This window comes from Leptodactylus fuscus, chromosome 7, assembly GCF_031893055.1.
Source record: "Leptodactylus fuscus isolate aLepFus1 chromosome 7, aLepFus1.hap2, whole genome shotgun sequence".
NCBI classification, from domain to species: domain Eukaryota; kingdom Metazoa; phylum Chordata; class Amphibia; order Anura; family Leptodactylidae; genus Leptodactylus; species Leptodactylus fuscus.
The window spans coordinates 24,864,444-24,936,532 of record NC_134271.1 but is presented as its reverse complement, the minus strand read 5'-3'; the positions used below and the strand labels follow the sequence as shown (position 1 = coordinate 24,936,532).

Below are 72,089 nucleotides of genomic sequence, written 5' to 3'. Positions count from 1 at the left end.
AAGACACAAGGCTCCAACCATAGCTACACAGAGCTCAGAATTATGCCCCCTTGTCTATTCCTGCCTGACACGACCCACTTGACATCAGAGTGTATTTAGCAAATCGAGCACCAAAACTAACTGCACTAACTGTCCAGGAATGGTGGGGGCTAGAGAAAAAATTCCAACTGCCCGGAACCAATTGAGCAGCACCTATTAAAGGATGGAATCAGCTAGAATTGGTGGAGGTGAAGATAGGTCCTCTTTAAAGAGAATCTGTAAGGTCAGTTTGGGACACTAAACCACAGGTTCTTTCCTGTTTCAAAGCTATCTGTGCCCAAAAACCTTTATATTTACCTAGAGATGAGTTCGTTGAATCTCATTGGACTCTTCTCTGGTGCTTCAAGTGTCTGCGCAGTTCTTAAGTAAATCTCAGGCTCTATATCCCACCTTCACTGCGCTTGTACCAGATGTATGGCACATGCGCATCAAAGCCTACGTGTCCTCCTCTGGCCTCAGTGAAGAACGGCTAGGAGCTTTTTTATTTTTATTGTGGGCACATATGGCTTTACAACAGGGAGATTTGGGACACTAAACCCCCATCCATAAGGACTTGTGGGTGGTTTAGTATCCCATATTGCCCTAACAGGTTCCCTTTAGGTCTCTATGGGTGCCCTATTCTCCATATTCCACTTGCTGTGGTGCAATAAGGACAAATTGTCAAGGAGTTTACACCAAGTATCTAACCTGACTGGACGTGTTCCTTCATGTGATCATCATGCGCCACGTCAATTTCTGAAATCTCTTCTCCCTCATAAATTATGTTTGTGAATCAGGTGTGAGCGACATGTAGCGCCTCATTTACAAGCAACAAAAAAATCGTCCCTATCCAGGTGGTTTTCAAAAGAAAGAGGAAATATCCTTTTCTATGGCCTATACTTCTACAACCGTCTTGAGCACGCTAACCTACTTATACTTATGTGTTTTTCTTGGTGGAATTCTTCCCACTCTTTCCACCTACCTGTCTTTAAACATCATTATCAGGAATATTCCCACAACTCTTGCCTGACTGTAGGAACATTGTAGGCAAATTCAGGATGTGTAATTCTGTACTAGAAGACCTAACCTCACTGTAGACCGATGTAAGGCCTTTTAACAGCAAAATTTAGTCTAAGGGCCCCTTCACACGGCGTAAGCGCTCGGCTCATTTCGAGCCGTACACACGAGCGCTTCTAAACACTTCCCATTCACTTCAATGGGAGCGTGCGTAAAGCCGGCTTTACGAGCGCTCCCATTGAAGTGAATGGGAAGTGTTTAGAAGCACTCGCGTGTATGGCTCGGAATGAGCCAAGCGCTTACGCTGTGTGAAGGGGCCCTAAGAACCTATTCCGGTGTGGTTCACCTACCCTTTTGGCGGTGGTAACTTTGCCAATGTTGCTGTGTTCTTTCCTTTCAGGTATCGAGATTTCACCCACCATATGCTGTGGCATATAATGTCTGGAGTACGTGGATTAGTTTTTATTCCCAAAAAACTAGTAGTTACATCACATATAGCAGGCATATCGTCCCACATCACCTATGGCATGGTAGTCTTCTCCATGACACTTCAGTCAACCTAGTATCATCGGTCTGTAGCCTATTTGGCACATTACTATGACATTACTATCACAGGCTTAGCATGTCATACGGTAGCAGTTATACAATATAATATTAAGGATCTATTCGCACAACTGATCGGTGTCCATGACCGGTGAAAAAATAAGACAGAACTATTGGCATGTAGGCCATAAGGAAAATTTATCTTTGTACCGTGTTAGCCTGATGAAGGAACCTAGCAGCAATACCGAAAGCTCGCAATATGTCAGCATTTTTTGTTAGCCATTAAGAAAGGTATCAACTACTGAGAACTCTGAATCTTTACATTTCATGTAGGTCATAGCAAACATAATATTCTCATATCAACAGTGACAAGGTTGTATCTCTACTGCAACAGGCTCAAAAGTCGCCCATGATGACATCAAAAGATATGAGTATAGGCTCAGTTCAAAATTGGTGTTCATATGAAGTAAGTTCCTATTCCTAGGGAGATATCAGACCCACTTTCAACCGTTTTACCCACATGCTCATTGGGTTCCATTGATAATATAGGTTTACTAACTGTTGAATGTAACATAAATCCCTGCTATGATCTGTTTGTTTGTGGTCGGAGGTAGATCATTCACCAAAAGGAACAAGTAATATTCACATTCTGCATTGGAGACTCTTCCGACAATTCTGTCAGCGAATACTCTATTACGCGACTCTATTCTTTCCATCCAATACAAGAAACCACAATGGATCCCCAAGTGAGCCCAATGTGAGCAGCAAAACCGGATCATGGAGAAATGGGAGAACGTGGCCTGGTCAGATGAATCGCTGCTTCGTAAATTATCCAGCAATGGTTTGAAGAACATAACAAAGAGTTCAAGGTGTTCAACTTGACTTCCAAAGATCTCAATCAGATCAAACATTTAAGGTATGTGGTAAGAAAACAAGTCCAATCCATAGAAGACCTGCATCGCAACGTACAGGGTACCTGAGTTTTCATGAAAGGTTGAAATATGTGCAGGGTTTGCTAGACAATCAGTTCTCTGGCTATATAAACCTTCATACATGATGCCCTATCATTTGTTTCTGCCACTAATAGACTCCTTATGTCTGAAGAATAATTTACATTTCTCAGGCTGTGGGTGTGTACAGTACAGAACAGTCTGCCCCCTTCCCTATCCATTACTACTACTACTAGTTTATTAACCTATAATTCTGCCAGGAATAACTGTAAAATAGCAAACAGCTGAAAAAAGACCTAGAAAACATAATATAGAAGAAGCAGGGACGCAGGACTGCAAATACAGGGCATGATACCTCTAAAAAGTCCTCAACACAGAAAAAGAGATATCTGATCACAATAAGGAAAGCTGTTAACTGTCTGTATGTAGCATCCCATCAGTAATAACACAACCAGCTATAAAAGTATATATTAGTACATATTAAACTCTCCTGTAGAGGCTGAATAATCCTATCAATGCCTGCAGCGCGCAGGTAGACAAAGCTGTATACCCTCGCCCTCCACTCATGGAAATTATTGTCTATGGGATCCATGGGTTTACAGAGATAACCGCTTTTTATGTGGATTGGGTTTCCGTTTTTAGGGTCCCCGAGTGGACTTGAAAAACGGAAACCCGAACACAGGTGTGAACCTAACGTCAGTAGTCTGAGTTTTAATGGTGGAGCAGCCTAACAGAAATCACATTGTCCACTTCACCTGTATTTGTTTGCACTTAAAATTTCAGATTTGAGCACATCATGTACAAGTTTTTGGGCTACAAAGGGTCTTCTACCATGTGTCGTATAACCAGGTGTATATTGTTCCGGTCATATATTTGGACGTGCTTGATCACTTGTTCACTTTGATGGTTTATGACTTTTTATAAAATCCCACTTCAGAGCACCACAACTCCTCTGAACTCCTCTGCGCATCTTTATTGTTTGACGCTGTTTTACGGGACCGGTTATGTAATGTTTAGCTATATGTTGTAAATTCTTTTCATTTTAATGAGCATGTGTTGTCTCTATACATGTATATATGGCGGCCACCGTCAGCTATACACCATCGTGAACTGTTTTATTGTTCTTTACAGTTGACAATCACTAAGAACACCCATTACCATCTAAAGAATAAAAACCACAAAAACAGTCCAGTAAATTCTATAATCCATGACCTAGGTAATAGTAATGAATCCGCAGGATGAGTAGACATTGCATTATTCTATATAGTCTTGTGACTGTATCTTATGAAGTTTGCATGACAACACCGAGTTCCATTATAGGGGACGCCTCGTCACAAAAACCCCTATCAAATGACGCCATAGAAGGGCCACAGCAGGCTCTACCTGCTCAGGAGGCTGAGGGCCTTCGGAGTCCAGGGGCCACTTCTTAGGGCCTTTTTCAACTCTGTGGTTGCTTCAGCCATCTTTTTTGGTGTGGCCTGCTGGGGAAGCAGTATATCAACCAGGGACAGAAATAGACTTGACAGGCTGATCAGAAGGGCCAGCTCGGTCCTGGGGAGCCCCTGGACCCAGTACAGGTGGTGGGTGACAGAAGGATACTGTCTGTGGTGACCTCCATGCTGGAGAACAAATCCCACCCCATGTATGAGACCTTGATGGGACTTGGCAGCACTGTAAGTGACCGCCTGCTTCACCCCAAGTGTGAGAAGGAGCTATCGCAGGTCCTTCCTTCCAACCATGATCAGGCTGTATAATCTACATCAGACCAAGCGAAGATCACTCCGCACAGAAAACTAATGATTATGATTATGACGTCTTCCTTCTTTCTTCCTCTGTTCCTTAGCTGCTATGGACTACTAGTATATCTTCTCTTCTCAGCGTATGTGTGTCTACATCTGTAATATATTACTGTGTATTATCCTGTATCTGTATTACTATGCTGCTGTAACATGCTGAAATTTCCCCACTGTGGGACTATTAAAGGATTATCTTATCTTATCTTTTGTGGTCATGGTGACAACAGTTTACCGAAAACTGGATTCTTTGTAACCTGGGACTGTCAAACACTCTTTTATCTAATGACTAGGCATTAATCTCTAGGGAGCTTCCCTCCAAAAGTAGATTACAGTATATCCTCAAGTATAAGCCGACCCGAATATAAGCCGAGGCCCCTCATTTTACCACAAAAAAACTGGGAAAACTTATTGACTCGAGTATAAGCCGAGGGGGGGGGGAATGCAGCAGCTACTGGAAAATTTGGAAAATTTCAAAAATTAAAATGGTCGGAGTTTTTGGGTGCAGTAGATGCTGGGGAAGGGGAGGAGGTGTTTTGGTTGTCTGTCTGCCCCTTCCCTGAGCTTGAGGACTGTTTTTTCTTCCCCCACTTGGAATTCAGTCTGGCTGAATATAGGGTATCTGCAGTGCTCCTATTAACCCCTTCCCGGAACAGGAGCACTGCAGATCCCCTATATTCAGTAGACAGGGCACTGTCAGACACAGGGATACCTAATGTGTTTGTGTTTCACAGTAATTTTCCACTTTTGTATGTATTCTAGGGAAAGGAGGGATTTACAACTTTTATCTTTTTTTTTTTTTTTTTGCTGACTCGAGTATAAGCTGAGGGGGGCTTTTTCAGCTCAAAAACTGGGCTGAAAAATTCGGTTTATACTCGAGTATATACGGTACTAAGTAGATACTAATAGTTTTCACATCCTCTTTAGGTGTATTTTACATAGACTATATCTTCCACTATTATTACACCTTTCCAGTGAATGGTCTATTATTTACCAGATTGTTATTTGACAGGCGGAAGAGTCAACATAGAAACGGATACTGCACTATTTGCTCTTCTAGGACACCTCTGCCTCATTTCTGTATGAACATTATGAGCTAATCCGGCAGATTGTAAACAAGGCGCTGAGTCCGGGGACAAACACATGACTAAATATGACTCTAATATGTCAGCAGGACTACAAACAGATGACCTTATTTCTTCTACCACACTAAACACGTCATAGACACACATGACACAGCAAACGACGCATTTAAAGGGATAGTAATGACATATTGTTTGGTTAGACTCTTGGTGCCCCTGACAATCTGCTTAGAAGTGGAGTGGACTTGTGCAAAAATTTTGTAAGTTTTTAAAAAGTTGTAAATAATACAACCTCTTCATAAATCCCTTTAATATTTAACATAGGGCCCTACATTAAGCCTCTTGTACACGACCGTATGTATGGTCAGTGCGCTATCCAGATTTTTCCCAGATAGCACACCGTCCCATTCATTTCTATGGGCCCGTACACATGACCATGACTTACTATCAGAGTCTGGGATGCAAAATATGGAACAGCCCTTATTACTGTCCGTCCTTACTGCCCTCCTTCCACAGCTACTATTCTTTGAATTAAAGGGGCCACGGAAGCACGGGTGGTGCACAGGCAGCACAAAGGTGACATCTGTGTATCGGCGGCGCACCATCCATTTACAGCCTCCACTCCTGTTCACAGCCTGTGTTTGGTATTGCAGCTTGTAGATAAGATATGGTTTAGATCTGTTGTTCACACTGAGATGATTCCCTGACTTAATAGTGGTCAAGACATTCTGATGCTAGGTTCACATAGTATGTCTAGAGAACTCTCCTATAGTCCTCAGATTATTGTGTCCATGTAGATGCTGTAAAGTGTATCCTAAATGCTGTAAACAGCAGTCCCCAATAAACATAGATAAAACTTAAGAAAATCTAAAAGAAAGTCAGAATGTCCCGGGCAGTGAAATCCACAGAATATGTGCAGCACAAGAGAAGTCTTGCAAATCTTGTACTAAGGGGATGATGAGTGCAGGATATGGTCATTGCAACTACATAAAGCATTCTTTTCTTTTTTTTAGATTTAGGTTCTTTCAAGACTTTGGTCAAATTCCCTGTCTTAAGTATATTAATAGCTTGATTGAAGAATGGGATGAGTCTTGGAAAGGAGTAGAAGATGTGATAAGAGATGAGAACAGACACGGGTCATTAGGAAAACAAACAATGGCGGGTTAACAGAGATAAAAGGGAAAAACTAAATGGACATAGGATGTGTAAGATGGTGGAGACAGGCTGAACAAAAACCAGAAGGGTAACCACTAAGCCGGCCATAGACACAAGATCTAAACCAGCCATTACATCAGTCATCTACTGATAGCAATGCAGATACTTAAAGCCATTCACTAACAGATAAAAATGGATGACTAAGAAATAAAAAAAACTGCACTTGTGTGAATGGTACCCAATCAGTTGCCATCAAAAATATTACCCAGCTTTCTCATAGTCCTGTAAACCAAGTCTCAATAGAGGCACTAGGACCTGATCAATGAATATTATTAGTGTACATAGAGACCTGTTCCCAAAGGACAGCTAAGCATCCTGCTTCTATAGTACATGGATACGACTACTAAGGTGCTCTATGTTCAGTATTGTGAGCATGTGTATACAGGTTTATTGCAAGTCCCCAAATCTTGTACAGTGACTGTATATTGGTGAATGCACAACAAAATGGCGGTGACTCTAGGAAAGCCCTGTGTAACATAAGTGCTTGTTGGCTCATCTTTATGTCCAGGCATATACATAATCCCATCAGGTGTTGAAAGGTGAATCCATACACAGTGCTGTTGAGTTGCTGTGTAATGCACAGTACATTTTGGGCCCAGGACCAAGTACTTAGTATAGGACCCTTGTGTGATACTCACTTGGTGTTGGACAGTTCCCTCTACAGCCCAGCATACACTTGCATCCCTTCATGACCATGTTGGGCAGGAGAATATGGGCTATAGCAATGGCCAATGTTCAGGCAAGATGAGCCCTGACTGATATACCCATTATATACACATTATATACCCATTGATCAGGGCTCTAATGCATCAGCCATTGCAACGTGTATGGAGTGAGGAACAATCACTACCAGTAGCATATTATAATATGGATTTTTAAGGTTACTGTCCAGGCACATGGCCACCCAAATCTCTCACCAACTTGTGAAGTGGCCTTTGGTGACAGTAACATTTTATATGTACCTCTAAATACATGCACGGCTGCAACTAGTCCTCCTATAAGCTAGGGGGCAGCATCAAGTGTGGGCAGTGCGTAACTACTCCCAGCGTAGCGATCCCTCGATTCAGCAGCATCCTGGGTGTGTGATGTATAAACCCGACCTGGCAATTTACTGAGAATTTGCACTCTTATGAATATTCATTCATAATAAACCTCTGAAAATTTTAACCTGGTGGGTCCACAAGGTTCACACAGCTCCAGGTCCATGGTAATTTTATTCTGCCCTTGATAGTTATCATTTTATGTTGATCGAGCTGCTCAATTTGGGCTTTCATTAAAAACAGCGCCACAACGGCCCTTTGGTTTCCTATTTCAGAGACTCGCTCCGTTCCAGCGCCTTCTTTCCTACTCCCCATGCTCGCCCCCCCCCTTTCCCCCCTCTTTCTTTTGTTTTTTGTCTTCTTCTTTTTGTGTATTGTGTTAAAATTTGTTTGAAAAATTTCAATAAACTTTAATGATAAAAAAAAAACCAAAAAAAAAACAGCGCCACTCCTGTTCACAGGCTGTGTTTGGTATTGCAGCTTGGGCCTATAAGTGTAGATAAGATATGGTTTAGATGTGCTGTTCACACTGCACTGAGATGATTCCCTGACCTGATAGTGGTCAAGGCACTCTGATGCTAGGTTCACACTAGGGTTCAGCTTTCTGTTGTTTGGGGACCCGAAAGACAAAGAGGCAGTGCGCTAAAATAGCAAAAGTTGCCTGCTCACACTCGGACCCTATAGACTATAATGGAGACTAAAGGGGACTATAATGGAGACTTTCGGAAACCTGCGGATCCTATAGACTATAATGGGGTCCACCGGGTGTCCTCCAGAACCTAGCCTGAGTCTTCTGCTGTGAAGATACAGCTCCCATTTCCTTGCCACAAATACAGATCTAATATGGACATAAATATGGATTGTAATCTGTAAAAGCCTGCGTACTTAGATCTCCGGGATGCTGCTGAATCGAGGGATCGCTACGCTGGGAGTAGTCACGCACTGCACACACTATGATGCTGCCCCCTAGCTTATAGGAAGACTAGTTGCATCTGTGCATGTATTTAGAGGTATATATAAAATTCTAGATGAGGATAGAATAGGATATGGTTGTGCATTGTGTGAAAAAAACTGCTGTGTGAATTTCAGCCTAACATTAGCGCCATATTCATAACCTTCCAAATTAGCAATGCGGCCGTGACATCTGCTGGTGTGAATGAGGCTTGTAAATGAAAATTAGGATTAAAGTCATGATAGATAGATAGATAGATAGATAGATAGGAGATAGATAGATAGATAGATAGATAGATAGATAGATAGATAGATAATAGATAGATAGATAGATAGATAGATAGATAGATAGATAGATAGATAGATAGGGCACTGTACACACTAGCTATTGTCTGGATTTATATACTAACATAGGATAGAAGATAGTTTCTGCATTATTTCACGCAGCCAGTGCACGCTGCGTTTTATTGCTTTGATGATTCTAGTTTGCAGGACCTCTACCCTTACCCCCCTCCCAATGTCCCCTTACCCTCCTCCACTCTCATCCATCCTCTTCACAGTAATTGTTGTCCCCCCTCACAAATGCCAAGGCACTCGCTCACAGCTTCCCGGATTGGTCACAAACTTCTTTTTAAATCCTGGGTGTCCTTGGTAACCACATGCCCCCTTGTATCCAGAGATGCCCACCCACCGCAGCAAGTAAGTGGGACGCAGTGCAGGATTACGCCCACAAATCACAACTTTCCTTTGCACATGCAGAAGGTCCTGAGCTGCTGCCATCTGACAAGGTGAGGAGGAATGGTCTGGTTGTAGAAGTTAGGACAGGGGTCGGTCGCCTGACATCAGCTCTTAAAATGTTTCCTAGCAATTGTCAATGATTGGATTATTTTGTACGTTACGGTAATTTATGGGATTAAGCATCAGTGGGTTTTCTTATCAGATTCTCTGGGTGGAAAAGTTATAGTTTACTACAGTACCAGCAAAGTTACTTCAGCGCGGAGTTAAAATCCTACCATATTAACTTACACTGCGAACCGTTGCCATATATTTTACCCATTTGCAATATATAGGTTATTATGTTCTTTATCCAGGTCATAAATTTTTATCGTAGTCAGCAATGAAATCCGCATCTCTTTGCAGGTTTTGGTGCAGAATATAGTTGCAGATTACAGTACACTTGTTGTATTGCAATGAGTGACATCTACGGTTCATATTGGACGAGTTTCGGTACCTGATAGGGCGATATAAAATGAATGAATGATTTATGAGGAATATGTCGGGTCTGTCCCGTTCACATTCACACAATGTTGTATGAAGGTGCAGAACGGTGGTTTGGAACGAGAAAGAGCCCTGTGATAAATGTGCGCCACAATATCATCCCTCTATACCAGACTGGCGTGGAGGGATTGATAAATTGATAGGACTTTTTCCTCTGCCAGGTTCAGTTTTAAGAGGACAAACCCAGAGGGGGTGCAGAGGGTGCAGTCGCACCGGGGCCCAGGAGCCTTAGGCTGAATTCAGCGCACTGTCGGCTTTCCCGGGTAAAGCGCTATCGGTCCTGGTACTGTAGCTCTTTACAGTCAGTCAGGTACGTCCTTCTCCACAGCAACACCTATCGCACTGTACTGTAGAGCGGGGAGGAACGCCCCCTCCCTCTGCTCACAGTGCTCGTCCATAGACGAGTATTATCAGGAGAGGGAGGGGGCATTCCTCCCCGCTCACACTGTACAGCGCGATAGGCGCTGCTGTGAAGAAGGACGTACCTGACTGACTGTCAGGAACGCCCTTCTGACTGTAAAGAGCTATGGTAGCGGGACCGCTAGCTCTTCACCCAGGGCACGGATCGGGAAAGCCGACAGTGCGCTGAATTCAGCACACTGTCGGCTTTCCAGCAGTATATAGAACTGCCTGTGCCCAAATCGGTGAAATGTCCTCTTTAATGGACCTATCCATTAAAAGCAGCTGCAAGGGGGGAGAGCCCCCAACCCCAAGCTGTGAGTTGCCAGTATAAGATCAGTATCTATAAGACATAGCGGCTTATCAAGTAAATATGCTCTTGTACGGGCTGTTAGTGTCATACTGAACATACTGTTCGGTACATCCAGGGCTACACCCATTTTTGCCTGTAGGCACTACCCAGTACAGCCCTTTAACAAAAAGATTGACAGGTTTCGATGTATGTGGGTTAGCTATGCCACTAACCATCCCAATGACAGCTAATAAGGTGTTAATAAGATTTTAATAGTGGTAGGCTCCCTTTAGGCTAAGGCACAATGTTGCGGAAATGGTGATTTTTTTGTTGCAAATTTTGCTGTGTTTTTGGAGCCAAAAAAAAAATGTTTCGGAAACGTGGGGTCTTAGGATAACGGGACTGGAATTGATGTGAAAAATAGTTGCAGAATATGTTGCGACGCAGATATGTGGTCTAGGCTTATTATCTCCCAAACAATGGGAAGAAGACCTACGAGGAGCCGATCCCAGTATTTTGCTTGGTGGCTGCCAACCTGCCCTAAGGGTGCATTCAGACTACGTAACGCCGGGCGTGTATGAGAGCCGTACACGCCGGCATTACGGCAGACTGCCGAACACTTTCCATTCACTTCAATGGGAGCGCTCGTAAACGCCGCTGTTACGAGCGCTCCCATTGAAGTGAATGGGAAGTGTTCGGCAGTCTGCTGTAACGCCGGCGTGTACGGCTCTCATACACGCCCGGCGTTACGTAGTGTGCATGCACCCTAAGTGTTGCGGTGCATCTTGAGACGTATGGCGTATGACCCATGAATGGATTTCTACAATAAGAGCGATGACACAAGACCACCCCCTATATTTCTGATTTCAGAGTCTTTGTTGCAGAGGTTGTCTAATGATCAGGTATAATAATAACCTTCCTGTACAGACTGTACAGTTACCGCGCCGAGGACTGGTTAGACCTGCCCTGAGAGCTTTTGTGCTTTCTCTTCCAGATCAGAAACATTTCTGTTTGTATGGCAGAGGTCATTATTTTCTATATAATATGGTCCCTGTAAGTTCCAGCCTGGCCACAAGTTGGGACCAAAAGGTCATGTGATTTGACCCTTAGGGTAAGGCCACACACAGTGAAACCTCTGCTGTATGTCTGCTGGGGAATTCAGTAGTGCGTTCCCGCAATTCACTTTGCAGGGACTGTAAAATGCTTCCTGAAACAGTGTCACTCTGGTCCACATGTTGTGTGTGGTACTGCAGATCAGTCCCATTCACATTCAAGGTGCAATACCAGACACAACCTATAGACAGGTGTGGAGCTGTTTCACAAACAAAACAGCCATATACTTTTATAATCCTAGACAATCCCTTTATATAGTGCAGGGAATGCACTGGTAAGCTATATTATTCGCCGGATAACCCCTTTAACCTCACCTTTTTTCATTACAAGCATCGTGACATATGGCGATGAATCAAAGAGCATAGATAGGATTAAGGAATGATCTTTAATATAGCAAAAACATAGTTCTGTCCACAAATAACCAGTGCAGGTATATAACAGATGACCGCCGTGTGTGCTATTGTGGGAGGATCCATGGTGCTGTGCGTCTATTAGTCATTGTTACCGCTCTGACCTTCGCAGTGTGTAGTGGAATGTGCTGTTTGTTTTTATACAAATTCTTAAAGGTGAAGGAAAAAGTGTCAGATAGTGTGTGTGTGTGTGTACGTTATATATATATATATATATATATATATATATATATATATATATATACACATAGTATACATACAATAAACAAACGTGTCTGTGTGTTGTATATATACTGTGTGTATAGATATATTATAAATACAATTAAGAGAGAAAAAAATGTGTGTGTGTGTACTGTGTATACAGTATATATCTATATGGGACAGTGATTGACAATGTCTGTAAAGTGCTGCAGAATATGATGGAGTTATATAAGTAAGCATAAATAAATACACACATATTGATTTGATTTGATATATATACATATATATATATACATAGTTATATCTGAAGAAGAAGCCAGGAGCTTTGAAACGTTATAATCTATCATCATTATGAGTTAGCCATTACAAAAGGTATCAAATACTGAAGAATTTCAAGTTGTCGGTTTTTTTTGTGTGTTTTTTTATATATTTCCTACCCACTGGCTGACACGGTACAAAAACATATATATATATATATATATATATATATATATATATATATATATATATGTATATATATATATATATATATATATATATGTATTACATTACTATATACGAAGTATGTGTGTAACTATATATATATATATATATATATATATATATATATATATATATAATTAGGAACATATATTGTATACATATATACAATATATGTATATATGTATATACATATGTATACAGTAAATGAGTTTAACTATATATACATACACACACGACCTGTGTATATATATATATATATTATGAATACACTTAGGAATATACATGTGTGTTGTATAAATGCTGTATATACATACAATATTTGTAGGTATATATATACTATATATATATTACATTATTAATATATTTCAGAACATACATGACATATGATTCCCCTTTGCACCATTACTTGGTTACTAAGTAAATCTTAAGACGGGTCACTACTTTAGGGTTTATACTCCTAGATCCAGATATTATTAGTTTTTACCTGGGCATGAAGGAGTTAAGCACACCTTCGCTCTTTGCATGATGACATCACCTTCCAGATGACACCTGGCCACGCCCACACCTGCACACACAGGCGATGAGTGGCAGCCTTGAGCAGTTGGATAGGTTTATTCACCTGTGGGCGTGGTCAGGGGCTGGGGCTGGCCAATCAGACGCCTGTGATGGGCTGCAGGTTGTTTCCTGGCTCTCATTCCAGGATAGTGCAGGGTGGGGGAAGGATCAGCTGATCAGATCTGCTGCTGCTGAGGTGTATACAGGAGTGACAGCAGGACTGGATGTGATCTGCTGCTGCCTCTGCTGCTACTGCTGGGATCTTCTTAGGATCTGGAGACAAAGCTGGGATCAGGTGAGTGCACTCACTAGGTGACACTTCCTTCTAGTCTGGACTCACTTGGGAAGTGTGTGTGTAACTTTTATTCCAGCCTATCCTGGTTGTAGTGCTGTGGTCTAGGAGTCTTTGCACCAGGATAGTCTGCTCTATCTACCCTTATGGGGTACTCACTCATGTAAGGACGCTGTACACACTGACCTTTTGTGGCATGTGCCCAGTTTGTATCCAAGGTGGTGCCAGTATTTATTCCTTTTTGGTATTACACTGGGGTGGGGTTTAATAGAAAACATAAGGAATTTCTTAAAGGTATACACCGTTAATTTTTGCTAATAAATTGCACGGATAAACTACAATCCAGACCCACGTGACACTGTGGCGTGGAATATTGCGCACATTCTATGTGACAATATAGGCACGGGTACCCCAATGTATTATGGGGAACATAAGACCTATAGATGTCTTATATCACTCTGTGAATCCGTAATACTGTATACTCTCCATGGCAGCCTGGTAATAGAGGAGGACTGCTGCGGGGAATTCATATTCCCCATAGATGTTGTCCTGGTGCCTGGGATATAAAGCATCAGAGCGGTAGTAATCTGCTTATAGGCTCCCATTCACAAAATACAGGTACGGTTCGGTGCAAAATCCACATCATGTCATTCCCATGTTCCCATATCCGGAAGGTTACAAGGACAGCAGCTGCGGGGAACTTAAAACCTTTCCAGCTGTCATTTTCTGTTCCCAGAATGGCCCCACGTTTCGTGTAATCTTGGAGTCGGTCGTAGTGCGTTTGCGACGTTGGGTGCCAGGGTTATGTTTACACCAATAGTAAATCTCCACCTACATGCCTATGTTTGCTCAGATACTCAATGTTGATTGTAAGTCGGATCTTTTTTTGCATAACCAACTCCGAAGACGTGTGCCGCACCAGCTGTTGCAAAACTCCCATGTCCTAGCACGCCGGGCAGAGGTTGCCTGAGCCAGCATTATATAAGTAGTATTTAAGTGCATTGTATGACCGTAATGTTGTGAAACTGATGTGTTACAGGAAAGATGCAAAAATAACTGCAGTTGGACCTTCCTCAATATATTGTATGATTGTGGCCATAGTGACAGTAATTCGGACTAGTCGCAACCTCTTGGGACTTCCTTCTACTCCTAATGTTTCAGAGGTTGCCTAGAAGTGTCTACACCTGTGATCATATGGGGTGACGTAGGGCTGTGTAACTCAGATCTGCCTGGATTTGGGATAGGCACAGCTTTAGACTAGGTTCTTCTGGACTACCACCTGCTTAGATCAGCTTATGACTAGACGGAACAGAGGAACGTCTGGTGTGTGTCTGATACCTGCTTCGACCGGGTAGTCTTACTAGGAAACGTGGTCACATCTGTGCTGTTACTTCTGGTTTTCTGCATCATTCTAGGAAAATTGGGCAAATGACAATGTCATATGATGGACACCAACAGCGCCTGATGGAGGTCATTGACTATAATGGGGTCTGTCGGGTTTCCGTCATGGTGTCATTTATACATAATACATAGAATTCATGGATGGGGACACGGCCTAACCCTGGCTGGATCCTTTCATGTTGATACACAGTGGGCTCATGCCCTTGATGACTGTAAGGTCGGTTCAGGAAAAGGAATTTGGATGATTCTGACCCTGAGCATCTCACAGTGGGTTTTGTTCCCCTTTTTGTCACAAAATAATGTGTACCATAAAGATATTTGTGTGAAATGACCCTAAAGGCTCATACTATGTGAACCATGGGTACTCGGCATGTCACCTTAGGGGTCCATAGATGGGCATCTGATCCAAACATGGTGCAGTTTATCTTATTGACCTCGATTATGGTCCCATACTAGTTGTATTAAACCATTTTCATGAACTCTGAGATTTGGTTGTTATTACCTATATAAATAAAGATATATACCCATAAGAATTAGAATTTGTTTAAGCCAGAGCAGGTATGGCCGTAATTGGGGGACATCTTTAGCCAATAAGGACCATCCAGAATCCAGAAAGCGATCATACACTTCAATAGAAATCAACCATAACAAAGTTAGATGACATCACTAGTACATCAGTCTGACCATGGACACCATGACATCACAGGAGTCCTTTAATCTAGATCTATACTTGAATTATGGGTGAATACTGTAGCACTTGGAGGGTCCCCCAAAACACAGTAGACTATACAAACCCCATGTAGATGTTTCCCTGGTCCCAGGATGACAGGCTACTATCTATATATTGATATCTTCGTTCCCAGACATGGTCATTGTCAGATTATTTTACATAAGATCTCTCTGCCCCATTCTTTTGCTGGTTGTATTGTAGCAGCAGGTGGTGGCCGTAGGGCGACATGACCATATACCATGGGGTTGTATTGTGCTGGTGGTGAAATTCAATATGTGCACAGAGAGAAGTGGCTTGCTATGGATAGGTGTAGCGAGCTGCTGGTGCTCTCGGCTTTTCTAGCTGAGCCAGGTGTCACACGGCGTGTCTGATAGGTAAGGTTACAGATGATACGACCATGACAGCCCCCATGTTTCGGAGAATCTTGTGAATACTTGCAGCTTTTGTATAGGGGACGTCCATTAAAAAACCTCTTTTGGTATTACACTAATGTGTTTTATATGATGCATTCTTATCTGAGGTTCCTGCGCGCTTACTAGGCTCACCTGTACATGTTTCAGCCTGGTTAGCTGCCATACAGGCATGTGGTCACGTGGTTAATTTGCCAGCTGCTCAGGTCACAACACCTCGGCTCGTGCCTGGTGACTGATGCATGTGCAATAATACAAAAGGGGAAGCGTGCCATAATAATAGGGAATTTTAGGTTTCCCATTAGCTGCACAAATATAATGCACAACAATATATGTTTTAGGGTTTTCTTTGTCCCTGCTCATCTTATGTATTTGAAGAATCTCTCCCCTACACCTGAGTCTCACCCAATGGGTGAAGCCTTGAAGCCTTTTGTTTTCAGGGTGATGAGCCACTTGGCAGGTATATGGCAGCAGCTTGCTTCCCCTCCCTTTTGACAGTACATGCACCCTTACGCTAAGTTTACATTAGCATTGGCTCTCCATTCTGGTCCGTCAGAGGACCAGAACAATGGACAGCCAGACCGACATTGTACATAAGGAGCCCATCACCCGAGGCAGTGTTCTGGAGCCAGCTACTTAAAGAGTATGTTCAGCTTTTAAAGGGAAGGTCATCGATATTAGATCTGTGAGGGTCCAACTTTCGGGACCCCCGTAGGTCAGCTGCTCTAGTGGTAATGGTTACATGCTAGGAGCCATGCCATACAAAATGTATTGGCAGCCACGTTGAAGTCTAAAGCCTATACTAAACACTGTATGATGAGTGAACACTCGCCATGTAAACGTTATTGCGAGTCACGCTGTCTTGGAGAAGCTGATCTGCAGGGGTCCTGGGTGTCAGACCCTTGCAGATCTGATTTTAATAACCTATCTTAGGGATAAGCCATCAATATAACAGAGGATAAACCTTTTAAGGTGCCTATATATTTTCAATATCTCTTGGCTTATTGCCATTTCACCAACAACTATTGCTTGCTTGGTTTGGCCGAGTGTGCATGTGTTCTCAATAGGAAGAGATGACAAAGCTGCTGCCACACATCTTTTATAGCAGATTATCTTATGCCAATATAAATTTAACCTTCCTGATCTTTCTTCCCTGACCTCACCTTTTGGGCGGTAAAGTGTGAAAGTCTCTGTATACTCTGTATACTGTACAGAAATTGGTGACCGCCAATAGTAATCTGATATATGTAGGAGAGTCTGTTCAATAAGCCTAATACTAAGAAGGGATAAAGTGAGCCAGCTAAGGGGAATGATGTGCCCATAGGAAGGATTTAGTTGTTTTGGGGGGGGGTTTTAGCAGTGGTCTATAATGTGTCTGGGTGATGAAGTAAAACTGTTACCTGCTACAGTACAGTATACAGGATAGATGAAGTAAAACTGTTACCGGATACAGTATATCATGCTGTACAGTATACAGAATAGTATTGTATATACCAGGTGCATAAACCTGCTGTAAAGCTCCACTATTCTCCATTACCAACCTCTTATCATCTCCTCCTGACTCAGAGGAGTAAGGATGGCAGAGCTAAGCACAAGGTGAATTCCTAGCATTCCTTCTTGAGTGAACTCCCCCACTTCAAAGCCAAGGAAGCTGATTTTCCTCATCTCTCCAGCCCATGATGCACCCTGTGGGTTTGGAAATAAAATTACAAATATTGAGTTAGTAGCTAGGCATTTCAAGGATGTTTGTGCAGATTGGTGTGAATACTTCCTTGTAGTGTATTAGGCGTAATTTATGTGTAGTCATAACAATACGGGGAAATGGTGCGTTCCCATGTGCAGGTGTACTGTATCCTAGCCAGTCTTACATATTATATAGCTGTCAGGGAGACACTTGTTCTGCCGTCGGCTATCTTCCCCCATAAACACTTGTGAGCTGAGCGTACATGTTTGCTTGTAGCTTATTTCCTTCTCTCATTTATGATAGCAATATATCTCTCTGAAGGTTGGGGCTTGTTAAAATCCACCCTCAAATGGCATGTTCAGATCTTGGACTGTAGGCTCATCCCACCAAAATTGGGTGTTTGGTCAATTTTTACTTAAAGGGCCCAAGTTTTGTCCACAGGATAGGAGATAACATGCTGGGACCCCCACCGATCATAAGGACAAGAATAGAGCCCCATATCCAAATGGAGTGACTGGCCAGGCATGTGTAGGTCTCTATTCATGGCCAAGCAATGTACAATATCTTCAGCAATCCCATAGCTAGGGCATGGAATAGCTTCATTTGCATACGGGAATGGGTCACCTTTTTCTCAAGATTGGTGGGAGAGGGAGTGATCAGACCCCCATTGATCAGCATGTTTATGCTACCCTCTAGATAAAGGTGGGTGGCCCAAGTCTAAGGGTTTAAGCTGACTATACACTTGAGATACTGGTCAGCTGATCCCTCCTAATTTCTACATTTGTAGAATAGGAGAAAAACAAGTTTGAAATCTTATGCAAATGAGGTAGTTGGTGCACTGGGGGTGGACCTTCAGGCCTGGGAGCTCTGCTCTTACTGCTCGATATCATAGCAGTGAGAAGATCAACATATTGGAGGCCTGAGTGGCAAGAGCAGTGCCCCAGAGAACTTAAGGCCCGCCCCCAGTGCACCATCCGCCTCATTTGCATAAAATGTCAAACTTGTTTTTCTACAAATGTCACTTATATAACAGAGGTATGTTAGTTATCACTGTAACATGTAGTGATAGTCGAATATGCTTGAGGAGGCGGTAGTACTGTAGTATATCCCAGCAAAACAAAGTCAAAGCAGTTTTTATGGCACAGTAATGGGTACTACATTTTGCCGTACCAGTACCTATCACTCAAATACAATGCTGGCAAATAGGGGTTTTGCAAAGATCATCCCTGTCTTTTATGTATCAACAATCCTATTAGTCACCAGTTGTTTGCTTTGCTTATTTACCCAGGGAATTTATTATTGTTCAGGCTCAGTTTTAGACACTTAGTCAGCTAGTCTATGGGATGTTTATTGGTGTGTATATGATGATTTGTGAAGCTTGTGTCTATTTATGGAGTGCTGTGTTTTATTTTGAGCTATGTCCAGTATATGACATGACCATAAATTCAGGGAACTAGGATTTTTTTTTTTTTTTTTTTTTTTTTATATATAGGCACAATTTACACACAAGCGTTTTAATAGTGCTGGGAATCTAGTACCCTGTTTCCCCGAAAATAAGTCATCCCCTGAAAGTAAGCCATAGCAGAGGTTTTGTTGAGTTGCCTAATATAAGGCACCCCCTGAAAGTAAGACATCCCCCAATATTAATAATCTTTCTGCGCAAAGATTGTATGAAGAAAACTATTGCATCTGGCTGAACACTATGCGCGATGTTCCGTGTGCACAGGTATGCCGGTTGCTGACGCCACTGCGATACGTTGTATACACTGTTCCTGCTGCTGTCGGATGAGCTGGGAGATGCCCACTGTGCATACACTAAGCACCACTCTCCCAGCTCATCGCACAGCAGCAGTAAAAGTGGATACAACGTACAGTATCACAGCAAAGGCAGTAGTTTTTTTTTCATACAATGTTTTTCTTCATACAGTCAGCACATCTCAGCGTAGCGCAGTGGTGGCAGCAGCACACTAAAATAAAATAAGACATCCCCTGAAAATAAAACATAGCATATCTTTAGGACCAAAATTTAATATAAGACACTGTCTTATTTTTGGGGAAACATGGTAGTTTGAGTAATAGGATCCTTGATCTGCTGGTACAAGGAATTGAGCATCACAGGTTAGTTGCAGGATGGCAATGGTTGTTCCATTTAATTGTGTCCAAAGATTACAGCTTATTACATATCCAAAGGACTTACTAGTGGGCAGACCCCTGCCGATCACAAGAATAGGGGTCCCATGTCCTCCATTTAAATGGAGCGTTGTGTATGGGACTGCCCAAGAGAAGCCTTATATATGGCATTTGGCTATTTCACTATTCTATTCAAAATGGGTCGGCAAAACAGTTAGTCGGAGGATGCAGGGCTACAGATCGAGGAATGCTGATGCTCTGACCCTAGTAGCGGGCAGGGACAGCAATGGCGGCCAGTGTTTACACTATACTAGAGTAGATATTTAGATAACCATTGCAGATAACCCACGAAAAAGCAACAGTCTTGAAGGGCGGACACCAAGTAAATATTTATACTGGGCAAAGTAGGTGGAAAACAATTAGGGATGAAGTAAGTCAAGGGGGTAATGGTTCTCATTGAAGAGACCTAGTCTTATTTTTAGGCAGTGCTGCATGGGAAAAAGGTTCTGTAAATTAGTCCTAGTTAGTCAAGACTAGAGACTTCTCCAAGAGTAAGGCTAGGTTCACATTTGCGTTTGATCATCGTTTGGGGATTGCGTCCCCCATCCAACTTGAAAACTGCAAGCGGTAGAATTGTCAGGCTGTGATAAAATAGGAGTCTGAGTTGGTGGTTTGGCCTATCAACCCTGATAAATACATCACATTGCTATAAATTTCAAGGTGCTGACCAGTTACAGAAAAGCACCTGTCCGCAGGTTGTATCTGGTACTGCAGCTCAGGTCCATTCATTGCAACGAAGCTGTGCAGCAATACCGCATACAACCTATGGACCAGGGTGGCGCTATTTTTGTAAGAAAAGGTAATATTTCTCTAATCCTTCACGTATTCTTAAAGGGGGAACTCTGCATCTTGTAATACAACAGTAGCGCCATTATACCCTTCCAAAATGTGGAATTCAGTAATGTGAAGCCAAAAGACCTAAAATATTCATGTATACAGTGACCAATAGTAGAGAGGGATACCATGCACAATATCAATGGGTTCCTATAATAGAATTAAGTCTCTGCGTTACAATTGAAGCAAAAAACTCTAATCTCCCCACTGCCATATATTGTATAATGAGTCCGCTTGTGCCTTGGCTCTGGCCGTCACACCTGCAGATCAAAGTCAAAAGTCCTATAATAGATCTCGCCGTCGCCTCCCTCCAGCCTTTCATCATGATCTGCTCTGATGCACCGAATGAGGCTCCCGACCTACAGGTGCACCTGAGAGCCCCACAGCGAGAGCGACAAAACACGCCTTGCATTTGTATCGCTGTTCTTTTTGTTGAAAATGTGGTATAAAATACACAATAGAAATTTGAATTTTTATGGGATTCTTCACTTTTCTGAAGATTCGTGTTATAAATAGTTCCTCTAAGGCTGCGGTCGTGCTCGCGTTGGGGACTCTGTCCCCCCATTTCACTTACATGGAGAGAAAAGCCTGCCGATTTTGGGCAGAAATTTGGCAGATCCCGTTATTAGTCTATGGGGTTCATGGGTAATCGCTTTTTCTGATTTTTCGGGCCCACATAGAACTGGAACCCGAACGCTAGTGTAATAATAATACATTTATATAGCGCCAACATATTCCGCAGCGCTGTACAATTTGTAGGGTTCAAATACAGACAGAAAGATACATTACAAAGAAAGTCATATCACACACTGAGACTGAGGGCCCTGCTCACAAGAGCTTACAATCTATGAGGTAGAGGGGGTGACACGAGGTAGCAGGGGCGGCATTGCTTATACAGAGGTCAGACAATTTTGTAATAGAGGTGACTGTCATTACACAAACATAAAACTTTGAGCCGTCACCAGTCGTGTCCTTTAACATGGTGGATGGTGCTTGGACATATAGAGTTAGCCTGAAATGGCATCATATCGTGTGGGGAAGTGTGGGAGTGGGAACAGAGGTGGGTTAAATTTTGGGGATTCTAATGATGGTACGGAAGGGTTTACATTAAGAATTGTGATAGGCCTGTCTGAAAAGATGTGTCTTTAATTTGCGCTTGAAGCTGTAGAAATTGGGAGTTAATTTGATTGTCCGGGGTAGAGCATTCCAGAGAAGTGGTGCAGCTCGGGAGAAGTCTTGTATACGAGCGTGGGAGGTTCTGATAATAGAGGATGTAAGTGTTAGGTCATTGAGTGAACCTAGCCTTAGACGTACTTAGACGTGAATACTAAGGCCTGGTTCACGTTTGCGTTCAGGCTTCTGTTCGGGGAGTACACTTGGGGACCCCCCCAAATGGAAACCTATCCGCATAAAAAAGAGGTTACTTAAGGGAACCCCCAGACCCCATAGACTATAATGGGGTCTGTGTGGTTTCCGCACTAAAAATGCAGAGAGAAAAGTGCTGCTTGTAGGGGAACCGGATGGCCCCATTTAGATGTGACCCGGGCCTAACACACAGCAGAGGGTAAGTTGAATAATAATAACTTTATATAGCACCAACATCAAGTCAGAGGGGACAAGCACAGACAATATTTGACAATAGTATACAATGTGACAAAGAATTAACGTATCGAACAATCAGAGTGAGGGCCCGGGTCGCGGGAGCTTACAATCTATGCGGAAATAAGGAGACACAAGGTAAGAGGCCTTGTATGGGAAAATGGTCCAGCCAGCCAGTATCTGTGAATATACACTTTTCTCTCCGTATGTTTCGTGCGGAAACCACACGGAACCCATTATAGTCTATGGGGTCTGTAGTTTTCCTGAAGGTAATCGTTTTTTTAATGTGTATAGGTTTTCCCAAATGGAAACCCAAACGTAGATGTGAACCAGGCCTCACAACCTGCACTACAGGAACCAGCATGCCCAGTTCCATTGAGCCCGGCCTCTCTAGTTCTTCCCTTGCATAAGGTTCCTGTTCCCACATGACATAAAGGAACAGACTGCTCAAAATCAATGACGTTTTCCAAGTAGCCATATATTACTATCAGTGCTGCACATTTTGGGGAAATCGGTGCCATAAATGGAGGGTTTGCTGTAAATAAAGTGTTTACAAGGCACAATGAAGCTTTGTGTGAGTCAATCACAGGGCGCCTGGTCATGGGAGATAACATGGGAGGTCATTTAGGAAGAAAAGCGAAGATTTATAGCAAACAATAAATGGCGGTCGGGTCTTTTCCTATAAATCTTATTGGTTAAATATTTATCTGTACAGATAGGAAGGTTCCCATCATACTCCGGGATCCTTGGCGCTGGTTTATAGGTGTCATGTCAGTGGCGTTTGCCATTGTAACATTTGTAAGCAGATGTGGCTCTTCGGTTATCAGTATTTGCTCCTGGCTAAGCAATAAATGGCGACTGACAACTATCCAGCTGGCCATACACATTAGATTAATGCCAGCCATCTAATGTCTATGGGGCTTCCATCGGGAGACTCAGACGTTTGGATGTTAACATGTCGAACCTTTTGTTCTCGGTGGATATAAGCCACCAATAGAAGCGTGTGACAGTCGCTTACTCCCATCTCTCTGTTGAGAACACATGCATGTGCGCCATGTGTTAGGAGTAACGGGAATCTGCCATATGACTATGGGCTAGCCTTATTATATTAGCCTTCAGCTAGCATCACACTACTGTAGGGTACAAATGTTTGGTGTAAATGCCAGAAAATCTTTAACCACACAATGGCCAATTCTATATTTGGGATATGTTTGGTTGATATGTTTTGATGTGCTCAATGGTGAGGGCTTCTAGGTAAAGGTGTGGCGAGACCCCTCCCTAGTCACATCCTGGAAAATTCAAAGTAGACATAAACTAGTAAGATAAAGGGAATGCCCCACAAGGTTCAGGGACTGATGGCCGTCTTTGCTGATGCTTGCCCCACGGCTGCCACCCCAGTGTCCGTTAGGAGCCCAAAGAAGCAGAATTGCACAGGAAAAATGGACAAAAGGAATCGTATAGTGATTTAAAAATAAGAATTTATAGAGTATACTGGCGTTTGCCCGCGACTTCGTCCACGTGTCATTGTTGGCGATGATCCGACTGCGCCCGTGTCTCAGATGTGGCACATGTCTGTATATGCACGCTCACCCCCCTCCTGTGTACCCCTCTCCCGTGTTCCCCCTCCCGCTCACCTCCAGCCCAGACCTCCAAACTCCTCTCCTGTGCATGTCCCTATGCGCCCCCCCATCTCCCGCAGCTCCCCTGTCACACGGCCCCAGACACCCGCCCCCGAACCCTACAGTCCCCTGGGATACTTGTTCGCGACTCTCCGGAGTCAGCCGCCATCTTCGGTATGCACACACATCCAGCACAGACGACACATTTGTGGTGCCGTGCACAGCAAGGCCGCATGTTCGCGACTCTCTGGAGCTGCAAGCAGCCGTCATCTTCTCCGGCGTGCACAGTGTCCATGTGCCCGCCCACACAATGGCACGAACCTATCGGCGCACAGCTGAAGGACCTGGGATGACGTCATCTCAGGTCCGTTAGCCGTGCGCAGACAGAAATCCAGTGTTAGCGGTTGCGATGTCTGGCCATTTAGCATAATAGGCAGCCTATGTTTCCTTCTAGGGTCCAAACTAGGTATGTGCCAAATGTCATCCAAATCCGTGGAGCGGTTTTGCTGTGATTGAGGTCCAAACATCCAAACATTTATAATATTAGTAGGATTATATTCTGGACAGACTGCATATATTATATAGAAACAATTCTGGTATTGTAGGTGAGTTGCTTCATTGCCAAGTGCATGTCCTTCGTTCTCATGGCTTGGGTTTAATGGTTAATATGTACTTTTTTTTAATGTTGGTTGGGGGGAGGAGTGACCTTCTGAGTATTACCTCTCTTATCAGTTTGGTATGTGCTCTGTAGGGATGGGGTCAGTAACTCGCCCACATTGTGAGAAAAAAATGTGTTAGCCAAAGTCTTTGGATAACTATAAGACTATTTTATTTCTGGTTGCCACTTTATCTCAATGCCAGAACTTTACTTTTTTTAAATCGCGAAAAATATTTCCTTTATAAACCCTCCCAACTTTCAGAATAGCGTAATATGGGTGCATTTTTTTAACTTATTTTTATGAGTCCAAGTCTTGGCCTGGCCTCAGCTCCAACGACCCGGACTTACAGCAATGGGCGTCATTGGGAAGCAGGACGGTTGTGCCACCCCATGCGATAAAACAGTAGCTTACTCCTATCTTTTTACTGAAGTAAACCATGTGAATGCACTTTTTTTTTGGAAATCTATGTAAAATTCCCAGGTGCGTTGACAGAAAACCTATATGGTTGCAGTGAAGTTGTCGGCTGATAGAAGTCTAGTGTGTAAAGTGAACAGCAGAAAGATGGATGTCTGGAGATTAGCCCAGGGCTGGTCTATGTATGTTAAAGGTTACCAGATAAGGTATTTTTACACCATCTTTTCGGATCACTATTGCGGGAATTTACTACACAAACACTGGTGGATTTGTGTTCTGGATGCTTACTTGGCCTATGAGGTGTTCAACTATGTCGTACTTTGCACCTTAACATGGCATAGAATAACAGGATGATTTATGTAACTGTCTGGGGTCCGGGCAGGGGCGTAACTTAAGGGGTGCAGTTGCATCGGAGCCCAGGAGCCTTAGGGGGGCCCATAAGCACTGGCATCAGTATTGAGATTGCAGCTTCCATCTGGCCCATAAACCAAGGAGACTCACAGATTCCCCTAACCACACTAAGGTGGATTAAACTCCTTAGCACCCGTAACCATCACTATCAAGAATTCGCTGTAGAGATGAGGTCGGGGTCCCAGACAAAAGATTGCACCAGGGCCCATAAGACTTTAGTTACGCCACTGGGTCCAGGCATAGACCAGATACAACTGTATTCACTTCTCTTCTGACAGCAGGACTGGGTACTGTTTGCTCTATGCGAAGCGGGAACAAACCCACTTGAGGGTCCCCAAGTGGACTCCCTGAACGACAACCCGAACGCAGATGTGAACTGGGCCTAAGAACTTCCTAGATATCCACCATTCCTTGTGTACACGTTCTTGGCTTTGGCTCCAAAAGCCGCAGCAGAATCTGCAACAAAAAAATCTGCTTTTCTTCAACGTGAGGCCTCATCCTTAGTAGAGATGAGCGAACACTGTTCGGATCAGCCGATCCGAACAGCACGCTCCCATAGAAATGAATGGAAGGTGCTTCCATTCATTTCTATGGGAGCGTGCTGTTCGGATCGGCTGATCCGAACAGTGTTCGCTCATCTCTAATCCTTAGGGCTAGTTCACACGGGGACATGGAGGAGGATTTTGACAGCGGACTCTACATCATAATCCTCCTCCATACAATGCTAGCAGAGAAAAAGAAGAGACATGGCCTTTCTTCAGGCATTTTCCGCCTGAAGAAAGCAATAGAAGTGAATGGGAAGTGCAAAACTCAAGTTTTTTACCGCGCAGGTTTTTACAAAAAAAATCTCGATGCGTTTTTTGCAGCCCGTTCTCTTTAAGGTTGGGAAAACCACCTGGAACCTTTTGCAAAAAAACACTCCACAAAAAGTGGGGCAAGGTCCAAAAAACGCTTCTTAATTAGAAGTGTTTTTTTTTTTTTTTTCCGGTGCCAAAATAAGCCACACGTAATTTACGTGTGAACTAAGCCTTACTTTTTCCACACGAGTCTAAAACTTTTGTACATTACTGTATGTATACATACATAGAAATATATATTGCGGTGACTTTTATAGTAGCTGTTATACATACAATAGTACTATTCATCTCTTCTCCAAAGTTTTCTTGGCACAGCATTGTCCCCCCTATACAAAAGACCCTTTTAGTGTCTGATGCAAGATAAGGGAGGGGAGGGAGAGTTTAGGTATTCGAGTTGAGGGGGTTGGAGAGATAGTTTGGTGCCAAATTGAGAAAGTAAAAGGGAACAAACCTGGTTCTTAGCAGATAACCTTCTAATGAAAGTCTAGGTGGGCTTAATCTCCTCCGGTGGTGGTCGCTTTCAGAGGAGTAGCCTAACTTTGAGCAAAACCATCCACCCCAGTTGACTGACCTGCGCATTAAGAAGACTCTTTAAGAAGACGACTAGTCAGCAATTCATTTGTCTTTTATGCATTACAATGGAGAGATCACTGGCGTTCACATTCTTCAAGGCTCTCGCTAACGTCAGGGCTCCCTCCCCATTCCTTAATGGCACTTTCAGTGTATTTTGGCACTGTCCCTTTAAGTCAGGAAGCGTGTCATTTGAGATCAGAAATGTCAAGACCGATCACAAAAGGGTGAAATTTTAATCCCGAGTATCAGCCTCATTATACTAACAATAACATTCCCATAGTAGCTCTCACTGAGAATACTGAGAAAATGGTCTTGATTTTGGAAAGGGGGGGGGTGATGGGTTGGTGATGTCCCTTTATTCCGATGTGAACACCACTATAGCCCTGAGAACATACAATGGTCTGACTGAAGGCAGAAAAGTCACACTGGGAAGTCTGCGTGATCTATTCCCATCATTGTCACCAGAGTAGTGCGGGACGTGGGGATGGAACGTATTTGCACATTGGGGGTCGCAAAATTGTCCCTTTAGCTCTGTTGTGTCCCAAACAAGGGGGATTTGTGGGTATTTTTTTCACATGTATTATTTAATAGTTGGGGTTTTTTTTAACCATTGCTATACATTACATAGAAAAATCTATGATAATTTACAGGAGTACTGAAATGTGGACGGAAACTCCACGACTGGCATTTGGCATGGACATCTTTCCAAGTATGCCGTGGACTGTTCCCGACAATAACTGGTCTAAATCTTCGTATATACATTAGGCTTTAAGTGATCAAAATTGCAGGTTTCGACAATTCTGATACTTGTTTAAAAAGAAAAAAAAAAGCTAGAAATTTCGGCAAACGTTTGCCTGGTTGCAAAGACTGAGTGATGATTTTTTATTATTATTATTTATTATTATTTTATTTTTATTATTATTTTATTATTATTATTTTATTATATTTTTATTTAATATGTATTTTCTATTATTATTATTATTATTATTATTATTTAATATTTTAATTTTTTTTTTTTTTTTTTGTTTAGTGACCCCTTTATACATTACATAAAAGTTACCGATTATGGTGGAACCGCCTGACAATCTAATGCTTATGGTGTCCACCTGACTTTCCCTTGACCGAAGGCGTCAAGTGGACAAAAAAATGATTGGCCCTGTTGCTTTTCAGCATGCCCAGTCCTTTGTTCCCACAACAGATAAGCTTGTTAAAGGAGCTTGGTGCTGGGTTATTCCCTTCTCTCCGTTTTCCAAACATGCACACTCCACTGAACCAAGCATGTATGTGTATGTGGGAGCTTGGAGGATTGACTGCTGACCGAAAAGGACATTTGACAGCTATGTAAAGTGTATAGTCACCATTCCTGCCATGTAAAGTCACTAGTGTATAAGCAGTTTGTATGTTTTTTTTAATGGGGTTTATGGGACTTATACGTTGCTGATGTTTGTTCGGGGGCGCCGGTGTGTATTGTATATAGTAGATGTAGAATAAGCCCCAGCCACACTCCTGTACAATGCTGTTCCTGTGTCAGACCACACTCTGCTTTCTTCCAAAAGTCTTTACAGCATGCAATAGATACAGCCAGATCAGATTGCCATCATGGCCGCTCCAGAGCTTCCCGCCTATTGCATTGGTTTTGCTTGCACATTATCCTATCAAGTAAGCACTGAATGGATGGAAGGGTGAAGTTCACTATATGGCAATATGTGGAAAGCTCGCGGTGCATGGAGGGGGCAGTGACCTCAGCAGCGTCCATGCCTTTCCTTGTGATATTCAGTATTTGACAGGAACACCAGCTGACAGTTTATTCATACGTTTTGTACCTAGATATGTATTACACTTACAACATGGGGGGAGGGGGGGCTGTACGAGTGGTGGCCTTGCTCACAGAAGCTTACACTTCAAGAGGCTGCAGGCCGTGCAAAGAAGTAGGACGATCACATTTGCACGTGTCAGTATGAACAGGTAGTCACACATGACTGCTTCCTCCTCCTTCATAAATGACTCATTGCCCCATACAAGTCCTTAGGTTGCACTATGTGCAGTCATTTCTGGTACCTCAGTGCTAGGAAAGTAATGTTTTACGGTATGCGTGACTGTCGCCAAACAAGACTGCTGTATACAGGTTTGCAAGAGTGAAAAGGATGAGAGATGATCATATGGGGAAAGAAGACCTGAGAAAATATTATATAAATATTATTATATTAGGTAACACAATTGATATAACTGTCCTACATGTCTGTCGATGGGTGGCTTTACATGTTTCGATAATTCAGATAGTTGTCCACCTGACACACCTGCCATCCCCAGTAACTCCTTTTTTTGGCTTTTCCTTTTGTTTTCCCCTTGGGGAAAGTTCCAACGGGGCCAGATTGATGGTACCAAGTGTAGGACCAAGCTTAATGGTTGCGTTGAGATCTACTGGTCCTGTGATCACATCTCTGCATGCAAAGACTGGGAAAACATCTGCAGACAGAAGCAGTTGTGGTCAAAAGTCAAAGCTTGACCTTGGTTTGGTTATTGGAGCGCCACCATGGATATCCTCTTTTCTAGACAGTTTTCACAAATACTAGTGTTCTTACTTACTTGCAGTAATATGAGGGGCCATAGTTTTTTGTTTGTTTTTTTTTGGGGGGGGGGGGTTCCCACAATTCATACTCTTCTGTACCTTGCGTCAAGCTTTGATTTTTGCTTTTCATGAAGGAAGACTTCTGACGTCTGTAAAATAACATTACAAGTTGCAAACTATGCATATTCCGCAGGTAGACTGAGCTGAGATATCTTCTCGAGGCTGCAGGCAGAATAACCCAGCCCTTCCGTCTTAAGACAATGGCTCCTTTATGATGTGCCAGAGGGTGGAACCTGAATTTTGGCAAAAGTGAACAAGAATTTCATATACCTTTATAGTGTCAGATCTTTGGTACAACTAAAAGACAGTAAAAAATTTTTAAAAAACTAAGATACTGAAATTATAATAAAGGGTAATAGAAATCTTATGTTATTGAAACGTAACCCTACGCCAGATTGGAGGGGTGGTGGCAGTGGTGGGGAGTTGTGATCCTATTCTCTATATACATACTATAAGTGAGAACTTGCTATTCGTACATACAGAGAGGTGAGTGGAAAGGGGCCCAGAAATTCAGATTCTTTACCATGAAGTGATCCGTACTAGTGGAAGACATACAGTCACATATACAAAACAAAATTGGTCTCCTTCTTCCCTAAAGGCTAAAACGCCAATGAAATATAAAAATGCAAAAATAATAGGCCGCTGCCATAAAATACTTAAATTCCTGAGCATCGTACAGAATTTTTCTGCAGATTCAACACTTACCAATACAGTTTCTGCCACATCTGACTATGGCCTTATCTGTTATAGGAATCAACGCCTTATACCCCAGTTTACGGGGCGTGTGCCTATTTGCAGGCTGGGCTGTTATTCAATCCTATTGTAAAGTTTTGTATGGATAGAAATTGTAATGCATTGGTTTTTCCGTAACCTGGAATATTATTTTTCAAAGATCTGTTCACGTGGAAGTGATCTGCAAGTGTGTGTACAAGGAGGAACAACGCAGATAACGGCGGTCCGGCATGGCGCGCACTGCACAACCTGTTCGACAGGCTTACAAGCAGTCACTTGGAGGGCTGTCATTACAGAAATGAGCTCACGAGTTGTCTGTTGTAAACTCTTCGACAGTTTTAGGCTTTCGCAACGTGAGTTTGTAACAAGTCTAGAAGGAGAAGACAATGGTCTTGTGTGTCCATTTGTCACCTAGCGTGGACACTGGATTGGACACTTCAGTAACTGCCGAAGAGCTCTTGTCTGTCACCAAGTGTTGCGTATATTTACTCAGATCGGTGGCCATGTTGGCTTTCCTCCTTGTACACTCTGCTGCGCCTGAACTTGGCATACAAACACTAAGGTTTCGTAAGTACTGCTAGGTCACAAAACCACCTCATTGTTTGTACAAGTAGCGGAGTCCATCAGATAAGATTTATTTCGATCAATGGGCAAGGAAAGTAGTTATGGCAATTGTTGAAAGCAAATTTGTCTGGGAGAAAGGAAGAAGCTGAGTTGTGTGATGTATAGGGTTATAGGATAGAGGAGAGAAGCTGAGCTCTGTGATATATAGGGTTATAGGATAGAGAAGAGAAGCTGAGCTCTGTGATATATAGGGTGATAGGATAGAGGAGATAAGCTGAGCTCTGTGATATATAGGGTTATATGATAGAGGAGAGAAGCTGAGCTCTGTCATATATAGGGTTATATGATAGAGGAGAGAAGCTGAGCTCTGTGATATATAGGGTGATAGGATAGAGGAGATAAGCTGAGCTCTGTGATATATAGGGTTATATGATAGAGAGGAGAGAGGCTGAGCTCTGTGAGATATAGGATTATATGATAGAGGAGAGAAGCTGAGCTCTGTGAGATATAGGGTTATATGATAGAGGAGATAAGCTGAGCTCTGTGATATATAGGGTTATATGATAGAGAGGAGAGAAGCTGAGCTCTATGATATATAGGATTATATGATAGAGAGGAGAGAAGCTGAGCTCTGTGAGATATAGGGTTATATGATAGAGAGGAGAGAAGCTGAGCTCTGTGATATATAGGGTTGGGTTATATGATAGAGGAGAAAATCTGAGCTCTGTGATATATAGGGTTATATGATAGAGGAGAGAAGCTGAGCTCTGTGATATATAGGGTTATATGATAGAGGAGAGAAGCTGAGCTCTCTGATATATAGGGTTATATGATAGAGGAGAGAAGCTGAGCTCTGTGATATATAGGGTTAACCGCCCCCCTCCCAATTCTCCTAGTCGGTGGGGGCTAGAGTTGTCTGTCTTCCACTAGTTTGCAGTTTATCCCCTATCCTGTGGCGAGGACATCACTTGCCCAAATCGGAAATCCCTTTAAGCACGGGACACAAGAGCAGGTTCCTTATATACAATATCCTATAGACATTCCTCACTAATCAGGTGCACAAAACGTGACCTGACTGCAGATAAAGCAGCCCAGTGTGACCAGCGTGTCTGGATAGCTTTCCCCTTACTGTGTTCTTCCTATACAAATAATTATAGGTGCTATAATGTTACCGTAGTCACATGACCCGCACACACCGCCACCGCCGTTGTTGACAGATGATGAGGTAATAGGAAGTTTTTGCATTCACACTGACAACCTGGCGAGTTTCCAGCGATGCAGATGTTATCAGAGAAGCCGCATAGCAACCGAAAAACAGAGCACTCCAGCTTCTGCACTTATTCGGATTGTTCAAGATTAGAAAAACGTGGCTGCTTTCTTACAAAAACAGCGCCACACCTGTTCACAGGCTGTGTGTGGTATTGCACTAAAGTGAATAGGGCTGAGCACACAATCTATGGACCATGTCGGGTACAGGCACGCGCTTCTTAATAATTATGGAGTATTTCGCAGGTCAAACTGGCATACTGCGAATTTGCAGTTAATGTAAAAATGCAGCATTTTTGCAACGTGTGGTGTCAGCCTAAAGGGGTTATTTGAGATTAGGGAGAAAGAACTTACCAAAGGCTGCACGTCATCGTACATTGAACTGTATCCACTTAAATCGGCATGGGCTGCAATACCAGTCACAGTGTAAGGGCTGGTGGGGGCACTGTTTCTGTGTTTTGGAAGGAAAGCGGCCCCTGTCGCAGGTAAACTTTCATCTTATGGCTTTACTTAGACCATTTGCCTTCTCGGATATTGTAGAGTGATGCCAGGCATGGATTTTCAACATTGTTCTATAAACTTCATGAGATTTAGCAGACATATTGGCATTTGTGCCAAGTAAAATAAGACTATCCATCACAGCGATAAGTCTGCTCTTGATGCGGCTGTGTACCGAGATGTATGTGATTGAATACCGTCAGTAAGTGCCAACATTTCTGAGCTTATATCATGGCGATGGTCCAGGCCTGTCACACAGAAGTATGATGGTTACCTCAGGTGAACTCTCGTAGAGATGAGGGTTCGTATTCTCCTGAGGTACATTCAGTGGCGTAACTACCACCATAGCAGCAGAGGCAGTTGCCACAGGGCCCAGGACATTAGGGGCTCGGTGACAGCTGCTACTGCTGCTATCATTATACTCGGGGTGGGGGGTCCACAGTGGGACATAATACTGTGTGCAGGGGCCACTAAGGGGGATAATACTGTGTGCAGGGGCCACTAAGGGACATAATACTGTGTGCAGGGGCCACTAAGGGACATAATACTGTGTGCAGGGGACACTATGGGGGGATAATACTGTGTGCAGGGGACACTATGGGGGGATAATACTGTGTGCAGGGGGCACTATGGGGGATAATACTGTGTGCAGGGGCCACTATGCGGCATCATACTGTGTGCAGGGGCCACTAAGGGACATAATACTGTGTGCAGGGGCCACTAAGGGACATAATACTGTGTGCAGGGGGCACTATAGGGATAATACTGTGTGCAGGGGGCACTATGGGGCATAATACAGTGTGCAGGGGCCACTAAGGGACATAATACTGTGTGCAGGGGCCACTAAGGGACATAATACTGTGTGCAGGGGCCACTAAGGGACATAATACTGTGTGCAGGGGCCACTAAGGGACATAATACTGTGTGCAGGAGCCACTATGGGATAATACTGTGTGCAGGGGACACTATGGGGATAATACTCTGTGAAGGAGTCACGATGGGGCATAATAGAGCATGCAGAAATGCGTAGGAGGGGTCGGTTGAGGTCTTCGGTGTCGGTCGGGGGGGCATGTCAAAAGTTCGCCACGGGGCCCCGTCATTCCTAGTTACACCACTGAGTACATTACAGTGTTGGTCATGGTGGTCTGGTGGTCTTGGTGATGCAGCCTGTTGTCTATTACTATCAGTCACCAGTGAGGTTATCTGTGGTCACATGGGTATAACAAGACCCAACAAGGTAGCTCAAAGCCTTTATTAACCCTATAGTGTAGCTCATACGTTACCAGGCCAATCTGACTCTCTCGGAGTGATCTGCTCTGGTTTCGAGAGGAATCCACTTGGGGATCCCTTGAGCGGGAACCTAGACGCATTAAAAAGCAGTTACCTAAGGAAACCTGCGAACCCCATAGACTATAATGGGATCTGTGTGGTTACCACACCAAACATGTGGTGAAAATAGTCCTGCAAGCAGCACTTTTTCTTGCGGAAACCACATGGATCCCAAATTGGTACATTATCTTTGACTGTCAAAACAGACCTAGCTAGAACCGTGTGAATAGACCCATTGACATACACAGGTTCTATAAGTGGACTCCCTGAATGCAGATGTGAACCGGGCCTAAGGGGTCTCCATCAGGTTAATGGAGCCCTATGGATGCGTTTGGTATAAGACCTTAGGATGACTCCCACTCTGTTGAATATTCCTTATGCAGTGGCCACTTCATCTCCAGTAACCTACATCATTGTGCGATTTAGAAGCATTAGTTGGTGAATTTCTTCATCTCTATTCAACATCCTTGTAGTAAATTGGCTTTTCTGAACCTGTTTGTGTCATACAATATTAGAAGAGCTGCGCCTATATGACCTTACAGTTATTCCAAGACGTGGTGTTGGCACTTCTTACCGTACATAATGACTGTTTTGGGCTTCATTGTTGTGTATGATGGCAGAACAATATGCTATTACATGTTTTGAGAAAGCGTGGGCTTCATAGTCTTCTATGGTCCTGAAGAAGAGCTGTATCCACGGGTAGGTTTCACATGACTGCACAGGAGGAACTCTATATTGGTGCCAAGAACTGGATCAGATCCTGTAAGACCAGGATAGCCCTCCAAAGATGGCTTTGGTAAGAACTTTCCTAATCCTACAGGATACACTTTATTCCCACTCTTAGTAGTAACTCATAGAAAACACACATAATAAAGTCGTGTAAAACCAGCCTAGAAGAGAAGAAAACTTCTGGAAGTATATTAGGACAATATAGTTGCAATATGTTACCTACCACATTTGTTGAGGGGGGCCAGTTGGCACAATGCATGGCATTTTGGTTTGTAAATTCGAGAGCTCCAATCACATGGCTTGTAGAGTGCTAGGATGGACCTGTCATTGGTTTCACCACTTTCTACGTCCTTGAAGTCCTTCTGGTTTTTTCAACTTGGCTTCAATTGTGGGATTTGACTAAATGTGGCAATTGACTAGGTACTGAAGCAATTGGCAGCTATTTCCTTTAACCGGGAGCAATGACCCTGCATGTGTCCTCAATGGAAAGAAGAGCGTAGGCCGCTGGTGGTGGCAACTTATCTCACATGAGGTCAAAAGATGGACATCTTCTAATTCAATCTTCCCAATCTTCTATCCTCTGATATCAGCCAGAGGAAAGTCAGGACAACTTTGTACATATTAGATGGCGGTCTAGTCCTACCAAAATTGAGGCGTTTGGTCGCCATACATGTAGTTTTCATAAACGATACCATTGGGACTCTTCAAGAAGAAGTTTGTAGACGCATAAGATGGTGGCTTTAACTTTTTAGCAAATCTAAAGTTGCCATCAATGGTTGACATGGGCGGCATTTCTTCCTCTTCTGGTTCACACCAGGTTCTACACATGGCGCCCTCTGTTCCTCAACAGATTCTTCTTACACATAACTTCCTATGTGGTATTTGCTGAGTGCGACGTAATTCACACATGAGACCTCATTAGCCGAAAAAAAAAAAAAATTCTTTAATGGGCGAGACAAAGAAGCTGGCGCTGAGCAAGTAAGTGGCATTGAGGCAAATGAGACCTAATTAATCTCGTAATTATAGGCCGATAATGGACAGGAAATGGAGTTTTGCCTTTGGTATTTGCTTTCGTTTAGGGAGATAAGATGGATAGGAAGACAATGATGTGGTACAAGGCATTGTTGTAGAAGATCACAGCTCAAAGGAAACTGACTACTTTGTGGGATACATCCCTAAGCTTCAGCAAACACCTCCACATTAACCATCCTTTGTATCTACCTGATAAACTTGGGCTTTTGTCCGTATTTGCTTAGTAAATAGTTTATCTAGTAAATGGCTTCATTTAAATACAATCTCTTATAAGCCAAGGAGCCCAAGTCATTGTATTACTAGCAGGGGGATCCTCCGCGGTTTATTGGCTTCCTTGGTGTATAAAAATCTAAAAAATATTTTTTCTTTACCAGCCACTCCTGGCTTTGACTCAAAAAAAAAAATGCAACAAAATCTGGAACACAAATACTGCAATTCCACAACGTGGGACCTCAACCTATCCACAGGATAGGTCATCAATATGCAATCGGTTGGGGTCCATCACTCAGACCCCGCACAGATCACCTGTACTAGTAGTCTCCGAGTTCTGAGACACTAGTGGACCGATATTAGGAGCCATGTCCTCTATATGTCGGCACCCAGAAGCCAATTGGACAGAAGATCTGTGCGGGATCAGGGTGTCATACCCCAACAGATCGGATACTGATGACCTAATCACAAGAGAGGTCATCAGAATGGAAAATTTTGATTTGGGGCCAGAAAACCCCTATAAGATCATACACTAATTTTGACAGGACTGGCCCACCATTTGTTTCCATAAGAGACAAATACCGAACAACAAATAAAGAAGAGGTATAATTGTGGTATTTTATACCCCCTAATAGGGAGACAATAAACAGGCCCTACCTGTTTAAGTGTCCTTACCATAATAGCAAACAATTCAAAACAAAAAATAGGGTAAGTATGACACCTTCATATATAAGCAACAATGAAGCAACTGTTTTACAATAACATATCAAAAACTTTATTAAATATCAAAATTGGACATACATGTAAAACACAAGTGCAGATACAGGGAAATAGAATTGGAGAAAATAGGGTACCAAGATGGAATTAGATCCCCATGTATTGCTACACGACACCTACAAGAGGTATATATAAAATAATATGCAGTGGCAGTAAGAAATGACAGTCACAGACCGTTTCCTATAACAAGTGGGGCGGTCCCTACACATATAACTATTGTATGCCAATGCATTAGATAATGAATGAACCCTGAAGAAACAGGAAAGTATATCCTGAGCCACAAGTAGCCGTAAGGAGCAGTTTCAATACCACAAGCAGCACAGAATCACAAAGTACATACCACTTACCCATGTGGGTGGTGTGATGTAAGCAACCAGGGGACCGGTCCCTACTCTCCAATGGCCCATTTTCCCTGTTTCTTCAGGGTTCATTCATTATCTAATGCATTGGCATACAATAGTTATATGTGTAGGGACCGCCCCACTTGTTGTAGGAAACGGTCTGTGACTGTCATTTCTTACTGCCACTGCATATTATTTTATATATACCTCTTGTAGGTGTCGTGTAGCAATACATGGGGATCTAATTCCATCTTGGTACCCTATTTTCTCTAATTCTATTTCCCTGTATCTGCACTTGTGTTTTACATGTATGTCCAATTTTGATATTTAATAAAGTTTTTGATATGTTATTGTAACAGTTGCTTCATTGTTGCTTATATATGAAGGTGTCATACTTACCCTATTTTTTGTTTTGAATCATTTGTTTCCATAGTAGAAAAAGATCGGGTTGTTGTATTTCCGTATTCCTGATCATTTTGATCTTGTGTAAGGTTAGCCATTGCTAGAGGTGTTTGGCAGCAGCTTTCTCCGCTCGGCCCATTCAGTGCCCATCCATGACCAACGAGATGTGCATGTATATAGGGAAAGTCAGGAAAGATGGCCGGCCAGTGTAAGGGCAATTCTGAGTTAGTAAAGTGTAAAACCTTCAAGATCCTATAAGTTGGAGTGTAAAGTGACTATCTATAATGTCTGATGTCAAGTAACGTTTCATTTTCCCTGTAGTGGTGCTGCATTGGAGGTGAACATTTACGGTAGAGTTCCCTATAGAATACAGCTTATTACATAGGGGTCCCAGCAGGGAATAAAATAGATTGATGGAGTTTCAGTAGCGGAAACAGGTTATGGACTCTAGATTTTAAGGACACGTTGATCCAGGGTTTTTATACTGACTGCCAGATTGGAGTTGGGAGGGATTTTTTTTTCCCTGAAATGGGGCAATTGGCATGAGCCTCATGGGGTTTTTTGCCTTCTGGATCAACACTGTAGGGGACTGTAGGGTTATAACTTGGACTTGGACTGATGTCTTTATCCAACCTCATCTACTATAGTAAACTGCTTATATTCCAAGACATCCAAATGGGATAACTTGTTTAACTTGGTACCCACATACACGCAACCATGTGATAACCAGCTGCCATGAATGATCAGCAAGGACAGCACATGGGACACATGGATGTCGCCCGTGTGCCGCCCATGCTTTTTTGGCCCCTTTTATTCAATGAATAGGAGCTGTGGAAGCAAAGCTGCAAAATCAGACAGGAATAGGACCTGTCTCATATTTTGCAACCCCAACTGTTGGCCCGCACACATGACTGTGAAATTCACGGTCATGTGTAGGCGTCCATTGTAATGAAAGTCATGTACAAGAGAACCTAGAGGGGTTGTGCAGAACCTGAAGATGATTGATACTGATCCTGATACTGATATAACCGTCGAAAGGTATATTGCTGCTCCTACTCAAGTCAATAGAAAAGGTGCTGCAGTTCGATAAAGCTCTGTACACTGTATACAGTTTCCAATCTGTACAGTGTAGCGATGGTACCTGGAACTGCAGCCCCTGTCCCATTCACTTGAATAAGTGCAGATATATGGTATACGCTTTCCAGGTGATTGATCTCATACTGCTGACCTATCCATTATCTTCAGTTCTTGGACAACCCCTTTAAGACGTCATTGAACCCGATGTTGGAACATCTCTTACGTGTTGCCCTTCGATTAATCCCTAATGTCATTCACGTGTCTTAATAACTTCACTGCTCAATCACGCCCAGACCTAGAAGGCTTGTGATAACACATGTGATAATGTCATTTACATAGACATAATACAATTATTGTTCTACATGAAACCACTGAGAGAGATACTGTCTTGGGAAATGCACCTGCAGAAAGATACTCGAGAGGCTTTATGCTCTATTGTTATGTATAAGAGGGAGTGAATGCCTGGGAGGAGGCGAAAGTGATCCATGTGTCTCATGGCTTTGGCTAGACCCCAGTTGGTCACCTGTCCTGCTTATACATAGTCTAGTGGCTTTCTTCTTCCATTGACCTGTCCAAAGCTGATCCTAGTGCGGTGCCCCCTGGCAGATGTTATGTTCTTAATCCATAGCCAGAGGGTCCTCTGCGCAAATCCCACGTACCCAAGACGGTGGAGAGGAGATTGTCACTTTAACCCTTGCCCTTCTCTGTATGTCACTGCTCAATGGTGTCATGTACCTCTATTAGCCTAGAAACAGTCCATCCCAGGTAGCTCGTATTAGTGGATAGTAGAACAAAGCGAAGGGTTTGACCCAGTCTACGCTGCTATTAAGGAGACTATTCATTAGCACGGGTTTCTTTCAATGGGGATTAACGTAAAGCATTTGTATGTTCCTTTTATGTTGTCTTCTATAGGGTAGTTGAAGCGCCCATATGCTCTATAAGAGAGTCTACAGACTGCAATGTCATCAGTTTCCATGTTTAACAAGCATTGTACAAGAGAATTGTACCAATTTGTGGTAAAACTGCGTGTGGCGTGTTCACCATGGGCCTTAGTACATACAATTAAGACCAAGTTCTAACCGTTAGGCCTTGTTCACGCAAGCGTTCGGTTTTGACCTGTTCATGGAAGCGACTTAGGCCTGGTTCATATCTCAGGTGGAGGTTATAATAAGCTTGTTGTCTTCATTCCTGCTATGTCGTCTTTTTTTAAATTTTTTTGAAAAGTGGCGAGCAGGACACAGAATGAACAAGACTTAAATCTTGCACAAAAAAAATAAAAAAAAAAAATTCTGAGTTTTTCATGTCTTATACACCAATGGATACCATATATACCATAGAAAAGCGGTGAGAACATTTAAGTCAAAGCTGAGGCCTCATGTTGCAGAAACGCGCGTATCACATTGAAAGCAATAGGTAAAAAAGCCTCCCATTGATTTCAATGGGTAGCGCGCGTATGCCGGCACCCATTGAAGTCAATGGGATCTGTTTTTTACGCCGCTCACTCTGAACAAGTTTACGTTCAGAATGAGCAGAGAGTAAATTCCGTGCGAAGGCAGCCTTAGAATTTCTTCTATATTTCCCATTCCTTTTGTAGCCATTCTTGGCATTGGCTCAAAAAACTGCAGCAAAATCTGCAACAAAAAAAGCTGCGTTTCCCCATCTACATCTTCCACTGTGAATTTTCCTGCACAAACATGCACCAAAATATATGAAGAATTTCCAGCAAAATCTTCAGGCGAACTTGCTCTGGATTGGCCGTTGCATTACTGGGTGAAAATCCGCAGCATAAATGCAACATGCCAAGGTTATAAAATTCACAACACTGGCCGGTTCTTGTGGTGGATTATTTTTGGTTGCATGTTAAGATTTGTGGTCAAATCTAAAAAAAAAATTGGATTTTCAATGTTGGGCAGAAACAAAACACTTGCGTATTAAGGAGGGCCATTACATGGATTTGGGGTCTTATCTATGGTGTATTTGAGGAACACTCTTTGCTGTGGATTTCACACTTTGCAATACATGGGATCCCGATTCATTGACTACTGCAATAAACTCCTCCCGAGGTCCTTGAGATCTCCATTATTCCTTAAGCTTCGGCCATATTGTTTGCAAATCCACCTTGACCTAAAATGAATTTCACCTGTCCACCAGTAGCACTCGCATATTAATAGCTTTACTGTGTTGGCTACTATATCCTCTTTGTTTAAGAGCAGGCTGGTTCTACAGGTCCAGCAGCCACTCCCGTTTACCCTGAAACTGGGGAGGGGGGAAGAACAAAGGGTGGGAGCTAAATAAAAATCAGGCTCTTCAAGGGGACCTTGACATCCATCTCCAGGCTGGACAGTAGCAGATCGCTCTGATGGACATTATCTTGGTGGCGCAGGAGATCTTCTTTGGGTATTGAGCTATATCAGCTTAGAGAGTCCCTACGTTAAAGATGGTGAAAGTTGCGAACCTGGACAGGGCGATGTTTGTAGACGTCTTATAAAGCAGGTGACGCACCCATAAGAAATATCTGAAGAATCTGGACTCGTGGAGGTATGTATATTCTAAGGTCATGGGGTAATAGTTGTTTTTGGTAACAGTAGTAAAGTAATTGCTTCCTATATAATTATTAACCAAAGTCTCATTTCGCAAAAGGATTTCTACAGCAGATTATCGTTAATGGTAGATTGTAATAGTCTTGTTTATCCGCAAGATGGACTGTTATTTTGTGCTATGGCGCCTTAAACGTTTGGTTTTAATGGTTTTCTAGGATTAGGCATTGCTCATTTTGGTTTTTTTTTTGCAAAAACAGCGCCACATTGGTCCACAGGCTGTTTATAGTATTGCAACTCAGTCCCATAGACTTTGGCACTCCATCTGTCCTCCTCTCAAATTGATCTCCTTCTTTTTTGCCATGTTTAATGATCTTTGAAGGACCATACAAAGTGATATGGTATCCTATATATCTGTGGCAGGGTTAGACCGTTATTATAGGGCTGTTGTGTAGGATTAGGGTCACACGTTGACTTCTGATGGCCCAGTAAGTCGTGGTAAAATCGCACCACCGTAATGGAAAATGGGCAATAACTAAAGAGGACACGGTTGTATTCTGTTTCTATGAAACTTGCATTTGAATTGCATAGTAGAAAGCCTAAGACCGAGACCCCACATTGTGGAAACGCAGCTTTTTTTTGTTGCAGATTTTCCTGCGACAGACTGAACAGAAGGGAGAAGTATAAGAACTTTCTATATATTTCCCATTCCTTTTGTAGCCATTGTTGGCTTTGGCTAAAAAAAAAAAAAAAAAACGCAGCAAAATCTGCTACAAAAAAGCTGCGTTTCGGATCCTGCAAAAAATAGTGTTTTATATTACCTGCGACGTGTATGGTATTCTGGCTTATCCCATCCACACATTGCAGCGATTTGTTGCATGGGACCTTAGCCTTAAAAGGATTGGTCAGAATTAGAAGAACCTGGGTGTTTTTCGCAGGTTTTGTCAAGGATTGCAGCTCAGTTTCACCAAAGTGTATGGGACTGTGTTGCAATACCGCATACAACCTGTGGACAGGTGTGGTGCTGTTCATGGAAACTGTTAACTGTGTTTTTCTAATTCGCGACATTCTGTTTAAAGACGTTGACCATAACTGTGTTTTCAGCATAGGCCTCAGATTCTGAATTTTGTGAGCCCCCAAAAAATCATGGTAATGTCCCTGTTCGCATTGGTCTTCCTACAGATAAAAACATTAAGGCCTAACCACGTTATGATTTATCCGTCAAACTTCCCTTGTCCAGATTCTGAGTTACATCGTATCATAGACCATGACCACTTCCTTAATTCTGCAGGCTTCAGAGCTGAAATCTGGGTATCTCTTATTGACTCCATGCTTGCCCTAATAATTTACAGCGGATTTCTATGTTCTCTATTGAAAGATGGCCGAATGACTCTTACCAGACATCTGCTGGTGGCTTATCTGTCCTAACAACCAAAAGATCAGGCATGTCAAAAACCAATATGCCCAATCCTTCTTTCCCTGCCGTCAGGGCTGCTCCCCATTACAGTAGATGGTTCACTGCTCTTGACAAATTCAGTGGGTTTGAGTTCCATTAACCATTGTCTATGGCCAAGATTCTATTAAACTGTCCAAATTATTCCTTGCTGACTGTTTCCTAAAGCAGACTTGTTGCCTCTCTAGACTTAAATACAGGTTGTAAGTCTGGATCGGTACATAAGGAATGCAGTGATGTAGAAAGTTACTCAACTTTATATGAAGATTAAGAACTGTACATACTATATATAAACTGTAAGTGGTGTCTTATAGAGAACACGCGCTATAAATATGTCCTTATATTCGGAGCAGATTATTGTGTTAATTGCATCATATTAATTAGGTCTCCTAAAGATCTGCTATTTCGGCGGTGACCTCATACAATCCATTACTATAACTGGCCCTGTCTGCATTCTTTACATTGTCTTGGTATTTCCAAATGCAAATCACATCGTTAATACCTGTAGGCGAACAGTTTAACCCTTTCAGTGCTTTAGAAGAGTTCGATCTATCGTGTCCTTTCCGAAATATTGGGCTGTCATGAGAACAAGATTTACGCTCCTGGGAAAACTTCGCTGCGGCTGAGCAATTGTTAACCGTAACAAAAGCCTGCCAAGACCATGAGCAATTCACTGACTGATGTGACCTGGGACTTGGTGACCATTCCTGAAAAGTCACGTGGCTGCCGAGATGCCGTTGTATGGCAAGAGATAGGATATGGCAACCGGTGGTTTTACTTAATTTTGCTAGCCTTTTTCTAATGATGGTCTAGCCTTGGTAGATCTGCAAGGGTCTGACACCTTGGACCCCGGCAGATCGGCTGTTCCCGGACATTGTGGCTCCAGATAATGTTTAGATGCCAGGGGCCGCACTGCTCGCTCACTATACAAATTATAGGCTTTGGTGTCTGAGTGAATACACGTTGTTCAGCGAATGAGTAGTGTCAGCGTTGCCTGCAACGGCTGATCTGCAGCGGTCCCAGCTGTTAGACCCTTCCAAAGGATAATAGAAAGTGAGAAACCCCTTTAAGACCAAACTTACACACATAGTGTTGTGGAATTTTGTTTGCTATGGAATATTCAATACAGATAACACAAAGTACATTACAATTCAAATGAATCTCAAGTCAATAAAGCAAAGAACAATATTCTCTAAGGACTTGCCCATAGGATAGGGGCCGGGGGTCCGACCTCTAGTGATCGTGTGAAGGGTAGAGCACATGCGTGACCACTGCTCCATTCACTTCTCTGGGTATGGCAGAACATCCTGATCCATTATTAAGATTATTCATCATCTCAAACCCATAATAAAGATCTCTCGTTCACATCTTGACATGACGTTGTCAGGCTTGTACGCTACCCTGTCAGAGAACTAGTTCTGCAGCCTCTGGTGGTCACGGACTGACTTCAATTCATCTGTTTGACCTGTAATGACTCAATACAGCGAGACCTGGTGTTGTGTACATGTTCGGTTAGACATATACCATGTCATGGCTCAGGATTGTTCTCTGGTGACTCATGGCCTCTCCTCCCGTTTTGAGGAGTTGCGCCCATCTTTCCTTCCACCTTCATCTCCAAGTTTGTTTTTTTTGTTTTTTTTTTCTTTTTGTTTATAAGCACATTCCTTCGTCAATCAAAGCAGTGACGCGTTATCTATGATATGATACTGGATCGGCTACGCCCTCCGGTGGGCGGGTGCGTGTTCTTGTCTTGTGGATCACCCCAATGGAACTTCCTAATGTCTAGTCTGATCACTGATGGTTTAGTAAGCCGAGGTTTTTAGTATCTCTTTCTTCTTCGTCCAGCGATGAACCACAATGTTCCAAGGTTGGGATGATGTGCTGGATTCTTGTGATTGTTTCCCTTTAAAAAAAATCAGTCCCGTGATTGATTGACAGGAAGTGCTCTTTCACTAGCCAATCAGCACGTAGCAACCCAGAAATACAGTATTTGTAAACAGCATCTGATTGGTTAACATAACATTATGACTTGTATTCAGATACATGGCGTCCCTCACGCCGACATCTCACTTCCCTAACCTTATATGATCCTTGATGATTTTATAATCCTATAGAAAGATGCTATAAATGTCAAGGAATGTGTATTCTATTGTGTAACGTCTTATTTCCTTTTCCTTAGGTGATGAGATACTAAACTGACCATCGTCCGCTTTGCCCATTCCACTTTCCTGCCCCGAATCACTTGTCTTCATCATGGAATTGAAAGTCTGGGTAGATGGGGTGCAAAGGGTCGTATGTGGGGTAACCGAGAAGACCTCCTGCCAGGATGTGGTCATCGCCCTTGCCCAGGCCATAGGTGAGTGGTGTTTTTACTGGGTGTCTGAAAGTTGTACTTTTTTTTTTTTTTTTTTTTTTTTTTTTGTAGTAGCCAAAAATTCACGTGGTCACAAAGACCATAGGGCAGTGATGGCGAACCTTTTTGAGACAGAGTGCCCAAACTGCAACCCAAAACCCAATAAATTATCGTGGCGTGCCCACACAGCAATTTAACCTTAAAACTCTGTAGATCCAGAGGTGTGGACAATTATGGACCCACAAATTACAGTGGTGTGAATGGGGCTTTACAGAGCTTGTACTGAAAGGTAAAGGTCTCGCCATTTTTTTACATTTGAACAATTAATGTTCACTACTTCCGTTTTATAGTGACCGTGCAATGCCTGTACTTATATCACGTCAGCTATAAAACAGATACTGTGTGATATAAGTAGTGAAGGAACCCCACACAGTACAATCTGCCCCACAGTGGACCCCACACAGTACAATCTGCATCACAGTGTCCCACACACAGTACAATCTGCCCCATAGTGGCCCCCACACAGTACATTCTGCATCACAGTGGCCCCCACACACACAGTACCATCTGTCCCTCAGTGCCCCCCCACACAGTACAGTCTGCCCTGCAGTGGTCCCCCTACACAGTACAATCTACCCCGCAGTGGCTCCCACACAGGATTACACTTCTATACTCCACAGTAGACCCCCTCCCCACACAGTATGAAATGGTCCACAGTAGCCCTCTCCCACACAGCAACAACTGGTCCACAGTAACCCCCTCCCACACAGCAACAAATGGTCCACAGTAGCCCCCTCCCACACAGCAACAAATGGTCCACAGTAACCCCCTCCCACACAGCATCAAATGGTCCACAGTAGCCCCCTCCCACAATGCATCAAATGGTCCACAGTACCCCCTTCCCACACAGCATCAAATGGTCTACAGTAGCCCCCTCCCCAGACAGTACATAAATATACTTACCTGAAGAGCTGCCACACATCCTCTCTTCTGTTCACTGTGTGCACTGATGACTTGTGTCATCACACCCGCGCCGGTGCAGAGGTCACCGTCTGTAGTCAGTGTAGGCAGCGCGGTACACACAGTGAAGGCAGTGATCACTCACTAACGGGATTCCTGTACCAGATTCCCCGTTAGTGAGCAATCAGGGCGACCGAACGCGTGCCATAGGTTCGCCATCACTGCCATAGGGCCTAGCTGAACAGGGATGCTTTAAGATAGTATTAAAGTCATATATACAAGGTGATGGATGTTCATGTAATCTGAATTGGTTCTGAATCCTCCTAGATTGGCATGCAACGGCTCAACAGTAATCACTCTCATTATCCTCATTAGAAGACCTATCATCATACAATATATAGACATGTAGGTGTGGTGTCTACATTATAATTTCTATTCTTAACGTTACTTTATATTCTCTTCCAGGTCAGACAGGACGATATGTTCTTATTCAGACTCTACGGGACAAAGAAAGGCAACTCCTGCCTCACGAGAGACCTTTGGAATTTTTGGCCAAGAGTGGACAATACGCCAATGACGTCCATTTTGTATTAAAGCGAACAGGACCCAGTTTAGCTGAGCGCCCCTCTTCAGACAGTGTTGCTCTTCCTCCGGAAAGGACTGTAATCCGGTCTAGTCTTCCTCTTAACCCTCGGGCCCTTACTACCGAAGTCACAAGGTCAAAAGAGCCTAAAAAATCTTTGACTTTTAATTTGGGATCTATGAGCTCAAATGATGTTTTGCTTAAGCATAGACAGAAATATCAAAATGGCACCGCTGGTAAAGACTCTGCCCAGAGACAACCGAGCAAAGAGGAAATATTCAAGCTGGTGCTGCAACAGCAAGAGCAACTCAAGGCTCTGGAAATGCAGAATGGCTCTATAGGCAAAGACATTCAGACGTGGGAAAGAGGCAGAGCCGGTGGACCTCACGAGGAGGAAGACGAGATTGCTTACTTGGAACGACTTATCCGCCGAAATGATGCCGAGCTGGCAGAGGAAATGTTTTGGTTGGACGAGCTAGAAAGAGAAAAGGCGGATGAGCAAAAAAGACAAGATAAAATGAGGCAATTACGAGCCACCATGGAGGATTACACCCTTAAGATTAAGGAATTGAGCGAAAGGACTGAGGCCTTAGAGCAGGAAATCCAGAAGGAAGCCTCAAAAAGACTTTCAGGGGAACCAAGTCCTGCTGATATTGAGGAAATGGTGGAAAAAATGAGAAAGGAACTGGACGCCAAGATGGTACAGAGCCAAGAAATGGACAGTAATCTGTCTAATGTGGAAAGAGCTTGTGAGGAGGCCAGAAGAAACCTAGAGGTAGGCTTTCTGCTCACCTGTAGAAAGAGCAGGCTTGGCTTATGCATATAAAATCTCTACATGTGCTTGCTACGCGGCTTCTTCTTTCATATGGACCTCCTGTGCTTGCCTATCTGCTAAACTTCTGCTATAACAATGCAAATGCTTAAAGAGAACATATAAGATGGAACGCTTGTTATGGGCATAGAACGAGACTCGCTCCATTAGGAGAAAAAAATGCCTTATTTTGCAAACTTAGATATTTCTAGGTGAATATGAAGTGACCCATGTAACGCCAAATGTTCCTGGATGGCACAGGGTCAGGTTGAACATTTGGTCATGTCAAGCTCAGACTTTTTGCACAAAAATAAAGACAAATCTATCCCAGAATTTCCTTTTTTTCCCCATTTTGTCCTTTGATATTTCATTTTGAAGGTGAGAACGATAAAGAAATCTCCCCTCTGTGTCCTGTGAGCTCAGCCATGCCATCTATCACCTCCTTACTGTCCTGTGCCCGTCTGCCAGGCAACTGGCTGGAGCAGCAAAAGGACAAAACATTAGACTGAGGCCCCACGTTGCGGAATCGCAGATTTTTTTTGTTGCAGATTTTGTGCAGTTTTTTTGAGGCAAAGCCAAGAATGGCAACAAAAGGAATGGGAAATGTGTGTGTGTGTGTGTATATATATAAAGTTCTTCTACCTTCTGCTCAATCCACTCCTCACTTTGGCTCAAAAAAACAACTAAAAAAAAAGCGAGGTTTCCGCAATGTGGGGCCCCACGGGACATCCCGCTGCGAAAAAAGCACTACGGGAGAAACCGCAGCGGCAATGTATCTTGGTTCTTCCCACAGCACTTTACACAGAAAGTTTGCAGAGTTTTCCTCTTGTAACTTTGTATACATAGGTATAATTGTAACTTTGTTACAATTATACCTATGGGGAAACAGTCGGTGTTTTTGTAGGTATAATTGACATGCTGCGATTTCCGAAATCACGCTGGTATTGGAAATCGTGGTGTATCCGCACCGTGGTTTTTACAGCAAAGTGGGCATGGGTTTCACTAGAATTCCATCCACTTTGCCCTTACTGTAAAACACCGCAATTTTTCACGTGGCGTTTCTGCCGCAGGCCTCAGCCTTGTGCTGTTTTTAAATTAAAAAAAAAAAAAAAAAAAAAAAATGAAATAACCAAACCCAGGAGTGGGAATGGGACGTATAAAGGAAGCTCTTAGGCTAAGTTCACACGGGGAGTGGAAGCACGGATTTTGGCACCGAGAGTCACGCGGGGAACTGCGTCATTCTCGGGTCAAAACCTGCCTGCCACGACTGTCGTGGCTTCCAACAGTTGCGGCTTCCCCCTCTGGAGCAGGCTGAAATGAATGGGCCGACTCCAGAGATTGCTGCCGCCAGGCGGACGCCGCGGCTCAACGAACTGCGGAATCCGCCTGAAGAAAGGGCAGCTCGCTTCTTTTTTTCCGTGAGCAGCATGAAAAATAGTAGCCTGGCAGTCTTCATAGACCACCATTGTGAGGGGGCGGATTATCACGTGGATTGCGCGCCATAATGTGCCCCTCTGTGCCCGTGTGAATGGGCCCTTGGACGTTTCCCTACTGCTCCATCCACGCCTGATCAGTATCTGGTCTGTGGGGTCTGACACTTGGACCCTGCACAGATCAGCTGTTCCTGCAGCCTCTAAACTGGCACTGCAGTGCTGTCCACTGTTTAGTGGTGGTTCCTAGATATTGCACCGTCCCCAGCGTCTACAGCTGTTCTGTGCAGAGTTTAGTTTGACCCCTATGGATCACATACCGAGGATTTTATCCTGTGAATTTGGGACCAGAACACCCTCCCCTCCCCCACGCACACTTTAAGTTCTGCTTCCATTGCTAGAGAAAAATGTGAAGTGTTTTTTTTTAGTTTTTGGGGTTTTATTTTGCACTTTACACTAGATATACAGACTATTGTGAAACTTGAGCTTTGCACCAATGTTTCCCCGGCACGAGTCATTATTATCTAGTATTTACCCTTTGAATAAAAGAATATTTTCAAAGTTTATCTGATTTTGTTTTATTTTTCCTGGTCTTAGCCGTACTAAGTAAAGGCTCATAAAGAGAGAAAATTATTTATAGATTTTTTTTTTAATCACAATTGAAGTTGCTTATTTAGTCAAAGAAATAAGTCCATATCTGCAGGCTGAATAAGATACGGCTTTTGATGTTACAAAATAATCTCTGTAGTATTTGTTCTTAGTAATAGAGGCTGTTACATGTAGATGAAGGGCACCTTCTGGTTTTGAAAGGTGCATTCTCTTCACTCTGTTGCTCCCTCTTGTGGATTCTCTTGCCATAGACACTTCATAATGTTTTTAACACTTGTACATTCAGCATCGGACTCCTGGTTCACATCTGCGTTCGGTATTCCTTTCAGGGACTCCACTCGGGGACCTCCCACACGGAATACCGAATGCATTAAAAAGCGGTGAGCAATGAAAGCACATGGACCCCATAGACTATAATGAGGTCCATGTGTTTTCTGCGCGATGTCCGTATGCGGAGACAAAAGTACTTTTGTCTCCGCATGACTCGTGCGGACACTGCACAGAAAACACATGGACCCCGTTCTAGTCTATGGGGTCCCTGTGCTTTCATTGCTCACCACTTTTTAATGCGTTCAGAATAACGCAAGTCCAAGTGGACTCCCCAAACGGAATACCAAACGCAGATGTGAACCAGGCCTAAAAGGGATGTACAGAGTTTTAAACTTGTCACAACCCCACAAAAGCAGGTGTGTTGGCAGTGATCCTGACTCGGGAGACTTCTAGGGGTTTTATTTCTTACATATGACGTCTCCAGGTTTGTCGCTCCTTGGGCCCCTTTTGGAATAACTCTTCCACACTGCAGCAAAAAAAAAAACAAAAAAAAACAACTTGAAATCGGGTATGTTTTTTTTTTTTTTTGCAGAGGTAGAACTACTGGGGCAGAGTGTAATACAGTCCATTCCATACATGTAGATACAATCTGTTCAGACATGGGAAGGTAAAGAGGAATTTGAGGCGGACATCTTCCTCGGATTCTTCTTTATTTTCTCTATATGTTCTCCCTGGTGCTAGAACTTTTTTTTTTTTTTTTGTCAATTAACAAAATGCAAAGTGAACAAAAGAGGAATGTAAATCCCATCAATATCTGGTGTCACCTTTGCCCTTTGGAGGAGGAGCCTGGAAGTGACGATATGGCCCCCACAGAGCCCTCATCTCAACATCATCCACTCTGTCTGGAATTGGAGCAAGCCTACATCCATAGATTAGTTCTCCAAGATGTTTGGAACCTCCCTGCTAAGTTCCTTGAAAAACTGTATGCAAGTGTACCAAGAAGAACGGACGGAAGGCAAAGGGCAAAGGTCACACCAAATATTGATATGGTTTAGATTCCTCTCTTATTCATAGTTACCATAATTTTGTTAACTGACAAAAATAAACCCTTCTATCTGAAAGAATTCTTACTTTGCAGCATTTTTCCTCATATGCCGCAAACCCCAAGTGGAATCCCCAGACGGAAACCGGATGTGAACCGGGCCTGAATTGTTTTTGCATGTTTCTATAGTCTTTGTTTCCATATGGGATTCTGATACATTGAAAAAGCTGTACAACTAGAGAACCCCCAACCTGCACCATGACACCTTCCACCACCTGGTCCAAAGTGAACAACTCAAGTCCAATGGTCAACAGGATAATGGTCAACGTTGACTATTTCCTTATATACAGTAGACAAATGGAAGTGTTCCATCCATGGAGAGCCACTTTTAAGATCATGACCTGTTGTTCTGGTGGAAGACGTCTACAACTTTCCAGAATTGGCAGGCTGGTGGTCCTCCATTGTTTGCTTACAGCCTAAGCCACATTGGTTTCTAGAAACATGATGAGACTATTGGGTTCACCTCTGGTCAGTAGTACTCTCTAGAAACTCTACCCTTGGAAACCATCATCACATGTCTACCATACTGTATAACTACGGCTCTGCTCACATCATATTCACTGGTCCCCATTCACCTTATGGAAGGCTCATATCTGATGCCAACAGAGTCATGGTTTAAAAAAACCAAAAAATTAAAAAATAAGAAAATTGGTAATTTGAAATGTCAGTATGACTAGAAACTGCTTGCATGGGTACGGTCCTTGACGGGTTAAAGAGGTTGTACAAGATGGGCAGAATCTGGTCCTGTTTCTGTTTTTTGCAGACCTCTTGCTCACTCTTGGCGATGGTTGTGTTCTTACTGTATTGTGTTATATGAAGAAATAATGGGATTCTGTTATTTCTATCCACAGGCAAGAAATCAGGAGCTGGAGGATCTTAATAAGGACCTCAGACAGTGCAACCTGCAACAGTTCATCCTACAGACCGGTTCTACAGTCACAAATGGCCAAGTACGACTAGACGATGAGTCTTTTTCTGATCATAGTAGCGCACAATGGGAAGGACCGCACAGAAGTAGAGGTATGCACACCCGTCTGCCTGATAGCTCTGCATGTATGTAGATGGTAATATATGAATCAGTGATGGCCATGGTTAAAGGTTGTGTGTGAGATCCAAAATGCCTCCTAGACCAATGATCGTGCAGTGTAGGGGACTCTTATAGGAGTAGAAACATATCTTTGTGACCAACAACCAATGGAGTACTGCAGAGATGACCTTATTTTATAGATTTGCAAATTGGCCAGGAAGTGCATCATGGGCGGGGCCTTGATGCAAGTGCATCATGGGCGGAGCCTATTCGATATCCTAATGAAGAGTAGCTAGAAAGAGTGTCTCGCACTCTGGAGGACCTGTTGTGTCCTGCATTACACAAATAACCCACTGATTTTAATTGGGTAACATGTAATGCTTGGTTTCACCTGGTGAGGCGCTGCAGGGAAACAGAACACTTACCACCAGATTTCCTCACAGATTACAGCTGTGATCGATTTATTGTTAAGGAACCCTTTTAAGAAGTAGGAATTCTCCAAAGTAAATGCCCAACCTCTTATCCCATTGCCGATACTCCTAAATGTCAGTGGCCGTGTCTTCTAAAGGTAAAATGACGACCTCTTATTTTTTCTAGGACCCACCGATTCTCTTCCACGATCCACGCCCAATCATTTAACAGGTCATCCACGTAACTTACAGAACCCTCTTCTCTCTACCAGGAACCCTGAGGGTGTGTATGTGTGACCCCGCTCGCTCTCTGCACGCTGCTTCTTCCTCTTTTGGTGGTGGGTGTTTTCTGCATGTTGCTCTTTTTTTTCTTGCAAAGCTTCAGAATGACCAAACACATGTGAATTGTGATATTTGGGGAAATTTAATTGGGCAAAAAAATTGCACATAATTATTTTATTCATTGATGATGTATAATGTGACAAGTGAAGGGTAGCCGTTGGACCCTACATCTAGATCTGTCACTGGGGTTGAGCCGATCTTGAGATTTCAGGATTGTTTTTTTTTTAAAATCCGATTTTCAATCATTTTCCAGCCAATCCTGATCGTGAAATTTGCTCAATCGCCGATCGGGATCTGATCTTTCCCGATCGCTCAACTCTATTTATATATTATATATACAGTGGGGTTGAGCCGATCTTGAGATTTCAAAATCCGATTTTCGATCATTTTCCAGCCGATCTTGATCGTGAAATTTGCTCGATCACCGATCTGGATCCGATCTTTCTCGATCCCGATCACTTAACCCTATCTGTCACCCATTTCATGTTGCACCCGACCCATGTTGCAGGGGCATAGTTATAGGGGATACATCTGTAGCAATAGCTACCAGGCCCTGAACCCTAAGAGGGGCCCCTGCTATGTAAAATATACCAGTATTTTAAATGCTACTATGTAGGTAAGGGGCGCTTTACAAATTTTTGGATTGGGGCCCTTCCATGTTGGACTGTTGACTAGTTCAGGTATTCAGAAATAAGTTTAGATTTTCCTTGTATCCATGAGCAGATCCAGGCTAGGTGTGGCACAAGTATGCATCGATCGTCCTCAGGCTGTTTTGATGATAATTCTATATTTTAATTAATATAATTAAATCTGGAATATTACATTTTGCTTCTTAGCGGGGTTTTTTAGTTTTCCATAACTCAAGCTTGTTCCTTCTGTAATGGAATTTGTGCAACGGATGTAATAAAGCTTCAGCATTTCCTCTGCTTTCTGTCAGTGAATGGAGACCTCATGGCTTGGCTTGATCAAGTTGATCAGTTGGAGTCCTATGCCAAACCCCGCACGGATTATCTGTTTCGGCAGCCTCTGGTTGCTGAAAATTGCTAGTGGACGGGCGGCATGTGCAGCGTTGCTCCTATACAAGTAATATCAGTGGTTCTAGGGAACTGCAGCGCCTCTCCTATTACTTGAAAAAGAGCGGCGCTATCAGGGGCGTAACTTTAGGGGGTGCAGTCGCATCGGGGCCCAGGAGCCTTAGGGGGGCCCATAAGCACTGGCATCAGTATTGAGATTGCAGCTTTCATCTGGCCCATAAACCAAGGAGACCCACAGAGTCCCCTAACCACACTAAGGTGGATTAAACTCCTTAGCCCCCATAACCATCACTATCAAGAATTCTCTGTAGGGGCCCTGGACAAAAGATTGTATCGGGGCCCACAAGACTTTAGTTAAGCCACTGCGCGCCGCACATGCCGCCCATTCACTTGCAGCTTCCAGCACTTGAACACATTCAGGGTCTGAAAACCGGACGGCCACAGATTTATATACTGATGACCTATCCTGCGGATTGGAGCCAGAAAACCCCCTTTACGCCAGGGCCCCATGGGCCGGCAACGCCACAATTTGCCCGCGGCGTTTACAGTAACTGCAAAGTGGACGGGATTCATACCATTCCCATGCCCACTTTGCATTTAAAACCGCAGCGCAGACCCGCTGCGATTTCCAAAACCGGTGCGTTTTTGGAAATCGCAGCATGTCAATTATATCTACGGAAATGTTGGCGGCTTTCCCGTAGATATGATTGTAACAGAAAGTCTGTAGAGGACAACTCCAAAAACTTTCTGTTCAAAGCGCTGCAGGAAGAACTGTGATGCGTTCTTGCCGCTGTTTTTCCCGCAGCGCTTTAGCCCCCAGGTCCTCTGCAGGTTTCAACCTTTGTAGTGCAAACCCCCAGGGGTCACATGGCGAAAAGTGCAGAAGAGCCTCAGCAAAAGTTGACCGATTTTGGTTGTTTTCTGTGTCTACTTGCAATGGACACCTTCGCACTGTGTGTACATTCATATGGTAGCTCCGTATTGGAGACACACGAATAGTTGTGACTGGCGTGTTAGTGAATCACGGATCTGTCGTCATTAAAGCGTTACTTGAATCTAAATGTAAACCCAGCGGGGCGCAAGAATTTTTTTTTTTGTTGTTGCAACGGTTGCCCAATAATAAACTGATCACAGGGCGCCATCTGCTGGTAACTCTAGCAATTGGCCGTAATCTATGGTGCAATATTGTATCAGGGTTTAATGATGCTGCAGCGCCCCCTCAGGAAAGATGAAATATTACACTGTTATGAAATCAATGCACAAATGGAGCCTCTTCCTGCTTAACAGACAATATTAATACATCAGAAATTACAATAAAAACAATTGTTTCTAGTTATAACTTTTCTTGCACAATTGGATCACAAGGCCGAGGTTACAAGTTATGATTTCTTGCCTATTAATCTCCTGTCCGTTCATATTTTACAGGTTTACCTTCGCTGGATACCTTATGGACTTGAAGGATATTATGTCAACGACGACAAGGACCTCGACTCTAATGTTATCTCTATATATGAAGTTACATCATGTCAAAAAAATTTCTATCTATATATTATGTGTATATATCTAATTGTTTATATAATTTTGTATTATACATTTCTTTTGATACAGATGTATAGAACGAAATATCCCTAGCTGTATACTATGAAATATATGACTTGTATTAGAGAAGGCGGGGAAAAGCTGAAATATTAAAAATGTGAAAATAAAAAGGAAAAAAACAAACTTCACCGCATCCATTTAGAGTACCGTGTAACTTTTCACATATGATTATTTCTGTAATAAAAGAGTACAATTTTATCTTCTTGTGTTTGGGTCAAATGCGAATTACGGTATGGAGAATATGTAGTCCATAAAATGTGCGACTCCCAATAGGCATTGCATAGTTAACTCCTAAATGAACAGACCTCAGTTCTTTATTTATTTATTTTTTTATTATTATTTCTCTGTATAAGGGCTTTTTTTTTTTTTTTTGTTTGAATCATATTTCTCAATGGCAATAATTTTCTGTTATTTCCATTTCACTAGGGTCAGGGGATAATTGTACACATCAGGGAGAGTGTGTGCCTACACAGGCGTACGGAGACTTACAAGTCATTCCTGCTCCGCTAGGGATTCTGGGTAAAAAATATGCAAAACTATTCTCTAGGATGTAATTAGGAGAACAGTGCACTCTGTACGCCGCCCTCTAGAGGGCAGTATCCTTAACATCATGCATGACTCACTTATAAAGCCTACTATCATGATGCGGATTTCATTGCCAAATTAGTATTTCTATTCCAAAAGGAACAGATTCCCAGCTATGGACAGCGCTGTTTCGGCCTATTGGGCCTCCTCAGCATAGCGCAGGGATACTGATTTGGCAGAGTGAGAGACTATAGACCAGGGTCAGGGGATAATTGTACACATCAGGGAGAGTGTGTGCCTACATAGGCAGTACGGAGACTTACCAGAATCCCTAGCGGAGCAGGAATGACTTGTAAGTCTCCATACTGCCTACGGTATTCCGTCCCCAAGAGGATTCCCCGAACGGTATACCGAATTCAGATGTGAACCGGGCCTTATATGGGGAAACAAAAACATGAGTCTCCTAGTAATATTTCTCTTCTCAGCATATGTGTCTACTTCCGTAATATATTACTGTGTATTATCCTGTATCTGTATTATCTGCTGTAACATACTGAAATTTTGTGGGACTATTAAAGGATTATCTTATGAGGAGAGATGACAGGTCACCTTTAGGCCTTATTTACATGTCAATGTTTTGGTCAGTGTCTGTGTGTAAAAACCAGAAGAGGAGCAAACCTTTCCATTATATCCTACTTCTATGTAGTCTGTACATTGATGCAAAACACTGATGTGTGAATAAGGCCTTAGGCTACATGTACATGACTGTAGTGGATTTTAGTGCGTGACCAAACGGATACATATTCCACAATAAAACATGTCTGTATTGCGTCAGTATGTCCTCCACACTCACAGATCCTACAGAGACTGGTATGATCCCCTACACTTGTATGGGTAAGTCTGCGCAGCATATGTGGACACAAGTAGGACCTGCTCCATATTGCAGTAATATGGCGCTTAAAGGCAATTTGTCAAATGACTTTAGGTCACTAAACATAAGCAGGTCCTTGTGTTTGGACTGGTGGTTTAATGTTCCAAAAAGCCAGGGGGAAGAGAAAGCTGTACTGCCTATTGATATATGGGATACCTGCGCATGCGCAGTAGACTTCAGCTTCCGTGCACATACGTTAAGGGAACATCACTTGGTAAGAATTGGGGCTTTATTATTAAACCCCCCTAGAGTTGGTAGGCCCCTTTACCATACACTGATCCTTAAGAACATGCTGAAGGTTCAATGTCCCAAATTTTCATGACCTGTTCCCTTTAATCAAAGTGTAAGAATATGGAACATTCTAGTATACTTTGTGTCTGCGAATCAGTCCGGATTTTTTGGGTGGCACATTAGCCCCATTTCATGAATACATCCCATCTTAACATTGTCACGCACAGCCAACTGTAATGTAATTATATAGGGGACATTTGGGAGGAAGCAAAATATTTAAGGTAACCCAACCTCGAATGTGAATAAAGTCCAGGATTACAAAGCCAAAAACGATGCCATGCTTGTCCAACACATTGGCAGGAGTGGCCTTGTGTTAAGAAAGCAGCCATAGTTTTGTAATGCTGAACAACCCCTTTAACCAGTTGACAATCCTCATAGCGTCACAGAATCCTATGTAACTAATGATAGTGTTTCCCGTAACCCTGCAATGGTGACCTCACCATGTACCGATAAGGATCTGCTCGGGATAACACGTCATGTTCGGGAAATGGCTGACTAATATGTAGCTCTGCTTATTATATGGAGTTCCCTCGCACTACATTGTATAAGAAGTGTCTAATGTGTTACACTTGGAAGGGGCGACACATGCGGATGACTACTAAGATACTCGTGCTTAGCTTTCGAGGCATGTGAGGTCAGCTAGCCCTGGAGGGTTATGAGTAATACTACGTATATAGTATCTGGCGGTAGGAATTGGAGCATAATGGATAATAAATGACAAATAGTTTCAGTCTCTCGTAACAAATACAATCTCAATAGATATTCAGATTTAGATGGAGACCCGATACACTGTACCGGCATCCAGCCGCGCACTCCGCTCCGGATTAGGGCCTAGTCCGAGGAGGGAGTGTCTTCAGGTGGATGTCACGAGGCGACTCGGCCTGAAGAATGAACATCTCGCTGCTTTTTTGCTGGGAGCCGGAAGAAACGGCTCCTGGAATAAAAGACCTAAGCGGCTCCCATTGATTTCAATGGGAGCCATCTTTTTTGTCAGGGTTTTGAGGAGGATACGGCCTCAAAACCCTGACCAAAAAACTGTGTGTGAACTTACCCTAAGGGCAGCATAAAATAGTGACTGCTGAGTTTTATAAAGGATGTTTGTAGTGATATATAATCCAGCCTACGCCCTGTCAATCGTCCTCCGTTATAATGGAAACCAATGATCCGCCAAGAAAACTTTCAGGAATGGCAACTATAACCATAACCGGTGTTCACAAGAGCTTCTTCTTCTAGGGGCAACACGGTGGCTCAGTGGTTAGCACTGCAGCCCTGCAGCGCTGGAGTCCTGGGTTCAAAACCCACCAGGAACAACATCTGCAAGGAGCTTGTATGTGGTTGCATGGATTTCTTCCCATTCTACAAAGACATATATGGGGCTCACAAATCTACATTTTTTTTTTTATTTTTTTTTTAAAAGAGCTTTTTCTTCTCCAAAGCTGTGGTATTTCTAAAAATACAAACAATTCTTATTTTATCCAAAACAGCAATAACAATTGTGCCAAAAACTGCATATAATAATAATAATAATTCTTAGTTACACTGTTTAGCTTTAGCAATATAAGAGTATGATGCTCAGTACGCTTGTGTTATTATCACACATATAATACAGTTTCGATTACCACGCTGCCCTCTGCTGGTAAAATGATCAAAAACAGGCGAATTTAAAAAAAAAAAAAAAAAAAAGTTATTCTACGAAGATGACAATTTGCTGTCATTGAATCCACGTAAACTGTGAAGTGGTTGTCCTACGGGCCTAAAATACGACATATATTTACTGCATATTAAAACATGAAATAAAAAGTAAAAAAAAATACCAAGAGTAATATTTCCACAATTAAGTTTATTAAATATATGTCCCAAGACACAAATGACAGAAATACTAGAAATGTAACAGTAATGTATGAGCCAGAGAAGAAAGTTTTTCTTTATTTTAAAAATTTGACCTATTTTTTTTACATCATCCCTTTAAGTGCATAACGTGTCAATGAAAACAAAAAGTATAAGAAGCATGAGTGTAATAAATGACCAATCCAGTAGGTAAAGTGTTAACTATTAAGGATCAGAGGCTCCTCCAGCCGGGCACAGGGATCAAACACCCCCCCGACTACAGCAATACCTAAGACTCTTGCTGTAGACTGAGGGCCTGCACCGCCCGCCACCAGAGACCAGTCCAACGTGTGCCGGTTTTGATATAGCAAGTGCTGGTGGCAAATGTATTAGGAAGTTCTGGCCTCTTAATAAGGCCTCGTTCACATCTGCGTTGATATTCCATTCAGGGGAGTCCGCATGGGGACCCCCCTTCCCCAAAAGGACTACCGAATGTATTTGCAAACTATAATGGGGTCCATGTGCTTGCTGCGAGATCTCCACAGGGAACATGCCGACAGCAAAGCACTTTACAATTTATTTCCCTGTTCCGTGCGGAGATCTCGCGGCAAGCACATGGACCCCATTATAGTCTATGGGGTCTGTGTGCTTTCACTGCACACCGCTTGCAAATGCATTTAGTAGTCCATTCGGGAGTCCCCATGTGGACTCCCTGAACGCATTACAAAACACAGATATGAACGAGGGGTAACTCTGGTGTATTTTGGGAGGTCTTGTGTGCCAGAACTGAAATCGATGCCAGACAAGGTTTGGTATAGATGTCTGCTATAGCTCACGGCGGTTTTCTGGGCCAAGACAACTCAGGAAAAAGAAAGCGGTGCAAAAAGCTACACGTCGAAAAACACGCCAAAACTGGCGTAAAAAGTTTAGTAAACTTACTCATAATGGATTGTCTATGCAAGTTTCAAATCACTGGTGACAATTTTCATCTAACATGCAGGGAATATGGAACATCATTGCGGAGATCTGACTAATTGGAGACAATATACTGTATAAGACATCCTACCCCATCACCACAGCGAGCAGAGAGAGGTTATACTGGAATACTAAAATTATCCAACGGCAGAAAGGAATGGAGAGTCCAAAAACCAGCGAGTGTGAGCCGCACCTTCGTGTCAGGAGTGGTAGCGCCATTCCAAGAGGCTGGTTAGCCGCTGTCACACGCACAGTGGCATTTAGGTAGCAGCGCAATGTGCGTTAGTCAGTGGCTCACCTGCATCTGGACACACAATGCTTGCAGATGTTTTCGGGTCTCGCGGAAGAATCTTCAGGCTCCTCATCATCATCATCATCACAGCAAGGGGCCTGAAATAGCAGATAAGTGCATATCAATACACGATATGTAATATGTAATATGCTTACACCTGATAGGTAGAATATTGTAAATATATAAATGGACAAGAAACAGAGACTGGTTATTTAACCCCTTAATATACTGGATGTTTATAACCTTAAAGGGGTCATCCGGTTTCAAAGATTGATGGCTTATCCTTAGTGTCTACTGGACATACTACGTCAGGAGTCAAGGTTCCTGGACTATCACATTTATAATGCGGTGGAGGAATATTCGTAGTGACAGACTCCCCGCTATATGACAGGTACAGACAGGGGTTCTCTCCTACTGTTCACTGAGTCTTCTTCTCTAATCTTGTATTAGCGTTAAGACACAAAGTACTTTAAGGCTAAGCCCCACGTAGCAAACCATGGCTAAAACACGCTGCAGAGCGCAGCGTTTTGTTTCTGCATCGACTTTCACGCAGTTTTTGCTGCATTTTTTTCTGCTTTTTTCTTACCTGGTTCAACATATAGGGAAAATGTTTGCAGTTCTGCAGCTAAATATAAAATTCGTAATGTGCTGACTTTGCGTAAAGGTAGCCTGCGACCACCCTAGTCACTCCCAACTAGTCAAAGGGGCTCATTGAGAGACATCGTGTTCCACCAGCAAACAGGGTCAAATGATACTTACAGATTAATAAGCACTTGGGAATAAGTTCCCCAAGGCTGTATGGCCTCCTTGAAGGAGTTGTCCAATTGGTAGTAGAGGGTAAGATAGCATAAACTAACTAGTGGAGATAATCCTCACCTTACCGATCCCCGTTGCTCCCATCCTGATGCATTCAGGGTCCTTATTGGCTTATAACACTCAGTCATCCACTGGTGATGGACCGAGCAAGTACCCCCTATGTGCCCAGAGAGACCAGCTTGGACCCGACTATGGGAGCAACCGGAGATCGATACGGTCAGTACAATTTTCCATTCAATAACCAGTTTGAAAAAACCCCACTCCGATATCCTCCATGACGTAGGCTGGTGAGGAGGGGGATTAGAGGACTTTGCAGTCTATTGAATGTTGCAAACAAAACCAACCAAGGTAGTCACAAGTCTTGCAACTCCAACGCTAAAGACACAAATCTAATATCACACAGAATCCACATGGACAAGGTTTTCACTACAAATTTTTTGCTGCAAACCACAGGTGATAAAATACGCCATTTGCAACACATGAAGGTACCATCAAGGGGGCGTTCACACTACCGTCAGTGTCCGACCGCTAGTGTCCGCTGCTAATGTCTGTTAAATATCTTGCGCGGACATTAGCATCAGACTCTAGCTGTGTCCGTGACATTTTGCATTCATTTAAATGGACATCGGGTGCCTTCTTTTACTGTCCGTGCCTGTCCTTAACTGTCCGTTCCCAAAGATGTCCGACTTTTCAAGCGGACAGCAAAAACCTACATGAGGGCCACCATCTTGCCTGAACTTCTCCTCTACTCTGTAAACAGCATTTAGTGATCTGCTTTACTGCACTGTCATGGCCATACGTAGCAATAGACTGGAGCTGACTCATTAAGGTTTATGAGAGTTTTCTAGTCATGCCCTGAGTATGAAAGGGAGTAAATAAGCCATGACGTGATCTATTGTTAGTCGTGTATAAAATGATGGGTCAGCCAGAGGTGTTATCTTCTATTGTAATCCTGTCTGTCTGTGAAGTAATGATGTGTCTGTGCAAAGAAAAGCCCTACAGATTTGGCAAGTGTCAGTCTATTATTATGCTTAGTTGCCAGAGAGAAAATTGCAGGATATAGTATAGATATTTCCATGGAAAATAAAAGATATGCTTAACATGCAAACTTGGTTATAAGGCCATTTTGTGGTGACACATTCCCTTAAAGGATTGTTTGTGCTTCTCACCAACACCCAGATTGTCAACTATGTAATAGGTTTAGTTTACCAGTCCTGCCCTGTTCTGCCACTTGAATGGCCTCAACTGATTTTTGGTACTTGCAGTGACTCCTACTGAAGCTGTCTCCTTCAGTCCTTGTAGAGAACAGTAACCTTGAAGACAGGGGGACAACCATATCAAGGCAATCTTGGTTTAGTGGGAGATGTGTCCTGTACTGTCTGATAATCATTGATCGGAAATGTTGTTTGAGGGACTGGAAACTGCTTTGGCCACATGTTAGCAAACCCGCACACTGAAGTGAATTCAGGGAAAGTTGGGGTTTCCAGCAGGGGTGCAGTTGCACCGGGCCCAGGAGCCTTAGGGAGGCCCATAAGCACTGGCATCAGTATTGAGATTGCAGCTTCTATCCGGCCCATAAACCAAGGAGACTCACAGATTCCCCGAACCACACTAAGGTGGATTAAACTCCTTAGCACCCGTAACCATCACTATCAAGAATTCACTGTAGGGATGAGGTAGGGGGCCTCGGACAAAAGATTGCACCCGGGCCCACAACACTTTAGCTAAGTCAACTTTTGGGGTAATAGACCTGCCTTTGAGAACTTTTTTTTCCAGAAAAACATCTGGAAGGGTCAACACAGGTGTCACCCTAAATGTCAGTACTGAAGACGGACCTATAATATATATATATACATATACACACTGAGTCACACCTGTCTCACACCCTAAAGCAAACAGTTTTATTGGTCTTCACTATTTACCTCTATGGCTTACCTGCTGTGACAGGGATAGAAATGAGTCACTTTTATGGGACATGGTGTAAAGTAGGTCTAAACCCCAAGCGGAGAGGTTTGCCATTTACGTCATTGTCTTCGGTGGGATATGTGCTAGCAATGACTCTGCTTCTATAGGATCCAATTGTCTTCATTTCCACGAGAATCAATAAAATGTTGACAGCTATTATATCTATTTTATATGGTATCAGTATAACCACATACGGCCTTATGCGATATAGTTATTGGCAGAGACCAGGCATAAGATAAAATAATCCTTTAATAGTCCCACAGTGGGGAAATTTCAGTATGTTACAGCAGCCTAGTAATACAGCACCTTATAATGCACCTATAGGGATCTGAATATGTAGCATTATAAAGTAGAACATAACCTTGTACATTCAGGGAATCTATTACGCTGGCAGTATGATAACATGCTCTCCACATATAGTCACTGACATGCAGCAGGACTGTGTGTATATATATATAGCCATTTTATGCAATAACTCTGCCCTGAGTTCTGCAGACGCTTCATTCTACATACTGGGAACTCCTACATTCCTCAGCAGGGGGCTTGACACATTCTATAGATTCAATATGGACATGACAGGACTCTGCTTCCCTTTCACATACTGTATATACGTAGCCCTATTTACATCAGACATATAATATTGGAATCAGGTTACCATATAGTTTACAGACCGCCCTTCATATACGATTGGTATAATTTTAATGTAAATTCTCAATAGCATTCTAAAAAAAATTTCTGGTGAGCGAATAGCGAATTTGTAATTATTAATGCATGTCCATACTCAGAATTACAAGATTTGCTTTGCGGCTATGCGGACATAGGTGCTATCTGTTAACCCTTTGTACTTGATACAAAGAATCACATATAGGGAACGCTATACTGCAGACTTTCCACAGCAAAAAAAAATCTACGGCGGCAAAAATTAACTTTTTAATTCTTAATGGATAACGGAATTGCACATTTGCTGCAGATTTCACACTATGTACGGGGTAAATGCACAACATCGATCGACAGGCTGCAGGTTTAATACGGGCACCGCAGATCAATCTACGGTGGGTTTTCCTGTGCGCAGCACGTGGATTGGATTTGTATAAATCTACTTCAAAATGTGGAAAATCTGCAGAATATATTCCCAGTGTGAACGTCACCCAATAGATAGAATTGTTCCTTGAAAGCATATAATATATATATGTGTGTGTGTGTGTGTTTTGGCTTTTTTTCTTGCAATCTTTATGATACCATTGTTATATATATATATATATATATATATATATATATATATATATATATATATATATATATATATGTGACCTATGACCTCAGTGTATATAAATGCATTGATTTTCTTATTTCATACATATCTTATTTCTGGAAATATTATATAGCACTGGCCCAGATTCTGACCTATTACATATAATATATACAGCACACATAGATATGGAGTATACATAAACTATACAATAGCAGACCCCTCAGCACTCCCCACCTGGGGCCACTTACTTGCATTCTCCAGTACTGCCTGCTTTTCTCTCCGCTGACATCTCCATTCAGATTAATACAGTAGAATTAAAGCTAAAAGTTTCCTAGCCCAGGATGCATCAAACACACAGTAAGTTACAGCTGGACCAGTCCTGCCCACACCACCTGCCACCCGCAACAGCTTCATCCGCCCTTCTGGTTCTGTAGTTGAATAGCCAATCAGATTTCAGCAACGCTCCGAAGTCCCCCGCCCATTTCTACATAACAACCAATAAGGATAGAAATGGGCGTGCCACAGCTCCAAGCTCTCCTCCCACCCTGCTGGTTGGGGTGCGGTGCGTTCGATTCTGCACGTCTTCCATTAAGGAGTGTACCAAGTGACACCCCACCCAGAGGTGGAACCTGATTAGTCTCGATAGACGTCGATTACAGAATTCTCCACTTAGGAGTCCTAGTACACAGCTGTGGTTTTCACTTACATAGTAGTAACCACTGCGACTTCTTAATTCCGCACAAGATACAGTTGTCGTGTATAATTGTATGGTATTGGAAACGGAAGCCTCCATGTGTGAGGTGGGAGAGTCCAAACCAGAGGTTAGGAATGTTTTGCCATGAGGACTGTGTCAATGCGCACGTACCCCAGTAGCTGCCTGACGTAGGTGGGCGTGGTTTTATAGAAAGGGGCGTGTCTTAAGACCGCGGGAAACTAGAAAAGAAATGCCAGAGATGTGACTAGATTGGTCTTGAGGTGGTTGAAAATGGGGTCTATAAATGACACCCTGAGGAAGAGCGCCCCATAGTGGAGGCAGAGAGAGTCAGCTCTCGCCTTCTAAGCAACACCGCAAAAATGGAGGCTGAACTCTATTGTACTCTAAGTTGTATTCAGCTAGACACTAGCTGTATATGAGTTCAAGTGTCTTTAGCTCCCCCTAGTGGTGGCCGCATGAAGCCAAAATTATATTAAAGATTATTAAAGAGATTGTCCAGAACACAAACAGTGTCTATTTATTACGCTAGTGAAATATTCAGGCCGTCTGAAGCAAATTTGGAATATATTGTTATCAGATTGGCCCCATTCCTGTGACGTCGTGTATACCATATCACATCCAATGGCTCGCGCTTCTCTAAAGTGGGTGGGCACCTCTATGACTGTCTTACTAGTGTCTACTGCGCAAATCTCTCCTTTACGTATAGGGATGGACACAGTAGAAAGCAGATGGAGGGCGGCCCAAATCAGGTTACAATGAGACGCAGGATGTGGCATACATGACGTCACATGGGAGAAAGGGGGTTGTTCTGATAATGATAATGCTAGAGTAGTTGGGCTAACAAATTTCCCCAAAGTATTAAAAAACTATTCATTTTATTGAGAGGGTATATGGGAAAATGTTTCCACTGTTCACTGTTAAAGAGAACCTTTCATGTCCTCAGGCACATGCGGTTTTATATACCGTTAGAAAGTTGGTGTGTTGAATTCAGCACAATGTTGGCTGTTACGTGCCTCCGGGTTATAACAGCACCGATGTCTGCCCACTGTCAGAAGGGTGTCCCTGAGTCTAGCTGGGCAGTGAGGAACCCCCACCCCCCAAAACAGGACTCGTCCATAGACTAGTACTGGGGGGCGAACCCTGCATGCAGGGTTTTTCTGTCCGCTTGAGAAGTCGGACATCTTCTCTTGCGGACAGAGAAGGACGGGCACGGAGTGCAAAAGAACGCACCCGATGCCCATTCATTTGAATGACAGGTGTCACGGACACATCTAGTGTCCGCTCCTAGTGTCCGTGACAGATTTTGAGCGGACACTAAGAGCGGACACTACATGTTGGACACCGACGGTAGTGTGAACGCCCCCTAAGACTTGTGAGGACGTCTTTGGCTGCCGCGTTATTAAGAGGCATCAGTGGAGGACTCTTATACCATTTTATTTCTTAATGTTGCGGGTTGTGAAGGGATCGACATGTATATAGCTGGGAAAATATCCAATAATACAGGATATGGAGTCACAGCTCATTTATTATGTTAGTAGAGTGAGACTTTTAGTGGTGTGTGTTATATTCAGGAAATGGGTTCTCTGTGGGTGTGTGTGGCAGGAGTGACTGAGAGCACGTAGAAGGGTTACGTGGTGAATTTATACAAGTCACATATCTGGCATTCCTGTGTACAATGAAGTGACTATAAACCTCCAGCGATTTATTCAAGAAAGAAGCTCATATATATATATATATATATATATATATATATATAAATATATGTATTTCTAGGACCCTCTAAAGGGGTCCTATTTTACTTAGTACCAGGACATTAGCAGCAAATTCTATACAGTGATGTCCAGGATTTTACAGTGTATGGAGCTATTCCCGTGGACCGGATCAATATGAAAATTCAATTTGGGGCTGGAATACCCCTTTAACTTTTTGTCAGACACAAAGCTTTGTGTCTCTCGCAGCACTGGGGGCGGGCCCCTGCACTCAGACAGCACTGGGGGCGTCCTAAATGCTGCGAGAGAACTCTCTCCAGCGCCGCCTCCATCTTCGTCAGGAGCATCATCTTCAGCCTCTTCTTCAGGCGGTGACTTGTAACTTCTAGGCCTCGGGCCTTGGGCAGAGCAGACTGCGCATGTCCACAGGCCACGAGAAAATGGCCGCTTGCACAGTATTGCAGCAGCATCTCGCGACCAAGGACCGCATCTGCAATGAAGTGACCTGAGGCAATAGCGGCACCTCACTGCATGATCTGGGGGTTGGCATTCTTTTTTTTAAATTGGCTGCTACCTATTTTAATATCGTAATAGGTAGTGAGCGATAACTTAAAAACCTATCCACACTCCTGTGCAGGCTGCCCTTTCCTGCTGCCTCTAGGTGGCACTGTACGTTGCGTCATGACTCTGAAGAACACCAGGATGTTATATCCCGGAATTCTTCAGCTTCTTGTACAGCGCTCCCTTGTGGTGGCCACAGAACTACACAGAACTGGCAGAGCTACATTTATACGTTTGCCAAATTAGCAACTGCTCTTTGAAGACAACCATAAGGCTGCATTCAGGGCACTTTCACTTTTGTCTATCTGTCCCAATTTCAGAGATATTAGTGTTCCTGGGGGCCGCCCTTGGCCTTACAGGTCGGTGCCATCTCTTAACACTCTGCTTTACAATACAATATTTATTTTATTTATTTATTATGCTTACTTATATAGCGCCATCATATTCTGCCAGTCACTGTCCCATATAGGGCTTACAATCTACATTCACTATCAGTATGTCTTTGGTGTGTGGGAGGAAATCGGAGTACCCAGAGGAAACCCACACAAACACGGGGAGAACATACAAACTCCTTGCAGATGTTGCCCTTGGCAGGATTTGAACCTAAGACTCCAGCGCTGCAAGGCTGCAGTGCTAACCACTGAGCCACCGTGCTGCCCTGTGCTACTATGCAAGTGTTCTGTCTATCACCTAGTAATGACACATACGCTATGTTCATATCTGCACCTGGTCAGAGGACCAGAACAACAGACACACAGACCACCAAAATAGCAGTGCCCGACAGACCCCATTTATTACAATGGGATCCGTCGGGTGTCCATTATTTTACATTGAAACTGCCAGACAAAAAAGTCGCACTTACAAAAGTGATTTTCGGCAGTCACTGCTAGAGTATCCAATTGAAGACTGACGGAGATGTGACCTCAGCCTTAGCTGTATGGCTGGCCACCCTAACAATACAGTCATATCGGTAGCCAAAAATAACAGCACCAATATCACTGTAAACGCATACCTCCCAACCGTCCCGATTTCCGTGGGACAGTCACGATTTGGGTGACATGTCCCGCGGTCCCGGTTGGAGGGAGGTATGTCACGATTTCAACTCAGATCTGCGTCCAGAGGACGCAGATCTGAGTTGAACACATACGCGGCTGAAGCAAGGAGCTGACACAGGTCAGCTCCTCGCTTCAGCCGCATATGTGTCAGGGAGACCGGCGGCAGTGGGGAAGCGAGGAGCTGACACAGGTCAGCTCCTCGCTTCAGCCGCATATGTGTCAGGGAGACCGGCGGCAGTGGGGAAGCGAGGAGCTGACACAGGTCAGCTCCTCGCTTCAGCCGCATATGTGTCAGCGAGAGAGGTGCGCAGTGAGCGGCGAGGGAGTGGAGGAGAAGGTAAGTTTAATGTGGAGGTGGAACGTGAAACTGGGGGCAGATGGAGAGGACGGCATGACACTGGGGGCAGAGATGGAGGGACATGAAACTGGGGGCAGAGATGGAGAGGACGGCATGACACTTGGGGCAGAGATGGAAGGACATGAATCTGGGGGCAGAGATGGAAGAGGGACATGAAACTGGGGGCAGATGAAGGGTGTATATGAAACTGGGGTAGAGATAGAGGGGGGACATATAATTTACGAGTGACTGTAGGAGGATTATACTGTGTGCGGGCACATGAAAAATTAACGAGTGGGCGGAGTCAACACAAAAGTGGGCAGGGCTAAATTTTCCACGGTGCGCTACGCATGCCGCACATTTTGTCCCTCTTTCAGTTCTTCAAAAGTTGGGAGGTATGTAAACGGGGAACCTACAGGTAAAAGTAACAGTGTGCTGAATTTGGCGCACTGGCAGTTTTGTAATGATGTATAATCTGTCTTAGAGAACATGAAAGGTAATTTTTAAAGGGTTGTCCCATAAAACTTATTCCCTATCCATGGGACGACTTGCAGATCAGTGGGGTCCGACTACTCAGACCCCCACCGATCAGGAGAACAGGGGTCTTTCATCCACTGTTCTGAATAGCGAAGTGGTCGGGCAGCATGTGCTACACTCCATTCATTTCAATTTGAGTGCCAGAGATGGCCGAGCGCTGTACTTCAACCACTTTTAGGCTGAGGCCCCACGTTGCAGAAACGCAGCTTTTTATGTGGCAGATTTTGTTGCATTTTTTTGAGCCAAAGCAAAGTATGGATACAAAAGGAATGGGAAATATATAGGAAGCTCTTATACTTCTCCCTTCTGCTCCCACTCCTGGAGGAAACCCACAAAAGCGAGAACATACGAAGTCCTTGCAGACGTTGTCCTTGGTCAGATTGGAACCCACTGAGGCTGCTCATGTCTGAGAAGGGGCTCAGGTCACAAAAAATTGGGAAAGGCGCGCGCTGTCCTCCCTGAGCACATTTACAACAGGATGACACGCGTGCCAATACTATCATGTACATTATATACTCAGATCACTAGTGACATTCTCGTGCGCATGCCCAGACTAATGGCCGCTGAGCTGTACCCATGTAGACCCCGCCATACTCTCCCCCGCACACTGTATATACACAGGCGGCTCCCCCATACACTGTATATACACAGGCGGCTCCCCCGCACACTGTATATACACAGGCGGCTCCCCCATACACTGTATATACACAGGCGGCTCCCCCGCACACTGTATATACACAGGCGGCTCCCCCGCACACTGTATATACACAGGCGGCTCCCCCATACACTGTATATACACAGGCGGCTCCCCCGCACACTGTATATACACAGGCGGCTCCCCCATACACTGTATATACACAGGCGGCTCCCCCATACACTGTATATACACAGGCGGCTCCCCCATACACTGTATATACACAGGCGGCTCCCCCATACACTGTATATACACAGGCGGCTCCCCCATACACTGTATATACACAGGCGGCTCCCCCATACACTGTATATACACAGGCGGCTCCCCCGCACACTGTATATACACAGGCGGCTCCCCCATACACTGTATATACACAGGCGGCTCCCCCATACACTGTATATACACAGGCGGCTCCCCCATACACTGTATATACACAGGCGGCTCCCCCATACACTGTATATACACAGGCGGCTCCCCCATACACTGTATATACACAGGCGGCTCCCCCATACACTGTATATACACAGGCGGCTCCCCCATACACTGTATATACACAGGCGGCTCCCCCATACACTGTATATACACAGGCGGCTCCCCCATACACTGTATATACACAGGCGGCTCCCCCGTACACTGTATATACACAGGCGGTTCCCCCGTACACTGTATATACACAGGCGGCTCCCCCGTACACTGTATATACACAGGCGGCTCCCCCGCACACTGTATATACACAGGCGGCTCCCCCATACACTGTATATACACAGGCGGCTCCCCCATACACTGTATATACACAGGCGGCTCCCCCATACACTGTATATACACAGGCGGCTCCCCCATACACTGTATATACACAGGCGGCTCCCCCATACACTGTATATACACAGGCGGCTCCCCCATACACTGTATATACACAGGCGGCTCCCCCATACACTGTATATACACAGGCGGCTCCCCCATACACTGTATATACACAGGCGGCTCCCCCGTACACTGTATATACACAGGCGGCTCCCCCGTACACTGTATATACACAGGCGGCTCCCCCGTACACTGTATATACACAGGCGGCTCCCCCGTACACTGTATATACACAGGCGGCTCCCCCGTACACTGTATATACACAGGCGGCTCCCCCGTACACTGTATATACACAGGCGGCTCCCCCGTACACTGTATATACACAGGCGGCTCCCCCGTACACTGTATATACACAGGCGGCTCCCCCATACACTGTATATACACAGGCGGCTCCCCCATACACTGTATATACACAGGCGGCTCCCCCATACACTGTATATACACAGGCGGCTCCCCCATACACTGTATATACACAGGCGGCTCCCCCGCACACTGTATATACACAGGCGGCTCCCCCATACACTGTATATACACAGGCGGCTCCCCCATACACTGTATATACACAGGCGGCTCCCCCATACACTGTATATACACAGGCGGCTCCCCCATACACTGTATATACACAGGCGGCTCCCCCATACACTGTATATACACAGGCGGCTCCCCCATACACTGTATATACACAGGCGGCTCCCCCATACACTGTATATACACAGGCGGCTCCCGCATACACTGTATATACACAGGCGGCTCCCCCATACACTGTATATACACAGGCGGCTCCCCCATACACTGTATATACACAGGCGGCTCCCCCATACACTGTATATACACAGGCGGCTCCCCCATACACTGTATATACACAGGCGGCTCCCCCATACACTGTATATACACAGGCGGCTCCCCCATACACTGTATATACACAGGCGGCTCCCCCACACACTGTATATACACAGGCGGCTCCCCCACACACTGTATATACACAGGCGGCTCCCCCACACACTGTATATACACAGGCGGCTCCCCCACACACTGTATATACACAGGCGGCTCCCCCATACACTGTATATACACAGGCGGCTCCCCCATACACTGTATATACACAGGCGGCTCCCCCATACACTGTATATACACAGGCGGCTCCCCCATACACTGTATATACACAGGCGGCTCCCCCATACACTGTATATACACAGGCGGCTCCCCCATACACTGTATATACACAGGCGGCTCCCCCATACACTGTATATACACAGGCGGCTCCCCCATACACTGTATATACACAGGCGGCTCCCCCATACACTGTATATACACAGGCGGCTCCCCCATACACTGTATATACACAGGCGGCTCCCCCATACACTGTATATACACAGGCGGCTCCCCCATACACTGTATATACACAGGCGGCTCCCCCATACACTGTATATACACAGGCGGCTCCCCCATACACTGTATATACACAGGCGGCTCCCGCATACACTGTATATACACAGGCGGCTCCCCCATACACTGTATATACACAGGCGGCTCCCCCATACACTGTATATACACAGGCGGCTCCCCCATACACTGTATATACACAGGCGGCTCCCCCGCACACTGTATATACACAGGCGGCTCCCCC

The 72,089-nt window shown here is 43.6% G+C and overlaps 1 protein-coding gene across 1 annotated transcript; it reads left to right on the top strand.

The window, feature by feature from the left end:
* Positions 1-13,363: 13,363 nt before the first annotated feature.
* Positions 13,364-55,178, top strand: LOC142213163 (ras association domain-containing protein 8-like). Its single transcript, XM_075281392.1, has 6 exons — positions 13,364-13,635; positions 44,769-44,945; positions 46,368-47,260; positions 51,559-51,727; positions 52,332-52,427; positions 54,946-55,178. Exons 2-6 carry the CDS (start codon positions 44,843-44,845, stop codon positions 54,975-54,977), a joined length of 1,293 nt encoding a protein of 430 aa, XP_075137493.1. The 5' UTR covers positions 13,364-13,635; positions 44,769-44,842; the 3' UTR covers positions 54,978-55,178.
* The last annotated feature ends 16,911 nt before the right edge of the window (positions 55,179-72,089 follow it).

Excerpts from the sequence above, each read along its gene's own strand:
- LOC142213163 (XM_075281392.1), top strand. The coding sequence starts at position 44,843 with ATGGAATTGAAAGTCTGGGTAGATGGGGTGCAAAGGGTCGTATGTGGG. Across the intron at positions 44,946-46,367 it reads CGCCCTTGCCCAGGCCATAG|GTCAGACAGGACGATATGTT; the intron begins GTGAGTGGTGTT and ends ATTCTCTTCCAG. Across the intron at positions 47,261-51,558 it reads AGGCCAGAAGAAACCTAGAG|GCAAGAAATCAGGAGCTGGA; the intron begins GTAGGCTTTCTG and ends TTCTATCCACAG.